Genomic DNA, 67,735 nt, shown 5'->3' with positions numbered 1-67,735 from the left:
AATTTAGATGAAAATATCACAAATGAGCAAGAAATTCACCAAAAAAAGTTAGAAGATAATGAAATGATACAATTGTAAGATAACAATGATACCATTGCAAGATAATGAAATGATACAATTGAAAAAGAGATGTTAGAAGAACTTGAATACAAAAATTTAATTAGTCAATTGGCATCTCAAAATGCAATAAAAATAATTTTTAAATGAAATATATTATAATATAAAAATATTAAATAAATATTAATTTAATTAATATATAAGTATAAAAAAAAATGCTCCATTTTTAATTCTCGTCTAAGGCCACAAAATGTCTACGACCGGTCCTACTCGGTGTATCTTGGGTATAGAATGAGAAGATTATTATTGATTCATTAAATTCAACATCTAGCCTAATGAAATGAATCTTTATCAAGAACGAGTAAAATGGAGAGTAATTCTGGAAGAAAAAAAAAAAAACCATGTGTAACTGAACTGAAACTCGAGAAGCCAAAGAAATATTAGTACATCGTCACACTCGAGAAGCCAAAGTCTCAATGAAGATATTGATATCCAAAGATCGGTTTCCTTTTGAGCCAGGCCCAGTTCCTGAGCCCTTGGGCCTGTTTCTGTTCACATTTGCTACTAGGCCTTAGTTTCTTCTTGTCCCTGTTCCTTTGCTTTTTGAGATGAAATCTAGAGACTGCTTAAGATATCCCTGTCAACGCAATCCTTGAATTGTGGTGCATGTACATACTCGTTTCACACAATGGCCCGGAATTGTAACTTATGGGCGAGAGATGATTCGTGACCCAATATCTTGACTGAACTCCAATAGAATAGACAAGTAAGAGTAAATTCAAGAGTATTTCAGAAGTCTGGTAATTCAATTGGTTATATTTTTTGGTGTTGACAATATCTAAAGGTTCAAATCTTCTGTCTCACAATTATCGAATTCAAGAGTGTGCGCTGACATCAAATATGGGTTGTCATAAAAGTTTTATTGTTAAGAGTAAATAATTATTATTAATTATTATTTGTCATGTGATTATACAATTCTTGGTCCCATATGGAACAATAGCTAGAATTGGTCTTGTCTTACTTTTCCATTTGAGTTTCCGGTTAATTAGGCGTGCTCCGTATGTGGACCAATGACTAGGATTCAGTTTACCCTGTTGAAATGAGAAAACTCTTGACCATTAAGAGTACAAATATAAAATTTTATAATTTTTTTTTAAATGATATGTCCATAATATTTTTACAATATTTTTATAATAAATTCTAAGTGACAAATTATTATTGACTATCATAATTGGGACAAAACTGTTGAAATGAGAAAACTCTTGACCGTTAAGAGTACAAATATAAAATTTTATAATTTTTTTTAAATGATATGTCCATAATATTTTTACAACATTTTTACAATAAATTCTAAGTGACAAATTGTTACTGACTATTATTATTGGGACAAAAAAGTAATCTTAGTGTTAGGTTTAAATTTGAACCAATAATAATTAACCATCAATGATTTATTGTTACAATGTTGTGAATGTAGAATTTTTTTTTTTTTTTTTTTTAGTGTAATGTAAAATTTTATAATGAATATTATGTTTGTTATTAATTTGTAGAGGTACTAGAATATTGTTAATTATAGTATTCTTTATAATGTTTTCATTATTTTCTCTTTCTCTTGGTAAAAACTCTTCTCTTCTTCTTCTTCTTTTTTCCTTCTATAATTTGATAATTGAGGAAGAGGGACTTGATCATTGTACATCTCCATTGGAAACACTAAAATGTGACATTGCAAACTATGATTTATCATATATACAACACTAAGGCTTTTGATTTTAAAATGAAGGGGGGGGGGGGGGGATTCCCTAGTCACTCCTCTATTTTAGCTAGTTTAGTTTTCAAAAACACTCTCCAATAAATCATCTTTTATTTCTTTATTTCATTTATATACTCATTTTTTGGGCGGCTTGGGGTGATTGTGACAAAGCAAAGACTAAGGATGACTCAGTTGAATATCGGGAGGAATAACCTATTTTTTCCAAATGATGATTTATGACAATATTTTTCCCCTAAATCAAATGTTTATATTTGGAGTTGACACTTGTTTTCTTAAGGAAAAAACAAGAAAACCAAAATTAATGGAATACAATTTTTTTTTCCATTGAAGTGTTTGAATTTACATAATAATAGAATATAAATTACATAATTTGCTTCTTTGTTATTAGGATCAAAGAAGGGAAAAAAAAACAATATTTTGATTTCTAGTTTTCTAAATTTTTTAAAAGAAAAAAGAAATATGAAGTTATCATTCCTAGTTACTATCTAAAAATTATGTAAAATAACATTAGAAAATGTCTAGTCTAGAACTAATAATTTAATATAGGTTTGGTTATTATGTTATGGAAATAGGAAGAGATTAGGTACCCATTCTATGAGAAATTGTACAGTTTTCTATTGGTCCATGTCACTTATCCACCATTCCACTAAAAAACTCTCACTTATTTAAAATTGTTGAGTCAGTAATTAGTTTTTGTTTTAAAAAAAAATTAACTCAACAATTTTAAACAAATGAGAGTTTTTTAGTGGAATTATGGACCACGTCACTTATCCACCATGAAGACCTTATAATTTCTCCCATTCTTCCCTACCAAAGTCAATCTTATAAGAATTAGTGGTCATCATTATTCAAGTCATGCAATGTACAAGAAATCAAACATTTCACAGCATTTCAAACCTGTCATAGATAGAAATTTTTTTTTTTTTTTTTTTTGATAGGATAGAAAATTATTCTTATGATCAAGGAAAAATCATATTAATTATACTCATGAACATGATAGGGCTCATAAATAATAATATGTTATCAATAGAAACATTGAAAGACCATATTCATCATTTTTTTTTTTTTTGTCATTATTCATGCAAATGATCTCATTATTTCATGTGCATTACTCATTCAAGTTTCAAATTCTAACTTGTGAGTATTTGATAAAGCATGTCAACATTTGAATATAAAAAATCATATTTTTATCATCCACCATTCCTGTTACCATTTAACTAAATCAGGCTTTATCATAACGTGCATCACTCCAATCAGATTTTAATATAATAAAATGAATGGTTACATTTTATAAATATTTAAAGGAGTAAAATTGAACTGAATCAAAATTATCATGTATTTTAGGGATAAAAATATAATTTACTTATATATATATATATATATATTAAGTCATGTCACGAACATGTTTTTCTTCACTTTTTTTTTTTTTTTTTTTTTGAGGAATATGTTTTTCTTCACATTTTAAGATTCAAGATGCTTATAGATGTAATAATTGGATATCCACGAAACCTAATATATTGCATATATAAGACTCAGTCAAATGGATTTTTTTTATTTTTTGCGTGGCTGCGCCATATATAGCTACTGTTCTCTCTTCATAGTCAAGATTGTCTCATCACCGATTGCTGCCAAAAGCAGCCGACATGTACAGAAATCAAGTTGGACACGTATTTTTTTCGACTTTTAATTTTTTTTATCAAAAAAATAATAAGGTTAATCATTGTGAAGGTTTGTTCCACGTTCTTTCCTTCAAGTCCTATCATTATCATGAATCATGAACCAATAAAATATCCGATTGTGGTTTTGCTTTTAGTTTGCCTCCTTTGTAATCCATGATGGAATTCGTTGCAAAAGTTGTGCATAGTAGTATGGTGCAAAGCTTTGCCTGCCTCGTAGTGTAAATGCCATGAAAAAACAATTCCGTTGAATGAGTCAAGGACCAAATTAAACCATATGTCAATCTCAATATATTGTGGAATTTTATTTTTGGATGATTATTGGAATTTGCAACATGCAGTCTTGCACAAGAAATTTAAGTCCACTTGTTGTTCCAAATGTTACCTCGTAAAATGACTGTTCTGAAATTTTCTTCTTCTAGATAATTCAATAGTAATAATGGTGTTTGATTTTTTTTTTTCATTCTTTTGATAATTCTATAGTTATAATGGAGCGGGGGTCTAAAAACTAAATGTGTTTGTCGGAAATATTAAAAAATATCAATTAATCTAGCAACAAATTATTTTATTATTATTTTTTGGTAAGTATGAGTGAGATTTTATTAACGGAGGGCTAACTGAGGCAGAGGCCTAAAGGCAACCCACCTATTAGTATCCTCAAATAGGCATGTGAGAGAGATGATCCACGGGTGTTTGATAATACCCTATTAATGTTGTTTATATTTTTTAAAAATACATATGAGTAAAAATATATATAAAAATACATGTTTAAATCAAACAGCCCCTTATTTATCCGAAACATAATATTTTGAGATGGGTTGGGTCCCAAGCCATATAAAAAGAGTTTGTATTTGTGGTTTGCTTTTGTAATCCATGATAGTGGCTATAGAAGTTGTACGGAGTACAAAGCTTTAGCTTTAGCCTGCCTCGTTGTAGCGCAATGCCATGAACAGCACTCCGGTTGAATGAGTCAAGGACCAAACTATATATATGTCAATCTCAATGATTCTTTCTTAGGAAATTTATTTTTGGATGACTGTTGGACTTTGCCACAGTCTTGCACTAGACATTTAAGTCCACTTGCTCTTCCAATTGGTAGCTCATAAAATGACTATTCTCGTTTTTGGACTTTGTTACCAAAATTTCACAAGCGTCAAAATCACTTTATACAAATACTTTTTTTTTTTTTTTTTATGCTTGCAATAAATAAGAAAAGGAAGATCTAAGTCCAAATTCTATTTCATGGAAGAATTGACCCTGCTTGATACAAATACACTTTTTTTTAATACTTGTAATAAATAAGAAAAGGATCGGAAGATCCAAATCTAAATTCTATTTCATGGAAGAATTGAGCCAGGGTCGGTAGGCAAATGAGGCGGCCGTCTAAGACCCCAAATAAAAAAAAAGCTCATAAATTTTAACCAATAGGGTTATTTATTTCATTGTATAGTATTAATTAAACCTAAATATTAGCTAATAAATAAAATAAATTTTTATCAAATGAAAAACAATTAAAAAGGAGAGAGATAAATGTTACATCCAAAACATTTTTCACAATATTTTTACGACAAATTTTAAGTGGTAAGTTCTTACTGACCATTATTAGTGGACAAAAAAGTAATTTCAATTGTAGGTTCAAATTAGAATCGTTAACAACTTAACATAGGATTTGTTATAAAAATATTGTGTGAATGTAGCACTTTTCAAAAAAGAAAGAAAAAAAAAAAGCAATACACAAAAATTTCACAACATTCTTCACAATAGTTGAGTTGAAATTTTTTTACTAATTTGTATTTAGTTCTACCATTAATATCATTTTTTTTTTTACTTACCACAATCAATCTGTCGCATCAACAAGTGTGAACAATTTTGTCAATTTTTTTGTAAATATAAACTTTCTTAAAAAATAATTATAGAGTTTAAGTAATATTTAATTTTAAAAAAATTATATTTAAATATATAAAAAATCTCAATTTAATTTTCACCTTAGTCCCCAGTTGAATCAAGCTGCCCTTGAATTGAGCAATATTATTTTGCCATAACACTTCTCGTATTAAACCAATTAACCTATGATAATAATAATAAAAAATTAAAAAAAAAAAGTTTATATTAAAGGTAATAGAAGGAGGTTTGACTTAGTTCTAACACTCTATGCGCATCGGATCCTCTAAACTAATGCAATGTTGGTGGTTACTCAAAATTAATCATATGTTCCCTATCAAAAAAAAAAATTTAATCAAATATCTGTTTCGTATCGTGTCATCCACCAAGCTTCGTTGATGGGAGAGTTGCCAACTTTTGGAGGCAAAAGTTTCGAGGTCCACGTGGGATCCACGCATTGGAAGATGGCACGTCTGTCACAAATCACAACTAACACTGTTTGGCCTGCCCGCACTTTCGTCCCTACTTTCTTGGATACTTAATGGTAATTTGCCCAGAAAAAATTGTTTGGATAGTAACTATCAAACGGGACATGTCCATTACAATACGACGTCCTTGCTTTCCCGTTCAATCACGTTCATGTTTTTCTGTTTTCACATGATGCACGCCTCGTGGTCTCACACTAGAAGATTAGGCTCCATGAATGCGACAAAAGGTCGATAAAGAAAATTGAAAAAGAAAACACATACGCAAACACATTCTTTTCACGTTAATGTTAAACTTAAAATATTAGAGTTCCAATTAATTTGTACCATTCATCCCAATCATTTTATTACTTTATTAATGCCGTGCAGTTGCGTGCTTTTAGCATAATGATATTTTATAAGTAGTTGTGAGATATGAAATGACAAAAGTTCAAGTTTTCAGAATAAAATTTTATATATATATATATATATATGTATTCTTAAATTATGATAGAGTAAAATTTTATCTTAAATTTTGAAAGTATTTGAAGTTAAAAATCTCTTTTTTTTTTCCCCCAAAAACTTGATATTTACAACAGTTTGAGGATTTATTCTTTTACATTACATGTTCATGCGTGTCTCAGATGAGAGCATGGACATCCACTCCTTGTGAGACTTTTTTTTTGAGAAGACCTTGTGAGACTTAATGTGAAAGGATAAGATGTGAAAGTTACACATAAATTACCTCTAATGGGAAAAAAGAGATTTTAACCTCTGTAAAGAGCGTAGATAAAGTCAAAAGTAAATATAAAATATTATTTTAATTTGTGCATATCTTTTCTTAAAGTCATGTTTTCACTTGTGCTCGCGTCATGAAACATTCAAAAGTATTGATGATTATGTGGTATTATCTAGGTAAATAAGGTGCATGATCTTCTCAACTTTCACATTAAACATTATGAATGGGTCATTTTGTATCAAAATTAAAAAAATTATATCAAACACATAGCATAAAATTATACAACAATTAAAAGTTAATTTAGATTCAACTTGAATTCTGATTGTATTTAATCTTTAATATAATAAATACATATATAAATATATGGTTTTTTATTGTATAAAATTTGGACAAAAAGTTTTCACTGGATGCTATAATAAATGCCAAGAGACATATTACTTTTTATGTTTTTCTACAATCACACAATTTGGCGCAACTTAATAATATGTGTGGTTAATAAATTATTTTTTCGCATAAACCTGTAATTTTTTATTTACTATTTACGGTCCCAAATATTAAGATTAAGATTGTGCCAAAAGTTGTGTGAACACAATTTCTTTCTCTATTTTTGTAGGACTGAACTGAACTTAACTTATGTTAGAAGGGTTGAACACCCCACAGTCTTTGCTGGGTGTACAACTTTTCCATGACCCTTTTCTTTCCAATGAATTTTGAAAACGATGTTTTTACTTTTTAGGTGGGAGTCATTCGTATTATAATATCCAATGAATTTTCTAATGACGAGTATCTTTAATTACCGCCTTTAAGGTGTATTTGGATTTTGGAATTAATGTCTTTTGATTCACTTTTTATTATTACTTATTTGTTTATTTTATTAAAAATGAACAAAAATATATTTATTTTTATTAAAAGTTAAGGTTTTATAAAGTTCTAAATATAAAATAAACTAAATAATCTTTAAAAAATCTAAACCGAATACATAATTGGTATTGTAATTGTGAGGACACAATTTGTAACAACCCATAATAATGTTGGGTTCGCACGTAAAAAGGCCCAAACAATATCATTTATAAAGCGTGGGTTTGAAAGGTTAGGCCTTGGTCACAAGACAGTGGTTTTTTCGTGGTGTTCATACATAATTAAATCGTGTTCCCTCTAGGAGTCCTTCTCTTGGAGGCGGGCTAGGAGGCTCTAGTTTTTTGCCATTTTTTCCCAGTCTCTGCTCTGGTTTGCTTACTTTTCTTTTTATACTAGCCTGTATCCCTCATCCAGCGTCCACATGTAGGTTCGACTTTCCAGGACTGATATTTGTCCCATCAGCCCATACCCAAAGTGGTTCGGGGTGGTTGTAAAAGCTGAAGAGCATGGTTCTGTCAGGTGTAGAGTATTGAATGGCAGTAATGGCAGCTTTCCCTTTGTCCTTGGTCGTCATACTATCCAGCGTCTCCTTCTTTATTGACATAGATATTTTAGATTTTTTTCCGAACTGTTCCTATATCTTTTTTGCCCTTCCTTCCAGGGGGACCTCGAATATGCCGAGGACAGAATCATTCTCGGCTGTGTCTCAAGACTATTTGGACTTTTATTACCTATCCTCGGCTATACTCTTCCTCAGCTCGAGCCTTGGGCCACAATGCAAAAATAGGTCAAGGCCACAAACTATTGGACCCCATAATAGCCCCTCAAAATCCTACTGTCAGACCTCTTGGTCGGAGAGGAGGGTTTTGGTGATGCCAAGCCTTTATTACGGTTCGTTCAGCTCTGTCCTTCATTAATGTTGGTGTCTCTTCATCTACTTAGGAAATGTGCTAGGCTACGAGACATTCTTTTAGATTTACACATGGTGCGCTCCCGTCGTTTCATTATCCGAAACGCGCTTTTAATGATTTCCCTTTACAAGACCATTTAAATTCGACGGTTATTGACGGCGTGGGGAAGTGGAATGGGTATATTCTCGTTTACAAATTTTCTTGGAAATTTGGATAAATTAAATGCCTCCCGTTTTGCCCTTCATATAAGAAGAAAGGCAAGAGATTACTTCTCTTTCACAGGGACCCTTTTAATCCTTCTGAAATCTAAAATCCTTAGCCTCCTCCAGAGTTTACTTTATCCGCTAGTTTACACCTTAAATTATGATACGTTCGAGATAGGAGCGGAAATTAAGGGACCATACCCTTCCCAGAAATGCCATGTTATTCTGAAACTCAAAATGGCTTGGTCAGGGCAGGGATGGCAGAGACTCAAGATACTTCTCATCCTCCTTTCAGCCAAAATCCGAAGCAGGGGCTCGTCGCGTCAAATTTTTGGTGCGATTGAGTTGGGGTCACCCATTATCAATACCAGCCGCTCTCTTATGAGCATAGCTAACATGGCACCAGTGTGTTAGGAGTCAAGACTGACGCAGAGACAAAGTATCCCTGCTTCTTCCTCTCTTCCTTCACTGGTGCCTCCTTTTGCCTCCCCTTCTTCTTCTTTCCCATCACCAGATCCATCCTGGTACTTTTCCTTCTTCCTCTTCTTCTCCTCTCCCACCAAGGAAGATCCTCCTCTCAATATGGGTGCTACTGGGGCAGAATTTGGAAAGACTTGGGAGCAGAGCTTAAAAAGATTTCTGGCTGTTTGTTTGTTTTGTTTTGTTTTTTATTGTTTTTGTAATTCGTTTTCTATATAGGCTTGTTTAAGCCCTTCATTGTACGTTGTAATACCTCTTTATATTAATAAAAATCATCATTACTTTATTTCGTATACTTTATCTCTTCTTTTTGAAATGGTTATGCCGTGAATAGACGTACTACCATGTGACTTCTTTTTTATTTTTATACTATGAACGATGCTTAGGGCCGAAATCCCAGTTAATAAAAAGACCTTGCTCTGTGCTTATTGAAACTATCCAGCATAATAATGCCGATTTGAACAAATGATACTTAGGGCAGAAATCCTTATTAAGAAGAAAAGAAAAAGATGTTATGACGAGCTTATTAGAGCTGTCTGGCAAAATAACGCCGATCTGAGAAAACAATACTTAGGGCCGAAATCCTTTACCAAGAAAAAAGATGTTATTATGAACTTATTGGAGATATTGCGTACAATAAGACCGACCTGAAAATGGGTTGTTTACCCCAAACTTGAACGAGATGATGGCTGAATGCTCGATACCGTGTAGGAAGTAATCATCCAAGGATATATAACCCAAAAACTGAACAGCCCCTGCAGGTCGCTGAGTAATAAGGCGTTTCGCCATCTTCCTAATAGCTTTCATAGCTTTAACCTTTCCTAGTATTTGGTCTGAGGACTGAGCGACTTAGAATTTTTCTTAAGTAGCTGACTTTTCTCTAGGTTTGAGTCTGAGGACCATGCAATACCTTGGTTCTGTCCAAAACTTGATTTTTTAAGTAATTGGTTTCCCCATAGGTTTGAGTCCGAGGACCATGCAATACCTTGATTCTATCCAAAACTTGATTTTTAAGTAATTGGTTTCCCCATAGGTTTGAGTCCGAGGACCATGCAATACCTTGGTTCTGTCAAAAACTTGATTTTTAAGCAGTTGGTTTCCCCATAGGTTTGAGTATGAGGACCATGCAATACCTTGGTTCTGTCCAAAACTTGATTTTTAAGTAGTTGGTTTCCTCATAGGTTTGAGTCCGAGGACCATGCAATATCTTGGTTCTCTCCAAAACTTGATTTTTTAAGTAGTTGGTTTCCCCATAGGTTTGAGTCCGAGGACCATGCAATACCTTGGTTCTGTCAAAAACTTGATTTTTAAGTAGTTGGTTTCCCCATAGGTTTGAGTCCGAGGACTATGCAATACCTTGCTTCTGTCCAAAACTTGATTTTTTAAGTAGTTGGTTTCCCCATAGGTTTGAGTCCGAGGACCATGCAATACCTTGGTTCTGTCCAAAACTTGATTTTTTAAGTAGTTGGTTTCCCCATAGGTTTGAGTTCGAGGACCATGCAATACCTTGGTTCTGTCAAAAACTTAATTTTTAAGTAGTTGGTTTCCCCATAGGTTTGAGTCCGAGAACCATGCAATACCTTGGTTCTGTCAAAAACTTGATTTTTAAGTAGTTGGTTTCCCCATAGGTTTGAGTCTGAGGACCATGCAATACCTTGGTTCTGTCCAAAACTTGATTTTTTAAGTAGTTGGGGGAATTAACCCCTCGGCTATGGCGCGGGACCTTGGTTTAGGGGGATTAGCTCCTCGGCCAAGCCCCTATAACCATCCGTGCTGCTGACGCTACGAAGCGCAGCCCCTAGTGAAGAAACGTAGCCCCTAGTGGGATTTTATGCTAAAACACTACATCCGGCTGTTGGAAATGATGTGAGTGATTGTCTCAACCCACCACCTGTGCCAAGACACAAGCCTTCCCCACAGAAGGCGCTAATTGTGAGGACACAATTTGTAACAACCCATAATAATGTTGGGTTTGCACGTAAAAAAGCCCAAACAATATCATTTATAGAGCGTGAGTTTGATAGTGGTTTTTTCGTGGTGTTCATACATAATTAAATCATGTTCGCTCTAGGAGTCCTTCTCCTGGAGGCGGGCTGGGAGGCTCTGGTTTTTGGCCATTTTTTCCCAGCTTCTGCTCTAGTTTACTTGCTTTTCTTTTTATACTAGCCTATATCCCTCATCCAGCGTCCACGTGTAGGTTCGGCTTTCCAGGACTGATATTTGTCCCATCAGCCCATACCTAAAGTGGTTGGGGGTGGTTGTAAAAACTGAAGAGCATGGTCCTGTCAAGTGCAGAGTATTGAATGGCAGTAATGGCGGCTTTCCCTTTGTCCTTGGTCGTCATACTATCTAGCGTCTCCTTTTTTATTGACATAGATATTTTAGATTTTTTCCCGAACTGTTCCTATATCTTTTTTGCCCTTCCTTCCAGGGGGACTTCGAATATGCCGAGGACAGAATCATCCTCGGCTGTGTCTCAAGACTATTTGGACTTTTATTACCTATCCTCGGCTATACTCTTCCTCGGCTCGAGCCTTGGGCCCCAATGCAAAAATGGGCCAGGGCCACAAACTATTGGACCCCACAATAACATAACACTTATAATTTGTTGTGAAAATGTTGTGAACGTAACACTTTATTATTATTATTTTATTGTGTTTATATGTTTATATATATATATATAGGTTTTTATTGTGTTTGTATATGGAATTATATATTCTACCATTCAAATAAAATATAATATTCAATAATTTTAATGGATGATTTAAATATAAAATATATTTTTAATTCAATTAAAATAATATATATAAATTAAAATAATTATGTGTAAAATAGTAAGGCCAAGCAAGCTAAAAGCAAGCAAAGGAATGTTTGTATTTTTATACGAGCATGGAAAGTGGAAATATAGATGTTAAGAGTGGATATGGTCCCAAATCCCAATAAAAAATTAGCATTTTTTCAAATTTCTACTTTTTTTTTTTTTTTTGTTCGTTTGGTGGTACGTCAAATTCAAACGACAAATTTTTCTTTAAATTCTATATATATATATATATATATATGAATTATTATAGTTAGATTTTTATTACAATCTTAAATAATAAACTAAACCATATGGAGTTTGTACTTTGCACGGACTGAGCACGCGCAATTAATAAACTGACACTAGTTTTTTTTTTTTTCCTAAATCGTGCATTCCAACTTTCTTCTATTTTTTTAACATTTAGGTTTTGTTTGGTACATTTATTTATTTTTTTTTAGAAAATTTGGTATACTTACTTAAATACACGTTTTCAATTTTTAAACAATATTATATATATTTTTATATATTTTTTCATTCACACGCATTTTCACATATATTTTCAAAAATATGTTTTCAATTTTTAAGTGTATGTACCAAACATCTTCTTACAATTCTTAAGAATCTTGGCAAAATCCATATTTTGTGTTAGTTTGGATATAAAAACGCGATTGCGTTTGTGTTGGAGGTTGCGTTTTTTGTGTGGGTCCCATGCACTGTTCACGGGACCCACAAGTATGGATTTTAGCAAATTTTTCTTTAAAATTGGGTCCCACGGTACTATTCACATATTTAGAAATTATTTTACTATAGTATATTCAGTTTTCAATAATAAACAGTATCCAAATAGACCTTTTGTTTCTTTGGATAAATCCCAATAATAAAACCCCCAAAAGTTTTCTACTTATGACAAATTAAACATTTTCTTTTTAATTTTGCTATTTAAAACCTCACATTTCATAAACCTTGGCAATCTTAACTAATATGTTCATAATCATACACGTTAAAAACTACACTATAAAATATGTTCTTCGTAGTCACTACTTCACTATTATGTTTAAAGTTTTTTTTTTTTTTTTTTGATGTTGTCCTCTCCCTTTCTTTATAATTTCTATCTAGTGTGGAGAAGAAGATAATCACTATTATGTTTTTAAATACATATTTTCAGTTTTTAAGTGTATGTACCAAACATCCCCTTACAATTCCTAAGAATCTTGACAAAATCCATATTTTGTGTTAGTTTGGATATAAAAACGCGTTTGTGTTTGTGCTGGAGGTTGCGTTTTTTGTGTGGGTCCCGTGCACTATTCACGGGTTCCGCAAGTACAGATTTCAGCAAATTTTTATTTAAAACTGGGTCTCACAGCACTATTCACACATTTAGAAATTATTTTGTTATAGTGTATTCAGCTTTCAACAATAAGCGGTATCCAAACAGACCCTGTGTTTCTTTAGATAAATCCCAATAATAAAACCCCCCAACAGTTTTCTACTTATGACAAATTAAACATTTACTTTTTAATATTGCTATTTAAAATCTCACATTTTATAAACCTTGGCAATCTTAACTAATATGTTCATAATCATACATGTTAAAAACTACACTATAAAATATGTTCTTCGAAGTCACTACTTCACTATTATGTTTAAAGTTTTTTTTTTTTTTTGGATGTTGTCCTCTCCCTTTCTTTATAATTTCTATCTAGTGTGGAGAAGAAAATAATCACTCGTAACAAAATAGTGTTGTAGGGGTATAATAGGTGTTAGTGACAATTTTTCTCTCACCAAATAGGTTATTTTGGTAATGATTTTTGGTAAATATGGATGAAGTATTTAGATTGTCATGATTGGTTTTGGCTTACTTCCAAAAAAAAAAAATTAACTGAAGGTCTCATTTTATTTTAAAAACAAAAATACTGAAAATAAGTCAAACCCATTATGATTTATATATTTTAAGATTTAATATGGTAAAAAGAACATAATTTAATTGTCACATAAAAAACTATATATATATTGTAAGGACGCGTTTCGTGGCGGACCGTAACAGTGTCGGGTTCGCACGTGAAAAGGCCCCTAACAATATCATTTGTAGAGCGTGGGTTTGGAAGGCTAGGCCTTGGTTGATAGGCGGTGGGTTTTTCAGGGGATTCCTACAAGGTTAAATGATCGTCACCTCTAGAGTACTTCTCATGGAGGTGGGCTGGGAGGCTCTCGTTTCTTGGCCATTTTTCCCAGCCTCTTTTTAGGTTACTTATTTTTCCTTTTATATTTGCCTGCGTTCATTGTCCTTCGTCCACGTATTGGATCAACCTTTCCTAGATTGATACTTGTCCCATCAGCCCATATTCAAAGTCGTTGGGGGTGGTTGTAAAAGCCAAAGAATGCGGCTTTGTCAGGTTCAGAGCATTGAATGGCAGTAAGGGCTGCTTTCCCTGGATATTTTAGATCTTTTTTCCGAGTTTCAGTTTTATACCATTTTTACCCTTCTTTACGAGGGGGAACTTTGGGTCTGCCGAGGACTGAACTACCCTCGGCGATACCCAAAGTCTATTTCGTTGAACTTGGGCCATAATCCTCCTCGGCTTGGCCCATAAATCATTTACACCCTACATTAGCCCCTCAAAACCCGGCTGTCCAACCTCTGGGCTGGACAGGGGGGTTTTGGTGACGCCAAACTTCTTCCTGTGGCCCAATCCATTCGGCCTATTAAACACGCTGGCGGTTCCTCATATGCCCAAGAGATTCACCGGTCTACGAGATAGTTTTTAATTTCGCGCTTGAGGCGTTCTTATCGCTTGGGGTATCCAAAACGAGTTTTGAATAATCACTATTTACGAGACTACTTTAATTCGACGGTTTATTCTGATGGGGTGGAGAAGTGGAACCGGCGTGTTTGGGTTTGCTGATTCCTTTGGAGATCTGAACCTATTAAATGCCTCCCGCTCCGCCCTCTGTATAAGTAGGACAGGAGGAGGTTATTGTTTTTACCAAAAATCCCTTTTCATCCCCCTGCGACTCTGGAATACTTAGCCTCCCTTAGGATTCGGTTTACTCGCTGGTTTATACGCTTAATCGTAAAATACTTTACCATAACAACAAGGGATGCAAAAGCCCCACCCCTCCCAAAAACGCCACGTTCCGATAAAGTTTATCATGGCTCGATCGGGATAAGGATGGCGAAGACTCAAAACCAACTTCATCTTTCTTTCAGTCAAAATCCGAAGCAGGGACTCGTCACGTCAAACTTTCGACGTGACGGAGTCGAGAACACCCAAGACCGTTACCACCCGGCTCCTCACGAGCGTACCTAATATGGCACCGGCGTGTTAGGAGTCAGGGCTGAGGCAGGGGCTAAGCGTTTCTGCTTCTCCCTCTTTTGCTCCTTGGTGCCCTCCCCCTCCCTCTTCTTATTGTCTTCCCAGCACCAGTTCCGCCCTGATGCTGTTTCTTTTCTATCTTTTGCTCCTCTCTTTGTCTCTTCATCCCTCTCTCTTCTTCTCCTCCTTCTTTACTCATGTCCTCCATTTTCTTTATTCATCCCCTTCGTCTTCGTCATTGATTTCTTCCTTACTATTTCCTTCTTCTTCATTCATTTTCTTTTTTAAAGTGAGTCCCTCTCTTAGTATGAGCAGCAATGAGGCAGAGATTGGAGAAACTTTGAAGACGAGTTTAAAAGACGCTTGACAGTTTACCTTTCTGTACTACAGATGTAATGGTTGCTTAGGCAGTTTACATTTTGTATAGGCTCGTTTGAGCCCCTTTTTGTATGTTGTAGCAATTTTTCATATCAATAAAGATTGTTGTCTACCTTGTTTCGCATATTATGTCTTTATGTTTTCATAAATTTGCAAGCACTGCTCGGCACAATGATATAATATCTAAATCAATGACGACTAAAACCAAAATACTCGATAATAAATAGATACCGCCATAACTTTAATAGAAATTCTTGGCCTAATAAGGCCGATCAATGAAGAGTAATACTTACCCCATGCTAGCCGAGGTGAAAAACGAAGGCTTGATGTCAGGTAAGGAATAGCCATTTGAAGATATGGCACCCACCAAATGAGCGGCCTTCTTATATGACTAAGCGCTGGGGCGTTCCACCCCTTTCCTTACACCTTTATTGGCCTTAACCCTTTATGGTGTTTAAGCCGTGGATGAAGTGACCTGGCATTTTTATCAAGTAACTCTTCTTATGAGATTCAAACCTTTTCTTATCCAAGTGTTTGGTTTTTCCATTGGCTTGGGTCCGAGGACCATACAAGGCCTTGGTTCTGTCCAAAAACTTGTAATTTTTATAATTCTTCGTGCTTGGTTTCCCCATAGGCTTGAGTCCGAGGACCATACAAGGCCTTGGTTCTGTCCAAAAACTTGTAATTTTTATAATTTTTCGTGCTTGGTTTCCCCATAGGCTTGAGTCCGAGGACCATACAAGGCCTTGGTTCTGTCCCTGGGCCCTTGTGCTAAATCGGGCCTGGGCCGTGAGTTGACTGGGCCCAAAATTAGGGGGTATTTCCGTATTCTCAGGCCACGCGATACTTTTTGGGCGTCCCAGTATTCGAGGTGCGCCTTCTCGAGACTCCTCTAACTTCAGGGTTGCAGACGACGTTGGAAATCGAGCCAGAGACATTTTGTCTGTAGCGTTCCTTGGGACGCTGCGTGAATTAAATGCTACTATTTTATCTTTTGATATAAAACAGGAGAGAAAGTTACTTTTCCTACGCACAAATCCTTCAGCTTCCTCCTTTAGGAAATCATGTTTGAGGCGAGGGTTAGGGAAAAAGAACTTTCTCCACCGCGGAGGCGCCGTGTCCTCCCAAGACTCGAAGGAGTGATGCACGGGCCAAGAAAGCATAAATTTAAAGAGAAATTTACACTTCTACGGAGGGGGGAGGGTGTCTCCCCTCCTTTCAGTCAAAATCCGAAGCAGGTTCTGGTCATGCCAGATTTTTGGTATGTCCGAAGAAGGAATTTCCACCATCAGCACTGTCTACCTTGCAACCGGCAAATTCTTGCGGGGGCTTCCCAACTTCCGGCTCCCTGCGCCTTTTCTGTAGACGGTGTTAGCCTGAGGTCAGGTTCTTTTGCTGCCTGAGTTATGGGCATGCAGAAGTGTCGAGGAATAGTTTCCTTAAACAATAACTTGGCGCAGTAGCCAACCTCTCCTCTGAGCTGTCCCCACGGCCTTATCTCCACTCGCTTGTATTTTCCTTTACTTATGTAGTCAGCTTTAATGTAAGCTTGTTTCAGCTTTTCATTGTACACTGTACTGTTCTTTTGTCTTAATAAAATATGTGTCTGTTTCTCCATACATATCTTCCTTCTCCGTAACCACTACTTTATACATGAATATTAAATGCAAGCTTGCCCTTAAGGATATTCCAGGCAGAAAAAAAAATGCTTTAACACAGGTTCCTTCTAATTTAAACTCACAAATATTATCAAGTATAACAATGACAACTTTCAATAAATTAAATTCCTGGAACTAACCGGGATGAGCGCTGAGTATTACGCGATGCATGCTAGACCGATGTTCGAGAACGATAATCTCTAAATAATTCGTCTGAAAGGGTAGCTAAGTAGCGAGGGACCTTGGTTGTGCTTTTGGGGTAATATGTTGCGCCGTATCGCATCAACCCCTTTGATACTGGGGATCCGAGGGTAGACCGAGGAATCCGCGCAATCAAGGTATTAACCCGTCTGCTAACGCGGAATTCCCTTCGGAGGGATTTCGAGGTTTACGGGCCGTAGTTTTTTTTTTTTTTTCTTTAAATGGTTGGTTCCTCATCCAAGTAGTTGGTTTCCCCATAGGCTTAAGTCCGAGGACTATGCAATGCCCTGGTTCTGTCCAAAACCTAGTTTTCATTACATCCAGGTAGTTGGTTTCCCCTGAAACTTGGGTCCGAGGACCATGCAATGCCTTGGTTCTGTCCAAAACCTAGTTTTCCACATCCAGGTAGTTGGTTTCCCCTGAGGCTTGGGTCCGAGGACCATGCAATGCCTTGGTTCTGTCCAAAACCTAGTTTTCTCCTTGTGCGGGATCTTGGCTTTAGGGGAGTTAGCTCCTCAGCCAAGCCCCTAGAGTTTATCCATACGGTTAACGTTGCAAGGTACCTAGTTTACTCTTTACAGGGGACCTTGGCTTTAAGGGAGTTGGCTCCTCAACCAAGCCCCTAATCAAGAAACGTAGTTCCTAACAGAACTTTATACTTAGAACTCTGTAACCAACGGCTAGACATATCGGAGAAACTCTATCGACCCACTTCCTATACCAACACACAAGCCATCCCCACAGACGGCGCCAATTGTAAGGACGCGTTTCGTGGCGGACCGTAACAGTGTCGGGTTCGCACGTGAAAAGGCCCCTAACAATATCATTTGTAGAGCGTGGGTTTTGGAAGGCTAGGCCTTGGTTGATAGGCGGTGGGTTTTTCAGGGGATTCCTACAAGGTTAAATGATCGTCACCTCTAGAGTACTTCTCATGGAGGTGGGCTGGGAGGCTCTCGTTTCTTGGCCATTTTTCCCAGCCTCTTTTTAGGTTACTTATTTTTCCTTTTATATTTGCCTGCGTTCATTGTCCTTCGTCCACGTATTGGATCAACCTTTCCTAGATTGATACTTGTCCCATCAGCCCATATTCAAAGTCGTTGGGGGTGGTTGTAAAAGCCAAAGAATGCGGCTTTGTCAGGTTCAGAGCATTGAATGGCAGTAAGGGCTGCTTTCCCTGGATATTTTAGATCTTTTTTCCGAGTTTCAGTTTTATACCATTTTTACCCTTCTTTACGAGGGAGAACTTTGGGTCTGCCGAGGACTGAACTACCCTCGGCGATACCCAAAGTCTATTTCGTTGAACTTGGGCCATAATCCTCCTCGGCTTGGCCCATAAATCATTTACACCCTACATATATATATATATATATATATATATTTTTTTTTTTATAGATTTCCCCTTATTTATTTTTAAGACTCAAAAGATCATAGAAGGTGATGTTTACTCAAACTTTAAGCTTGAGCATTATCACATCTTTTGTAGTAATCAATTCTACGATACTTTTATAAAAGATTTTTTTTTTTTTAGAATCAACTTTTATAAAAGATAAATAGGAGCAGATAGGGATGGAGTTTGGAAGGACTAAACTGCCATTTGATTATTTGAGATAAAAGGATACCATTAGAAAAGTATTAAATCTTTTTTTTTTTTCTCTAGAAAAGTATTAAATCTGATTCCACTCCACAAGTGAAAGCTTAGTATCATTAGCCCAATAGATTGGACCAATCATACAAAAAAAAAAAAGATTGGACCAACCATACAGCATGTGCATGATGAAAAGTAAGTCTAAACTAGGAATTTCACCCAAATAAAGGAAACCCAATAATTCATCTCATCTCATGTCACTCTCTCTCTCTCTCTGTCTTTTTTTTTTTTTTGGGCTACGTATTAATCTCATAAACCATTCAATAAGGTTGCCACTATTACGGCAAGTCGGCGACAAAATCAATTTCAAAGTTTCCAATCAAGAAAAAAGAAAGAAAAATTTATATAAGCTTTGAATTGTCAGATATCAAAGACACTTCAGTCACATTCAAAATGCTATCTACTATTCCCCAAAAAAAAAAGAAAAAGAAAAAAAAAAGCTCTCTACTCTCTATTATAATCAAACAAACAACTCACACCCACACACCAGTGACCACCTTCAATATCTGAAACCGGCATTTTTACTATTACTATTCTTCTAGCCTTAAAAGTCAACTAAAAACCCAAAACTCCATAACCCTATATAGCCATTGGTTAAACCAGAAGAGCTTAACACAGCTCAAAGTCACGTTTCATTAATTAGCTCCGGTGAGTCTGAAAGTGACACAGTTATTGAATTTGGCTGTGGCAGAGAGCCCTGGCAGCTGGGGTACCACCTTTTGCCATTAATGTCTTGTACACACTCTCTCTCCTTAACTCCAAAGCCTAATCTTTATACACGTTTTAGTCTTTAAATGTATTGCAAACTAAGATTATATAGCGAAAAGTTTTGAAAAGTTTGTAACTTTATATATAGATATTTTAGTTAAGAATTCAGTTGGGTTGTTTAGAACAACATAGAATGCAGAATCAAAGCTCGTGATTTGGAGGTTGGAATTTCGCAGAGTACATTAAATACAGGCATTATCTGGTACTATTTTTGTGTACATGTGAAGTTATTACACACCAAAACGAACCTTCATCTTCATACACCACCACCTCGATGAACATGAACTAGTTCAGTTCTTCTTCTTGTACTTTCTTCTTCTCCGCATTATCAAACTAAGCCATGGAAGAAGAATCTCAACGAGCTCTGCTTATTAAGTCAGCAATATTCACGTTCGTGTTGTTCCAATGCGTTTTAGCTCAACAACAAGAGCACCTCAACTCAAGCTTTGAACGCTCGGCTTTGCTTGCGCTTCGGTCATCTTTGGGGCTCAGAGCCAAGGACTGGCCCATCAAGCTCGACCCGTGTAGAAACTGGACCGGGGTTCGGTGCAATAACAGTCGGGTCACTGCAATCAACCTGTCCGGGTTGAGACGAAGCCGTTTTGGGATTCTAAATCAACAGTTCGCTGTGGACTCTTTGGCCAATTTGACAAGCTTGGTGTCTTTCAACGCTTCTGGGTTTTCGCTTCCGGGGCCTATTCCTGACTGGTTCGGCCAAAGACTTAAAGCACTCCAAGTGCTCGATCTAAGGTCTAGCTCAGTTACTGGGTCGATCCCTCCATCGCTCGGTGGATTGAGTACACTGAGGTATTTGTATCTGTCAGGTAATAACCTTACTGGTAGTATATCTTCTTCATTGGGAAATTTATCTGAGCTGTTAATTCTTGATCTTTCACGGAATTCACTTACTGGGTCATTGCCTTCTGGTTTTGAGTCTCTTGCTAAACTCACAAGGCTTGACCTTTCTTCAAATTACTTATCTGGGTCAATTCCAGATGGGCTTGGTAATCTTTTAAGTCTTGAATACTTGAGTCTTTCTGATAATAGTTTCACTTCGATACCGGGTGAATTGGGTAATTTGTCTAGATTAGTTGAGCTTGATCTTAGCAAGAATGCTTTGTCCGGGTCATTGCCTGTGGAGTTGAAAAGGTTGAGGAGATTGAGGAGGATGGATATTGGGGTCAATGTTTTGGAGGGTCCATTCCCGGATAGTATATTTATGAGTCTTGGTTTAAATAAAAACGCTACTTTTGCTGTGTTCAATCTCTCAAACAATCGGTTTTATGGTGCTTTGAATTTATCATATGCTGGGAAGTTTAGTTCAGTTGATTTTTCCGGTAACTATTTTCAAGGCAAGGTAGTTGATGCTGGTCAAAGCAGTGCTACTCTTGATAGAAATTGTTTACAGTTGGTGCGAAATCAGAGGAGTGCGGATGATTGTAGACAGTTCTATACCGACAGAGGCTTACTTTTTGATAATTTTGGAGACCCAGAACAGAATCAGGTAGCAGAACATAATTCAAAGACCAAGAAACGATGGATATATATAGTAGGGGGCCTAGTTGGTGGGATTGGCTTCATTGCACTTTTAGTGTTGGTCATGGTACTACTCCTTAGAATGTGTGATAAGGGCACTGCAACTCAAAGGACTGCAAATGTAGGGTCTGTTCCAGAAGGAGACAACGTTTCTCTACCCAAGGATCTTGCCAATTTGACAGGTGTTGGAGAAATATTTACCTATGAGCAGATGCTCCACTTCACTGGTGATTTTAGTGAAGCAAATCTTATCAAACATGGCCACTCTGGAGACCTTTTCCGGGGGCTTATGGAAGGTGGGATCCCTGTAGTCATCAAAAGGGTAGATTTGCGTTCCTTCAAGAAAGAATCATACATGATGGAGTTGGAGTTTTTCAGCAAGGTTTCACATACCCGGTTGGTTCCACTATTGGGGCACTGCTTGGAGCATGAGAGTGAGAAGCTTTTGGTTTACAAAAGTATGCCAAATGGAGACCTGGCTAATTCCTTACACAGCTTTATCTCTGAGGATGGCAGTTCACAGTCTCTGGACTGGATCACAAGATTGAAAATTGCGATAGGAGCTGCTGAGGGCCTATCCTACCTACATCATGAGTGCAACCCTCCCCTTGTTCACAGGTATCATTGAACTTTCTTATGGCTATCGTTGATCTCTCTTCGTTCATATAAGTGAAACCTTTCGAATTTCTTGACTTTCTTACTTTTGATATCATCCATCATATATGGTGATTTAGAAATCTCATATTATGAATCTGCCTGTTGGCAACATAGATTGCAATTATTTGTTCTGTCAAGAAAATTAGCTTGTCCCATATTAGCTTTTCTCTGATTTAATTTCTCAATTAACCTGCTTGTCTGCTAGCGAAGTAAGTGCTTAACTGGCTATTCAATCATGTCCTAGGGAAAGGCCCTTATGGGTGGTGCTTTTGGGCCATTTAGGATTGGTTGATTTACTGTGATATCATTTTCTCCAAAAAATAATAAACATTAAACCACAATTCTAGGTTGAAGTATGTACTTAGGATTCTTGACATCTGTGTACTGGTCCCAACCTTTCTGGAGCTTTTGCATTAAATTTAACTCAGTTTTAGCTGCAAATTTGAATCCAATTTATTCAAATGAAGAAAAAACCTGAGTGTGCATGCTGATAGCCAAAAACCTGACAGTGAATATCGTCTTCCTTTTTGGGGCGAATATCATATCAAATCATCATACAGAGAAAGTTTGAATCTTTTGAGCTCTTTTCTGCAAGTTTAGTAGGACATTATCATCTGAATGATGTACAAAATTTGATAATTTGTATCATAAGTTGATGTTTTCTGTTCTTTATGTAAAGCTGCTTATATAGTCACAAAGGATGGCTTCAAATTGGACCTTTAGTTCCTTTTAATGGAAAGAATTAGCAGTATACACTGGTGAAAAGAGATGTGCTCCAGTAGCATGCTAACAAGATTATATAGAAATGCTTCTTAAATGCTTTCATTTTGGTCATTTTCAATTATTATTATTATTATTTGCTCAAATCAGTCAATCTCAATTAGCAAAATTATATACTGTACTTTTCACATGTTTTCATTTGAGTCAATTCCAACCACAATTTGATTTTTAGTCAGAAATTAATTGCTTTGCAAACATTATCTCTTAGCTTTTCTAGCTTTATTTAGAACCATTGTGCCCAGTGGTGCAAATATTAAATGAAATAATATTTTTGGTGGTTGAAGAGATATTCAAGCAAGCAGTATCCTCCTTGATGATAAATTTGAAGTGCGGCTTGGAAGTTTGAGTGAAGTTCATGCTCAAGGGGATTCACACCAGAATGTGCTCACAAGGTTCTTGCGGAAGCCACAGTAAGTACTTTATCAATTATATATTTTCTTTGCATTTTCAAGTTGTGCATGCCACATGGTGCAGAACCCTCCCCCCCCCAAAAAAAGGGATTCTTCTTTTGCTTCAACATTTGCTGAGCTTAACCTAGAATAGATGGTCTGGAAGAGCATCATTAGCAGCAACAACCTGGCATGTCATAATCTTGATTGATCTCCAGAAATTATTGTCTTAAAAAACTCAAGAAGAAAATAAATCAGAATATATTAGAAATATTTATAACATATTGGGGCCATGAAATGGGTCAACTTAGCAGTTTACTACTTGTAGTACAATAGATAACTCATGAGATGTGGGACTGAATCTGTTCATCTCTCACTTTGTTGCAGGTAGTTTATTACATGCATGAATAGCAACTTTAAATGGATGTAAATCCTATACACACACACATATATGTATGGTTTTGATTATTTGCCTCCATGAAATCAATTACTTAAAAGGAATGTTTAGTCCAATATAATTATGATTTAGTTTGGACTAAAATTAAATCTGTCTTTTGTGCACATTGCCATTTTTATTACTTTAATTTGTTTCCATGGTTAGATATATTTATTGTGTTCTGTCCAAAGGTGTAACACTTTTTTCTCTGTCTCATGTGCAGAATCTCTGAACAAGGCCCTTCTGGTGTGTATATTCTCCTACATTTTTTGGATATTCTTTATTTATTTTATCTATTTGTCAACATACTAAAACATAATTTAAATACGCTTCCTCTTTGGTCGATCATCCTTTATAAACCCTACCTAGCCATTCCTCTAGGAATGAACTGTAAACTCGTGTCTATTAATTCATGGCCCAATAGTCTAGACCTCTGGGAGAATAATCTGAAGCTTAAGCAATGAGCTTGCTACTACCCTCACAGAGAATATATATTACTTCCCCTTCGTCTTAAAAGTTTAGGGTGGTTCACGCTTTACTGAAGCAAGTCTATTATTCAAAGAAAGTATTTCAGCTTAGAAGAGTGGTGAGGAGAGCGGGCCATGTAGACTTTTAATGTATCTGGCATTTCAGTGTTTCTTTCTCTTTCAACTGCATAATGATTGGAGAAGAAAACTAAACAGTTTTTTGTTTAATTTCTTTGGTGATGGACAGGCTCATCATCAGCATCCTGTGCTTATGATGCATACTGTTTTGGGAAAGTCTTGCTTGAGCTTGTAACGGGTAAGGTTGGCATCAGCAAATTTGATGATGCTACTACAAGAGAGTGGTTGGAACTGACGCTGCCCTACATCAGCATATATGACAAGGAACTGGTAACTAAAATTGTTGACCCATCTCTGATAATAGATGAAGATCTATTGGAAGAAGTATGGGCTGTAGCAATTGTGGCCAGGTCATGCCTTAACAGCAAGCCTTCCAAACGCCCTGCAATGAAACATATCCTTAAAGCATTGGAAAACCCTTTAAAAGTGGTTAGGGAGGAGAGTTCCAGTTCTGCAAGGTTGCGAACAACGTCATCTAATAGATCTTGGAGTGCTGCAATCTTTGGTAGCTGGCGGCACAGCTCATCAGAGAGTGCCACCATTCCAGGCCAGACTGGCACCGGTGGTCTAAAACAGCCAGTGAGGGAAAACTCCCATGGCAGTGGCGGGCAGGAATACTCATCTTCAAATAAAAGGTTATCCAGTGAAATTTTCCCTGAACCAATTGAAATGCAAGACTTGGAGAGGCAAGATGAGCATTAAGCCGAAAAGGTGTTTGTTGCTCTTTATTGATGATATTGCAGGCTGCCCAATTTCCTGCCTGCTCAACAGCATTCTTGGACTACAACCTTTTCCAATAGCCTTTCATCTAGGTCCAAAAGCCTTTTGGTATTTATACCTTGACCTATCTGATGAAGATTATCTGATGGGGCAAATATTGTTGAGGCCAATGAAAATGGCTAATGAAGTGTGTGCTGTATATTGAACCAGACTCTTTATCGGTTTTGAAAGCTTGTTTATTGTCTACACAAGCAGCAATTTTTTCTGTGTAATGGTGCTTTCTCATTGATGCCATACGTAGAATATTAGATTGTAATGGGTTAGAATTTCTTGCGGTATTGTTGTATTTTACATACCTAAAAGAAAATTACCTAACCGTAAAAAACGCATTGTTGTATTTCCGAGCTGCTCAGGTATCAAGAGCAATTTGATATGTACCTTTGTAACTTATGAACATTCTTCTGTTGTTAAAAATTGGAATATGGTGGCCACGACTTCCAGCATGGATAGCTATTTGAATGTTGGTACAAGTGTACAACACATTCCAGCATAAAAAAATAAGAAGATAATTTTGAGTTCAGGCGACTCTGAGCATGGCGGATTGACAATGTGTGGTGGCGTTGGTAGTCTGTGGACTGGGGCTGTAGCTCGAGAGCTTCCGGTGGAAAAGTTTAGGGATTGAAAAAGTGCTTGAATCATATGTTATTGTTTTGATCCAGATAAATTAAAATTAATATGCTATAGATAGAGATTATGAAAAAAAAAAAAAAAACTAAGTGATGAAGAAGGGACAATGCATCCTTAGAGATTTTCGTCAACCACCAAGAGTTTTGTAATTTAGTGGCATTTTATCTTTATGCTCTCATTTATAAGAAATATAGTTCAAATCCCCCATTTCCCATAATTGTAACTATAAGATTATCAAAAAAGAAATTTTCTTCAATCAAACTAGTTGAGTGAAAAATCATTGTTTAAGTTCATTAGTAATAGTATCAACAATAGAAATTAACATAAAGACCAAAAATGAAAATGCTCACTCATTAAACTTTAAAGATCAATAATCTATTTTATGTACTAGTAAAATTTAAGAAATTTTATTCTAAATTCATCCCATTTATTTAAAAAAAAAAAAAAAAAAAAAAAACCCAAACTTATACCAGATACAACCATTATCTTATTATGAATCGGATGGATCATATTGTAGTGGACCCTTTTTACAATATTGGGTTGGGCTGCCTCCTGCGGTATTGAGCTCAAGTATTTTAAGTAAAAGAGTTGAGATTGGTCCAATTGTAACTTACTTTGATCCAACTTATGCACAAACTATGCCCCTTTTGCTAGTTTTCACATACCTATGATAGGCAAAGCTATTACAGGGAGTTATAACAGGCAGGTATAATAAAGGTAACACAAGAGGAAAACTAGTCAAGATAAATAAAAAAGGGAGTGGTAGGAAGTACCCTCCATATACAAAAAAAGATAATAGAAAATACTAATAATGGGTTTCTTGGATTAAGAAAAGGGGAAAGTCAGTTTGTCACACCAAGTGACACTATGGAGCTTGAAACTGAGAAGGGAAACTACTTCTCAATGCAAATAATCTCCTCAGGAAGTGAAATTAATTGTTTTGAGGGAATGGGCCTAAATGGTTTATGTTCAATAGTGGTTCTTTTCCTTTGATAAAGAGCAGGACTTTGAAAGGAAGAGAGGGAATCAACCTATTGGTACATGCTTGCCGATCTAGCTCTCTATTTTTTCTTTCCTTCTTTTTCTAATTTTTCTTTTATCTTTCTTTTTCCTCTCTTTTCTCAATGCTTGTTTTCTATTCTGTGGTTTTCTTTTAAGTTCCTCTCCTCCCCTTCGTCCTGATCCCTGTGCACGGCTAGGGTCCCCTTTTTTATAGTGCCTGCCGTGATCGAATTTTATTATTTTAGCCCTTAACCACCTTTGTTTGGTTTGAGTGTACTTACCGACCACCACTGGTTTATCTGTGTTAGCTGTACTACTCCTACCACTAGACAAAGAAGATTATTTTGTTTGTTTGTCTGCCGTGGCACCCTTACCTATTACGGTGTGGGTGCTCTCTCTTTATCTCTCATGGCATGTACCTAGTGATTCCCACTTACCCTTACTTCTTTTGGGCGGTATGTCATCTCAGCATGACATTTCCCCCAAAAGAACCTGAGTAGGAACCTCAAAATAGGTTTTTCCCCTCTCCCCATTGCCAAACCATGCTTTCTTACTTCTGACCCATAACTTCACCATGTCTTATATTGGCTGGGTATAGGCTGGTGATGCCTGGCTCTTACATGTGCTTTACTTCTATGTTCGTTTAAAGCTTGCCTGCTGCTTACGCGCTTGCCGTGATCTGGAGACCTGTCTGCACATTCTGCCGGCCATTCTTGGCTTCTTATGGCATGGGCTGTTTGTTGATCTTATATTTTCTGCGCCCTTGCTCCCTTTGGGGCTGGGCTTTGTCAGAGTGTGGGCTTCCTTTTCTTTAACCCATCATTTTACTCTTTCCGTAGCCTTGCCATTGTTTCTTGCCATATCACTCTACTATTTTTGCTATGATGTTATTTGGTCTAAGCCCGCTGGGCTTCTTTGGGCTTGTTACTTATGACTTAGTATAGTCATTTGGGCCTTTTCGATTGTATTGCTTGTGGGCTCTTGCGTCCCATTTGTTTTCTCTTGGCATACTTGGTCCATTTGCTTTCCTTGGACTTCCTTGACTCTTTTCCTAACTCTGCATTCCCATGGGTTTTTTACTAACTTCTTTGAACTTTCTCGGCCCAATTACCTTATCCTTCATTCTTGGGGTTCATGGGTCTACCATCAACCCCTTACTTTTTTAGTTTGCATTACATTGGGCCTGCTGTGGCCCATTCTCACTTTTTCACATCATATACTGCCCATGAGTTTGTTATTTCTCTCTTTCCGAGCTTCTTTAAGCCTGTTTGCTTCCTCAAGACCCATTTGTCTATTTCATAGACATGTGATCCATTATTCCTACCGCTTGGGTTTAATGGTTTTTTCTATCCATTTACCAATTCTTTTTTGCCCGTGTTGCTGGGCTTCTTTCTATTTGGATTCCCCAAAACGATTGTCAACATATATCAAATTGAGTTAACCTAAAATCGATAATTTTGAAAATTTTTAAGCATTTTACACTAAATTTTTTATTTTTAGAATCAAATTAAATCATATTTAAAAAGAGAAAAAAAAAACTACACAATTAATTATATTATAGAAAATATATTTTTTTTATGTGTAAATAAATTAACAAAATAAAGATATTTTAGTTATTTAAATCAAAAAAGGGGGAAAAAGTAAGAGAAAAAAAAAAGAGTTTCAAACCTTTATTATATTATCTAATTTGGGTGGGCCAGAAAACTCCTGAACCCGATCCATTTCCATCGCCCTAAACGGCTTAACCTAAAACCCTTTGTCTCTCTCGTTCTCAATAGTCAATACTCTCTGTTTCCACAAAACGCAAAACCCTAAAGCAGCTCTCTCTCTTCAGGTTCGATCTCCGAGTAATTTCTATGGCCCATTCTCTTTACTCACTTTAACTATACCTGTTCCATTAAGATTGTTCTTGTTTCATTTATATATATTTTTTGTTTTCTTGCTTTAGCTCTTGTCTGCAGCTTTAGCTTGGTACTGGTTTTGTATGAAGATTGTGTGTAATATTGTCTCATTTTGTGAAACTTGGTAGTTTTTTTTTGTGTGTGTGTACTTGATGAAATTATTTTGATTATTATGGCTTGTATTTAATTTAATTTTGATATTAGTGTTTGGGTCTGTGATTATGCTGTTTTTTTTTTGGGGTTAGGTTCTCAATGTCACCTTATGTTGTTGGAAACTATTCAGGATTTGCTTAGTTCTTTGTTATTTAGTTGAATGGATGCTGCATTCTTTGTTATTTAGTTCTTTGCTTAGTTCTTTGATTAGTTGGTAAACTATTGGAACATGAAAAAAGGCGTTTATTAGAAAATGGCTTGCTGTTTTAATGGTTGAACGGATGCTGCATTCTAAACATGCACGCCTGGGATCGTTAGTAAAATTAGTTAACTATCAACTATCTGATCGGTTTATTGTTTTTTGGGTTCTGCTTGTTGGGTTGAGAGGTAAAAGTTTTGGGGTTTGTATGGTGCTGTATTGTTTTCATTCTGTTTTGTAAGGTGTGTGTAGCATGGCTGCTTGTTTTGTTTTGGTTGTGTTGTATCTACTGTGGTCTTTGTTGAATAAAATTTTCGCATTCATCCCAAAAAAAAAAAAAAAAAAAAGATTAACAAAAACAAAAACAAGAGAAAATGAAAACCCTTTGATTACTATAATTGTAGCCTCAAAATTTTTGGCTTGCCCTACAATTACTATAAAAGGGAGTACACATTTATATAAAAAAAATCAATACTATTATGAATTTATTTAGCTCATGTGATGGTTCTGATATATTCCCCCCCCCCCCCCCCAACAAAAAAAAGTAATGATGCAATGTATTTTCTCCTGCTAACAAGTATGTGCCTCTGTAATATATGTTAGGTTTATTGAATGGGGATATTCGATAAAGAACCGGTTATGTTTGAGGAGGATGGAGAGGAAGATCGTGGTGAGGAAGCATCAGAATCTGAATCAGGGTCGGAAGAAGAAGAAGATGTGAAATTGACTGAACCTTCAAAGAACTCGATATACAACAGGGATAGTCTCCTTGATAAACTTGGAGATATTAGCTGGCCTGAAAATGCTGGGTGGATACACAGGCTCTCCATCAATGTTAATCAAGAGCAAGAGGTGGATGTGAATGATGACCTGACACGAGAGGCTGCCTTCGTTATGCAAGCATTGGAGGGAACTAAGGAAGCCTTTGAGAAGCTTAAGTCAATGAAGATCAATTGTTTCAGGCCCCCTGACTATTATGCTGAAATGGTGAAGACAGATTCCCACATGGAGAAAGTGAAAGGTAAGCTTTTGTCAGAGAAGAGGAAGATTGAGGAGGCTGAGGAGAGAAGGAAGGCTAGGGAGTCCAAGAAACTATCTAAAGAGATTCAGGCCCAGAAGCAGAAAGAGAGAGCTAAGCAGAAAAAGGAAGAGATAGAGTCTGTTAAGAAGTGGAGGAAGCAGAGGCAACAGAGTGGGTTTGCTGTGGGTGAAAAAGATGCTGATATGAATTTGCCCTTTGAAGATGGGAAAACTTTTGAGAGGTCAAATAAGAAAAGACCAGGTGTTGCTCCAGGAGATCGTTCTGGAGGGAAGGCAAAACGAGGAGTTGGAAACCCAAATAAACAGAAGAAAAGGGAATTCAGAAATTCGAAGTTTGGGTCTGGTGGGAGGAAAGGTCTGAAGAAGCAGAATACAGCAGAGACCACAGATGATATAAGAAGCTTCAATGGAGGCAAGGTTACTGGAAATAAGAAAAGGAAGAGGTAATATACAACTTTGATTTTTATTGTAGGTTTGCTCTAAGATTTCAGTTTTTCCGGGAGGGGCTTGTTGTAGCCTACAGAGCTCTATTGCTGATTCTAATATATATGTAAACTTCAATTTTGGGACCCTTTGGCCTTTGTTTTAATGGTATTTCTCTTCAAGTAGCAGTTTGCTTTCTCGTGTTCAAGCTCAGTGTTAACATTGTGGGCATATGTATACCTTATTTTCGAGTCTCACACAAGCCCTGGCTAGTGATATAACACATATCTAGTTTTTTTTTTTTTTTTTTTTTTTTTTTTTTTGTGAAGCCTGATAATCTTATTATTTGTTTAGCTTTCTTTATGGACAAACCAAGATTGTGGATGCATGGCGATTGTCTTGTAGTACTATATTTAACCGTCAAAACTCGGTTGACAATTTGTCACATTTCAAGTCAATAGACCAATTAGATGCTGGCTTTGTATGCAGGAACATGGATGTTAAACTAACCTTATGAATCAGGCTTGACACCTCCTTTTTTCTTTAATCAATTATTTTCTAATTTGTTTAGCTGGATGTGCTTTTTGGCTTCATCAATTCTGTTGTATTTGAAAATACTATGCTCCATCACTTATCAACAAGAGACGTCATTTTTTTTTTTTTTTTTTTTTTTTTTGTGAATTAAGAGTCAACTTATTGGTTGGGCAATCATTGCTGAATGTGCATCAATCGTCATTTGGTTGTTGTGCAGAGCAAGGTTAAAGATATTACTCCAAGCATTGCTCGACCAGCAACTAATTTGCGTACAATTTTATGCTAAACCATTGTCAATGTCAGCATTCTTACTATGTTAATGACATTATAACATGGGGAACAAGACTTGTGTTGGTTGAGTTTTCAATAGGGTGCAGTTATATAATTTATCAGGCGAAAAAAAAAAAAATTTTCTCCATATTAGCAAGATTATCAGTACTGAAAGTCAACCAGAGTTGCGTTAGGAATATATAATCTGGCTTCAATTATCTTTGCTACTATAGTGGATGAAACCAGCCAGAATTTGAGGCATTTATTTATATATTTAAGGTGTGTTTGGATATCGTTTATTTGTTGAAAATTAAAAACTTATTGTTGAAAACACGGTAGCAAAATATTTTTTAAAAGTGTGAATAGTGGTGTGGGACCTAAATTTACATAGAAATTTGTGTTTTGCTAAGTTTGGTGGTCCGTGAACAGTACTCATGGGATCCACTAAAAAAATGCAAAACGCATTATTTACTAAAAACTGAAAATTTTTTGCTGAAAATACTGTAGTAAAATAATAGTGGTGTGGGACCCAAATTTACCTAAAAATCTACTATTTGCTGAGTTTGGTGGTCCATAAATAGTACCTAAGAGACCCACTAAAAGAACACAAAATGCACGGATTGAGCCAAACGCCCAATCCAAACTCATGCTTATTGATACAAATTGAGGCTTTTATATTATAGTAAGAAAGTCCAATACCTTATAGTTCACTGAATTTCCTACCCTATTTCTTCCAACTGCCGACCAGATTGATAAGATTTTAAAACGGAAAAACTTATTTTCCGCAGCTCTATGATTTACATGTGTTGATTGATTTCTGGAATCCAGAATTTTATATTGGTAATTACCAACGACCCTGTTTGGAATGAATGAAAAAAAAGTCTTTCTAAACTTTCTAAGTATTTTACATATTAAATGTTTGTGGGTTCCTATTTTGGTCAGTACCAAGGCTCAAGTGGTTACGAGGATCCTGAGCCTCCAAAGAGTTTTATATTTGTTGTTTGGTGGACTGAGCTTGGTTTATCGCATCTATATTGGGCTGATTACGAATCAATTTATGTGCAAAACATGGGCCCTACAACACATATACACTCATACATGCAAACATATACATATTGTAAAATAAATGGTTGAGGAACAGTAAAGAAATAAATAATAATAAAAAAGCAAGTAAGGGCGTTAGGGATTCTCAGAAAATAAAGTGATATGTCATTATATTGAGTTTTTTAGTACATTGGACTCTATTTCTCACTGGTATATGTCACGAGGTTCAAATAAGTTCAAAAGTCATAGACTTAGATAACTCTTTGTAAGCTACCAAGACTTGTGAGGTTTGAATTCCCTTGAATCCAAGTGTACCCTCAAGCACTTATCACAGGATCCCTCACAGTATCTTCCTCTTTTCTCTATTTTTCTGAGGTTTAATGACTCACTCTAATGCTCCTTTTGCTCTCATTAATTGTTGTTGAATGAATTTTGTTGATGACTTAATCTTTCTTTTATGGTAAATTCCTAGGGTTTTTGGTGTGCCATTGATTCCATCCATTTGCTGCCAAAGGTACCAGAACCAATGTTGTGTCAGCAACATTGGTGATTGGTCCTTTCTTCATTTTTTCATTATATTCTTCTTTTGAGATTTCCCTCCAAAAAGTTTCCAGCTGACCTTCCCCTTTTGGGGGATCCTGATGAGGCTGACTTTTATTTCTCTTTTCAAGGCTTCTAGAGAGACTTTTCAGAGCCCCTTTTTTGGCAGCCTCACCCTTTGTCATTTTTCTTCAAATAGGTAGATTCCTCCCTGTCAACTTGAAAAATCCCAGCCACCTTCCTTCATGGTTCACCTTTCTACTCTTCCTAAGGTACTAGACTTCCCTTCATCAGGTGCTGGTTCCTAAGTCATTATCTATTTCCAAAGCTTTTCTTCTGAGTTGTAGGCGGCTGATAGGACATGTATTTCTTCGTTCCTTGTATCCATGAGCATGCTTCCTTGAGTTATTCAACTCCCAGCTGATTCTTTCCTGCACTTCTTAAGGATCCCCTTCTTGGTTCTGGCAGCTTTAAGGTATCCCGATCCAATCTCTTTCTGGGTTCCTTGGGAGCTCTTCTCACAAAAGCTGGGCCAAGCTTCCTTTGTTTTTTCTTCCTTCCCTAAGGCCCAAGGCTTACCCATTCATGAGCTTGGGCTTTCTATTACCCATTTTAAATAGGTCTTGACTCATGGATTGGGTCTTTCTTATCTTTGGGAGCCCATTAGTTTTGGATTTCAATACTTGTAATATTTTGAACCTCAACAACATTTAATAAATCTTATTCACTTTTATGAATTCCATCCTAAACATATGTTGTTTATATTTAAAAAAAAATACTCCTATTCCCAATCCATACCATTTTATCTTATCATGACTAACATCATGATAAGATAAACATTTATAAACATTGAGTAACTTAAAACTAAACATTTATTCTATTGAACTAAATATAAACATTTGTATGCACTTCCAAATCAAATATTTTTTTTTTATGAAAAGATAGATCACTTATAAACTAAATAAAACAACATTATAGTATTATTATCTAAAGTAACTAATTGACTATAACTACTTAATTGTCATTATAATTTATACTCTCTCTGTTTCAATTTGTTTGTCCTATTTGAAAAGTCAAATTTTTTAAGGGAAATTATTTATTGTCTTGTTTGCCTTATAAAAATGTATAAGTTTACAAAACTACCCTTAAATAAATTTATTAGCTTTTTAAAAAAGAGTTATTCTTAATGAGGCAACTAAAAAGGTGCCCCAATTAAATTGATTTTTTTTAAATATTAGTTATTTTTCTTTTCAAATAGTTTTGAAAATAAAGTAGGGCTATAATAGGAACATTAGTAAACTAATAATTTTTATTTTTAGAAACATGACAATATTTTGGGACATCCCAAAATGGAATAGAAGACAAACAAACTAGGACAAAGGTAGTAATATTCAAGCTTGATTACTTATGTTGTAAACCCAAAGAACATTAGCTTTAGATTTAATGATCTAGGTCATCTTAGTTATCTTATCAAAAATTTCAATTTGGAAAGTATCTTGTTGTCGAATAAGATTTCTAGGATTCAAACCCCGTCTACACCAAAATTTAGTTGGTGTCTTGACCTGATGATAAAAAACAATCATTATGGAGCAGATGTCATAAGTTCAAATTCTATTGTATCTATCAATTTTTTTTTTTTAAGTTGTAAGTTGTACATATATTTAATTGGACTCGAACAACCACATTATTCACCCTACAATTATTGACTAAGGACTATTATTATACGATTCTCACCAAAAAAAAAAAAAAAACTATTATTATATGAGTTTTTCTATCACCATAACAAAATGTCACAAACATTTTTATAATGTCTGATTTATCAACTCATTATAAGTTAATATAAAATAAAGTAATGTTTTACCGGAACTCATTACAATTGAAAATAAAGGTATTATAAAAATGTCGACATTTTTTTATATTGCTAGACTTTCACTTATTATATGATTATTATAACAAGAATGAAAACAACTTACCAAACATAATTGAAGGAGACCTTTCTATAGGCCTATAGGGTGAAACATAAAATAATTCAGGATCTTCGTTATTGCTTTTCCTTTTCTTTTTTTAAGAAAAAAGGAAAACCAAAATATGCGATTGGGATGGTGATGTCAAACTGATTACTTAGTGGGTGTGAGTGACCAAGAAAGTCCCATGTGAGGTTCTTTGGCAGTACAATGCCTCCTAATTAGTTAATGAATAAAAGCCCCACAATACATTGGATAAGAGGGTTCCAAATACATTAATATATTATGATTAAACAGAAGCATATAATATTTCATCTCTCATTATAATATATTAGCTTTCAGACTACACCTCTCCATCTACTCAGTTTATTGATTTTTGAGTCATCTAAGTCATGTACTCAAACCTCTGATACAAAAAGCTTCTTCCCCACACTTCTTCAATAACACACTTAAAATAGGCTTTAACATCTTCCAGTCTGCTAATATTAGTGACCATCTCTCTAATCTCAATTTGTACAACCATGTTTGATTCCATGTTGGAGTTGATCACTCAGGCTGCTTCCAACTCTCTCTTCATCTTCTGTTTCTGCAATTTGATCATTGCCATTCTTCTCGTGGTCTCGAAATCCAGCTCCGAGCTTGGTCAACAAGGAGAAATTCCTCTTTCGGTGGTCATAAACACAAGCACAAATCATAAACAAGGAACGTACGGTAAGCAGGTCTTTGATGATGACAAAATGTTGACAAATGTTGATGAAGTGTCATATTTCCGTGAAGCACCTGTTGTTGACAAGGAGGAAAGTGGCAACATCCGTCATAACAAGGATGAAGAAGAGGATGATGATGATGAGCTGAGGAGAAGAGTAGAAGAATTTATAGAAAAGGTTAACAAAGAATGGAAGGCAGAATTGCTGAGGTCCTCGCGGTTAGTCTAGTGTGGCATGGGTCTGCAATGTAAATTTATATGTTAAATTGGGGAATTAAAATATGTTGTAACTCTGATGAGCCTGTACTAAGGAAATTTTGATGGTATTGATAAAAGAAATGATCATAGGATTGGTGGTCTATAGCATGAAAATTTTCTTTGGTTTTGTCTGTACTACTACTTTGTTTATACACTTGGGACGATAGGCGTGCCTTACTAACATAAAACTTTTAGGCTTCAGTTAATTCTAACAAAGTAGAAAATGTGACTAATGTCCTCCAGTTGGATGGTTATAATTTTCTGATTAGAGTTTGATTCTCCCTTGCATGGAAGAGGGGGTAAAGCTAGATAAAGGGTATAAAGAGCAAATTTGGAAGAAGCATTCATAGGGTAGGATTCTCCTTTTTACTGCTCCCACCCAGGGTGCCTCAATAGTAGGGGAGAGTGCTTGGACTAATTATAAACCCAGAAGCCAGAAGTCCCCGATTCAACTCCTAACTGAGGTATTTCGCAATTAACTCGATACCTGCTTAGTGGGAGTGTGTAGTGTAGACATCCGAGGTTTGCTGCTCAAGGGTGGTCCCATTGGCCCATATCTTGACGGGGTTCCTCGTCATAGGAAAAAAGAAAAAGAAAAAAGGATTCTCCCTTTTACTATGGGTATAATTCTTTCTTCTCTCTCGTATCTTTTTGCATTTTCTGTACCATTTTCCCACCTTTACAAGTGAGGGAGAGTGGGATGCTACTTGCTACCCAAGTTTTATGGGAAGAACAAAATAGTGCTGCTGAGTCATAAAGATTAAAGCTTTTCGCTTACCAATTTTTATTATGGTAAATGGATGATGCTAATTAACCTTGCAATTCCCATCTTTTGTTGGACCATACGCTGCTTAAGTGCAGGCAAAAATTGCACTCCTGCGTTCTCATCTTAACAGAGAGATCCCAAAAAGCATGTGCTTAAATAGCACAAAGTCTGCCTCATGTTACTCTCACAGGGACAGGCACAAGGAAAAAAAAATTTGAACCACTAAAGGTTTCTTCAAACAATATAGGGAAAGAGTAATGCAAAAATTCAGGCCTAAACCTTTCTGCAATACTTATGCGGTTAAAAATCCACAAGTACTATTATTTATAACCCTCACATTTCTCTGAATCAAAGCAGGTAGCATTCATGGATATCAGTCATTATTGGCAAACAAGAAAAACTCAGCCTAAATCATATCAGTAAAGACATAGTACCTTTATGAGGCTGCCTTCAGATCTGGGGAAGCAGTAGTTGCATAGACAGGGTGAAGAACATGTCCATCCTCTATTCCTCTGGTACAACATGCACCCACTTGCGACCGCTCAGCTTGTGTCTTTCAAACTTAACACACCCTTCTTTCAGGGCATATAGGGTATGATCCTTCTCAATTCCAACAGTCTCCAGTATGAAAACGGGTGCCTCGCTGACGAACTATAATGTTCCCAGGAATCACCCTCTGTACCAAAACATGAACAAATCACTTCATTTTCAATTGGTGATACAGATACTAGCGTTTGGTTTTCATAGTTCACAACTTTTTAAAATTTTACTTTTTCTAGAAACAATTGTACTTTTACCCAATTTATTTTTTAAGACCAATAGGTAAATGAAAATAAGCTCTCTCAATCGAGCATGTTTAAGCAATGCAAATTCAATACAATGTCAAGAACTCACCTCCCCACCAAATATCTTCAACCCAAGATTCTTTGGTTTCGAGTCTCGTCCATTCTTTGTAGACCCGGCTGTCTTTTTGGTAGCCCAACACTTAAGCATCAAACTTAGTCCTCCAGCAGATCCATCTAAACCACAATAATATAAACTCCATATAAGATTCACCTATAGCAATATCCAACTACAATAACACCAAATCACTGTTTTTGACAAGAGGGAATCACACATTACCACTGACTATGCCATACACGGGAACATTCGTAACTAGCTCCTTCACATTGATACGTTTGCAAAATGTTGTTCCAAAATTAAACATGTTCATATTCTTAGATTAAAACTAACCCGAAAAAAAAACCCATATGGGTAGATTTCAATCATGAACAAATTTTATTAAAACCCATTCCCTAGTACAAGATCTTAACATACAATATGAAAAACTCATATCATCCTAGTAAAATTTAGGTACAGATTCTTAGATGCTGTAACTTCGATTCTTCAATTGAATTTAACCACATAATTGTATTGACCAATGCAGCAAAACCAATGTTATTTTTTTCCAAGATATTTAAGTTTCAACAATATAGTTCATTACTCAATGCAATTACATTATTAAGATATAACACCAAAAGAATTGTACATAAGGTTTACCTACATAAAAATTACACATAGATACCAATGAACAATTGTTTTGAATGTGAAAGCAGCTAAAGCAAAGAGACTTCAATCAAAACATTGATGAAAAATTGGAAACCCAACTTTGAATCCAATAGTGGTGGAAATGGATATCATTGAAGAATTTATAAGGGTTTTAGGGTTTTAAAAAATCTGAATAAAGAAATATGGTAAAACGCCTACTTAGTTATGGATTTAAATTGAAATTACTTGGACCGTCCGATGGGATAAGCTAGTGGTGATTGATTGATTGATTGCGTGCTATTTCTCTTCCTCCAATTCTCACATTATTGACTTCACGCTATGATCAAATTCACTTTGGTAAGTTAAGCAACAACACATCACATCACATTCTTTATTGTGCTCAACGACTTGTCGTCTATCCAATATTTCCTTATAAAATTACTTCCCTCCACCCCCTTTTTCTTTTAGCTTCACTCTCTTTGTAATAAACTTGTAAAGGAGCTAAACCAAGTATTAAAAAGTTTAATGTTGCTACGCTCCCGTTGAGCCACATTAGCAATTATGTCATTACCCTTTTTTTTCCTAAATTTTTTCCATAATTTTAAAATACTTTTCTTTTTTATAAATTTTCCCATAATTTTAAAATACTATTAAAGAGAAATGATTTCCAACCCTATCTGTACCATAAAGTCCAATCTTATGTCAATGCTATTAATGTTGTCCATCATAAAGGCCAAACCTAAGCCAAATAGTCTTTAATGCTAACTCCTCTGTGTCTCCCCTCCTTCTCCTTTTGCTTTTCCTATCTTTCACGCTTTCAAAACTTCAGAATTTCACCTTTCTAATGCCAAACTCTCTCTCTTCCCTTCTTGGTCTCTTCCTCTCCTCATTTAATTGAGTCACTTCTTCATACCTGTTCAATTGCCACTATGATAAAAAAATCTGAATCCATACTAGGTACGCATTATCTCTTCTTTTGTAATTAACATTTTGCTATTCTTTCAACTAATTGAGCATTAATTCAGCCCTTCTTCAAATTTGTGTCTCTTGATTAGTGGTGATTCTTCCTATTCCCAATCAAGAGGTTTATCATAACGTTCCATTGTTGCCTATTGGAAATAGAACACCCATTGCTTTATTTTTTCTATATATATATATATATATATCTGCAATTTCTCTTCCTCCATAGATAAAAAGCCTATCATCCTAACCTATGCCAATGTAGAATCCAATCCTTCCCACCAAGAAGCCCCCACAAAATTATCAGATTTGAAGCCATGGATAATTGTCGTGGGGTTCTCAACAAACAAACAGACTAAAACAAAACAAAAAAAAAAAACAAAAAACAAAAAACAAAACAAAAACCAAATCAAAAACCTCCCCGGTTTGAAAACTGTGGACGGTTCTCATAGGTTCAGATCACAGATTTTTTTGGGGGTACTTGTAGCCATCGTTGAAGCTTCAACCACCATGAGATGTTGTTAAACCATGAGATTGCATTGCTATTTCTTCTTATTCTTCTTCTCTCTTGCTCTCGCTCTCGCTGCGTTTTCGCCAATTCTGCAGGTCTTCTTTGCTTGACTATCACGATGAAGGTGTACCAAATGTTTGCAAGCAATCAACCACTTATTTCTTTCTTAAATTGCCTTGGGCTTGTGTTTGTACTTAATCAATTTTTTCATGCGTGGGCAAACCAATGTCCGCCCCTCTTCTAGTTTTTGTAAATTATTATTATTATTATTATTATTATTATTATTTTTAATTTCATAAATGATAAATGGGGTTGGGCATAATAAAAAGAATATTGGGTAATCAAATAGGCTAGACATGATTTAAAAAAAAAGATAATTTAGATAAAGATTAAAGACTTGAATAAAAATAGTTGAATATTAAACTCTAACAAAAAGTGTAAGTATATTAATTTCACACACACACACACACACATATATATTCATTGTTTGAAATATAGACATTTATATTTATTTGAATTATTTTAGTCCATTTTTATATTTTTACTAATTTAATATATTTATTTATTTTTAAATTAATTATGACGCCATTATGGTTTGACTTCAATTCGACCTTGGCCCGCTCTAAAAAACCTTGAACCTCTCCTTTTTATGGTTCTTTGAATAATTCGGGTTTCAAAACCACCACTAGTATAACAAATCAAAGAGCAAATTATGGAGAGAGATCACAACTTTTCTTTTCTTTGTTTCTCATGAAAAATGTATATGGGAAAATGGTTTTTTTTTTCCCCAAATTTGGTACGCTGTGATTGGTCACGATTATTGAGAGTTGGAGTTGTTTGGTTGTTGACGATAAACATGTCATGAATGTTTATAGGGTTTGAGAAGATAGTTGTAGTTGGAGCTTGTGTGTGTGTGTGTGTGTGTTTTTTTTAAATTATTTCACTCTTTGGTATTGGAATAGTTGTTACATTGTAGCTATTGCATATATTCACCAATTGTGAGATATAAGGTCCCAAATTTTGCAGATTTAATTTTTAACTTGTGCCAAAGAAAAATTATGTATTTCTTATAATAATTAAAGTATCATACAAAGAACAAACGGAGGGCTTATGATATTGTATGTATTTAAATTATAGGTGGACAATTTTATACAAACAAAAAAACATGTCTCATTTATAGCTTTGTGCACAAACAGTGTAATGTATTCAAAAAGTGTAGCAAATATGCTCTTGCAATCCTACTTTGTTTATTTTATTTTGGCCATACAAGGAATGCACATTGCATTGAAGTGTGCATTGCCATTTGTTGTTGGACTAATACATTTTTCGTATATGGTTTTGCAGTTCTATTTTAAAGATCAATGAGCACTAGCCTTTTTAGATATTGAATATAGACTTCCAAAGAAATTCTTGCTATTTTTATACTTGAAATTTCCAATGTTCTATGAAATTGGTACTTCACTTTAAGGAGGTGAATGAACAGCTAGCCAAGGAAAGACAAAATGTGGCCTTGAGCAAGAGAAGATTGTTGAACCATTCAAAAGGAATTGATAAGGATAAATATTTAATACTCACAAATAAGGATAAATACAATACTAATAAATGTATTTACTTCATTCCATATATGAGCTCCTTAACATTTGGCACATACATTGTAATTAATAGCAGAAAAATTAAAAGTTTAATATCATTTATTTTAAAAAGATTATCTTTAAATTTAAGTTTTAATATTATAGGTATTACATTTATATTCGTAAAGAAAACAAGAATCTATTACAATTCTAAACTTATCTATAAATACTATATAACCGAAGCCGTAGACTTTATGTTGACTTCATGAGATCTTGCCAAATTAGTTTTGCAAGCCTCACAAATATATACCTCAGTTATTTATTTATTTATTATTTTTAATGTTTATTTTTAGCTCTCGGTTGCCCCAAATTTTCTTTTCCATTCTTTCTCTCTATTTCCAACTTACAAAGTCGATCACTTCCCCTCCCTCAACTAAGTCAAAACCCCACTGGTTTCATCATTCTCTCAAGCCCCAACCAAAAGATGCAAAGAAAGATATGGAAAAATTCAATATGGGTCTAACTCCTTTGTTGAAAATGCACTCTATACTTCCTCTTTTGCTTCTTCTAAATCTCAGAGACTCTTCTTCTTCTTCTTCTTCAAAAACAAAATTAGTGTTTTTTTTTTTTTTTTAAATTTTTTTTTTTTAAGGCTGAGATCAATTAGTTGTTGAGTCTGATCATCTTTCTTTGTGAGCTTATCAGCAATGCCTCTGATATTGATCATTGACATAGATCTGCTATGTTGCTCAAACCTTCGTTTAGCTTTATGCCCAAAACTATTTGGAAAATTAGAAGAAGAAATTTTGTTTTGTTTTGTTTTTTTTTTTTTGCGCTTATAATGTTTGATATGTTAGTAATTGTGGCCATTCCAACCTATTTTGGTGAATTTTGGCCGAAATTAAATGAAGCCATCTTTTTAGAAAGAAAAAAAGAGTTGAAGAAATTTGTAGATATGGACTATGGTCAATGAAGCTCCAGTTTGCAAACCTTTTCACAAGATTATATATGAACCACACAAAAAGTTATATTAATTGAACGCTCAAAAATCTAGGATGAATACATAGTTAAAAAAATAAAAAGAAAAAAGAAAAAAAGAGGATGAATACAAAGTTATTTGAACAACCACCTAAAAAACTATTTTAGTTTTGTCTCTTCCTCATTAAAAAAATAAAAAATAAAAAAAAACTTAACTTTGGAGGCTTGGAGTTGATCTTGGAAGGATACTCATTTTTTTACTCTCTCTCTCTCTCTCTCTCTCATTTGTTAATATTCGGCATCTAGACTCCCTATTTAGTTTGGTCTCCTTTCCTTCTTTTTTCTCTTCTTCTTTACATCTCTGTCTCCTTCATTTCTGAATCTCTAAGATCAAGATAATGCTTCCTTTAGAAGTTATAGTTTATTATTCTGCTTCAAGTCCTGTCCTATTGCGTGTATGTTCACAATTCAAGTGTCCAAAAGTGAAAAAAAAGTTTAACTCAGCTATGACTTTTCTTCTTCTCTTAACAAATTACATTTTTTTTTAAAAGATTAGTTTCAAATATTGACCTCATTTTTTCCGTTGGTTTAATAGCCATCAGCCCATCACTCACTGCTTTTTTTTATTAAAAAAAAAAAAAAATTTCCCATTGGCTTATGTCACTACTAGGCTACTCCTTCCCACAAATCAATAGCCCATTAAAATACATTTAGTATTTTATATGTTCATTTAAGCGTTTCATTAGTTCTGGTGGACAATGCCATTTTACTTGATGTGGTTCAGATTCGTTTGCTTACAAAACACTCTTTTTTTTTTTTTTTTTTAGAAGTGCTATGTTCATAATATTTTTACAACAAATCACATGTGGTAAGTTATTATCAGTTCAAATTGAATTCACATCTTAAATTACGTATGTGCCCAGTCATAACAACCTACCACTTAAGATTTATTGAAAAAGTGTTGTGAAAATATTGTGAACATAACATTTCTCTCTTCTTTTTTTTTCCTCTCGGTAACAACTTATTCTTACCCTACTTATTACCAAAATAACTTTAATTGTTTACCAGCCTAAAATATCTTTAAACTTTATCATGCTAAAAAACATAAGCTTAAATATTAAGTGAGTCCAACAACTGTAGCTCCTGTTTCTCCTCATCTCAAAACTGGACATGGCACTGGCCTTTTTTCAAAGCCACCTATTATGCAGGTTTAGGCATTATTTTTAGCAATAGTCACAGTTCTCCTATTATAGTCCATATATACTATATTAATTCCTTGCTAGGACAGCTCATTATGGATGGCTGCCATGCTCTATTAATTGTTACACTCTTGTCATGAACCGTGGATCAATGATTTGATTGTGGAGTTTGCCAACTCATAGTTGCTGGCATCAATTGGGTTGCAGGAACCATTCTTGAAGGAGATTTTGAATGTATTAGAACAAATTCATGCTTTTTGTGAAATAGGTAGGACATATATCCTATAGGAAAGTTTCTAGACTATGTAATAAGTAAGCATCGGAGTTCTATCACTTTTGAATTTTTTTTTATTAAAAAAAACTATTTAGGATGTTTCATAAATATTTCATTTTTGGAATTTTCCCGTGTATCCCACAGATCAACGACTAGTATATATAAAAGATGAAGCGTAATATTTATTGTTGTTACACTCCTATTAAGCTACATCAGCGGCCACATCATCCACCCATTTTTAACATTCTCTCTTATTTTTAATTCTTTTATTTATTTATTAATTTTTCAACTTATTATTGTAATATTTCTAAATTTTTTCATTTCCTTTTACCTTTTCATCTACCCACTACTATCTACCTTAATATCACTTTTCCTCCATTCCTTTATCTTCTTTTATTTTTTGCTTTTCTTATTCCCCTTCTCTTACTATGAAATTACAATTCTCTTTTTCATTCTATTCATAGATTTTTCACGCACAAAATGTTATTTCTCTCTCTTTCTCTCTCTCATTTTCCAAACACAAAAGCTTGTTTCTCTCTCTTTCTCTCTTTCATTTTTTTTTTTCATTTTGGTGGATTTTTTTAAAATATTTTTCTTGCATCTCTACTTTAGGTTGATGAATTTTTGTATTATTTGGAACTCTACTTTGGGTTGATGTGATTAAATTTTATATTTTTAAGTTGTTATTTTTTTTATTCTCTTTGATTTAATAGATGTTATCATATTGCATTATGAAGATAGTATATAAGAATATAATGTTATTTTATTACATAACATGACCTGGATAATTTGCTATTTATTACTATATTTTTATTTTTACTTTTTTTTTCTCATATTATTTTTCTATAAATTTCTTATTATTCTCTCTTGAAAAAGTGGTTATTCTCTCTCTCTCTCTCTCTCTCTCTTTTAAATTTTTTTTTCTTGTTGTTAGGACATATGTGATTCACTTGTTAGAAACATATGTCACTATTTTATGTAATTGGCTAATCCTTTGACAAAATGCATTTTACTTGTATTTGGGTAGATCTAGAATGTGTTTAATACTTTAAGAAACTGTGTTTCAAGATCAAGTGTTGAAAACATATGAGTCTGTCTAAGAAACAAGTTGAAGAAGTGCCTGTCATTAAAGCTCGACAGCTAGCTATCCATTGAGCTTAAGAAGCTGTTCCAGCCTCGTGGCTCGACAGCTGCTCGACAGAAAGGTATCTGTCGAGCTTTATGAAAAACAGAATTCCCAATTTTGTTTTGACTCTAATCCGGTTTTATGTGTTTGGGCCTTCTTTTCTCACAACTCTAGACATATAAAAGAATTATTTTAAGGGCCGTCAAAGTATTCACAAGTTGCACAAGTGTTGAGCAAAGTTTATTCAAGCAAATTGTGATCGTAGACAGTTTTGCCCTAGTTCATCGTTCTTGAAGAAGTTGCTATGTTTGTATCCCGTAGGGTTTTGTGACCAAGCATCTTATTGATCTTCATCGTTGGGATGAACTGAAGAACTTTGTAGCCAACAACCTTCTCTAGTTGGTGATTGAAGTCACGTACTGGGATTTGCACAATTGGTTAGTCACGTACTTGGGAGCCGTGTATCGAAAGGAGAAATTGTCACTACAGAACAAGTCCAATTAGGTATTGGGATAAGGGTTCAATTGTAGGTTGGTATAAGGTACTAGGATTCCTTTACTTATAACCGATTGTTGTGATAATAGTGGAATATCGGAAGTGGTGACCTGAAAATCACCCGGTGGGGTTTTTGCCCTGTAGGTTTTCCCCATTTGTCTTTCTAAAAAAAAAAAAAAAAAAAAAAAGGTTTTCCCCATTTGTAAACAAATCACCATGCAAATTTATTTTCCACTACATACGTAGATTAATTGGTGATTTGTTTGTACTACCATGCGTTTGCATGTTAATTAACTTAATTAATTCACTTGACTAAATTAATTGGTTAATTTATCACAAGGGGTCAATTCGTTTTTTGGCCTATCACTTGTAACTCTACTTTATAGATCGAAATGGACTAAAATGAATTGAAGTGATCTAAATTGACCAAATTGGATCAAATAGAACAAAGTGGACCAAATGGACAGAATAGGACCGAATAGGAACAAGGTGGATTGAAAAGGACTGAATGGACCGAATAAGAAAAAATGGACTGAATAGGACTAAAGTAGGCAGGATGGACCGAACAGGACCAAATTGGTCCAAAGTGACAAATGGACCGAATAGGACCAAAGTAGACTGAATAGGGCTAGTGCGGATTGAATGGAACGAAGTGGATTGAATAAGACCGAATGGGCAATTGAACTTTAATGTATAGAATGGACTAAATAGGACCAAATTGGACAGAAGAAGACAAAATGGACCGAATCGAACCAATGTGGACCGAATAAGACTTTTGAATATTTATCATTGTAATTGCATTTTTAGGGCTCATATTTCTATTTTCTAATGTCTATTTTAGTATTTTCTTTGTATTTTTAAATCAAGACTAAATATTTTAGCCCAAATATAATAACATTTTATACTTTTCAACCCAAAAATTAAGGGGAAAAAAAGAATTTTTGAGCTAAACTTGAAAAGAAAACCTACAAAAAAGAAGGACAAAGTTTAGTTACAAAATTGATTATAGTCTAAGGCTAAAACTTTACTCAATAAAATAAATATTAGTATTACTACATATTTTGAAAATTTAGCCATTGAATTGTAAGTTTTTTACGCTTTTAATACACGTTAAATTTTGTATCAATCAGATATTATTTACTATATGATACATATGCTTATATTTAATGCATAATTTTAATTTACAAAAACTAACAATTTAAATAATTTATTGATGACATAGTTATTAATCTTCAATTTTCTATAAATTTTGCAAGCATGGAAGATATAAGAAGAAGATGTAATCCAATGGTGGATTTGTCAAAATTTACCTCCAATAAAAAGATATTGAGTAAGATTGTATCTTAAAGCTACAACCAATTTTGTAGCTAAATTTCGAACTTTGTCCCCAAAAAAATCAATTTAAGGCCCAATTAGTTTAAAATAAACCAAAGGGGGACTGAAATTGACCGAGGGGAACAAATTGGATTGAAATAGACCTAATTGGACCGAATTGAATAGAATGGGGTAGACTACTTGAATAGTTGAATGTGCTAGCAAAATAGTATTGTTTGGTTGGATAACGATTAACGACATCAAAGCAAGGGAGTCAATTTCGTACCGGAGGCTGTACCGGTTTGGCCAGCGGAACAATATATTTCGGTACCGGTTAATACTGGTGTACCGTTTCGGATTTACTGCTATTTTATATATTTAATATATATGTAAGGACGCGATTCGCGGCGGACCGTAACAGTGTCGGGTTCGCACGTAAAAAGACCCCTAACAATATCATTTGTAGAGCGTGGATTTGGAAGGCTAGGCCCAGGCTGACAGGCGGTGGGTTTTTCGCGGTGTTCGTACAAGTTTAAGTTTTCCTTCACCCCTGGAGTCTTTCTCCTGGAGGTGGGCTGGGAGGCTCTGGTTTTTGGCCATTTTTCCCAACCCCACCGTGGGGCACCTTCCTTTTTATTATATAGTCCGTCTTGGTTGATCCTGACCCTCCACTTATAGGTCAGGCAGGAGCTTATTTCTGTATCCATCCCATCAACCGTCCTTTCTCACTTTCTATTAGTTGCATGGATCGAAGTTTACACCGTCCAAACGTCTTTTCTCATTAATCAGCTCTGGGTATTGGCAGGTGCATTTACTGAAGAGGAGACGCATTTTCCTTGGTCCAATTTCACACCTTGCTTCCCTATGGGCCCCATTCCGTTCACATCCCCTAAAGGGGGCTGTTTGGGGATTGCCTACACCATGGTGTTGGTCTTCCCATTGAAGCTCTGTAATGCCGAGGACAGGGTAAGTGCTCAGCTGTTCCCCTTGCTACCTCGGCCACTGATCATTCGTCTTTGGCAAGATGCCTCCTCGGCACGGGCCCTGGGCCCAGATAGAGTTTGGGCCGAATTGCAGACCTCTCAGTCCCACAATAGCCCCTCAAAATCCTGCTATCCGTCCCCTCGGACAGATAGGAGGGTTTTGATGACATCAGGGATCTGTCAATGCCTATCAATCCTTGTCATCTATCGATTCCCGAGATTTTTCACCTGCCCAAGGCACGTTCCTAGAGCCGTTGGAAGGCGAAACGTGGCCTCATTAAATACGGGCGGCTTGGTGTTTCCCACGTTCAATGGTGTGATGGAAATCGAATAGTGGTGATCTCCTGGCCTCTTTGGGCGGGAAAAAGGGCGTGCAGTTTACCCTAAAAAGTATAAAAGATTTTTTTTTGGAGATGGATCCGTCTCCCCAGTTCTGTACTTAAGAGTTTTAGTGCGTGTATCCAGGGTTCATCCGAACTTCCGCCCAAATTCAAGTCTATCTCAAGCACATATAGCCCATCCGAAGCGTAACTCTCCTTTTATGTAAGTTTCCTATCTCCATTACCTCGCGTTTTTTCTTTTCTGAGTTTATTTCTCTTTGGCTCCCTTTCTTTTTCGTCGCGGGTTAGGTTGGTTTTAGTAAATGACAAAGGCGACTAAATTGAGATTGAGGAAGTTGGTCGATACTGAAGAGGCGATGAATAAGTTCATCGTTGATTATAGGATTCCCCCAACGTAAGTTTGGAGCACTGTAAGATGGGGGAATGACACATTAAGAGGGGAACGGGCGCGGTTGTAATTCCCGTCCTCGCCTTTGTAGAGGGAGGTATGAGAATCCCTATGGGACCAGTGACGAGGGGTTACCTCAGGCACTTCCGCTTAGCCCCTACCCAGTGCGCCGGCAACGTTCTTAGGATTTTGGGTTGCGTGGACGCTTTAAATGAGAAGATGGGTTTAAGACTGACCCACCATGATGTAAATTGGTGCTATAACCTCCAGAAATTGAAAGGAAAAACCCACTATATGAGGTCGAGGGATGATAGGGTTCGGTTGATCCAGTGCCTCCCTGATTCCAACAAGGGACTGAACAAGGATTTCCTTATCGTATCTGGGGAATGGCATGATGGCGATCCGTGCCCCGTAGTAGAAGGAGAACCAGGTGGGGTATTAAGAATGGAAGAGGGATAACCCTTTAAACCATTCTAACCTAACGCCCTCCGATAACTAACCATGCATATATGTTTGTTGTTTTTTGTAGATGAATGCGCCTATACACGGCATTTTCATTTAGTCAATCGGGCGGACTTGGAGACCGTTTTACAAGCGGCGGTTTTTGTGAATGACAGTGATGGCCAAGTCCATGCAGCTCACAAAATACTAGGGTACCCGCCGGTTCAGAAATCATTCGGGGACGCGAAGCACGTGATCAGTGCCCGCCGTCCTTGGCTTCCAAAAATTACCGTGGTAGAGAAGGGATTTTTAATCTCGCAGGAGCCAACTGTCCCCAAGAACCTCCCCCTGGTGGGCCCCTCTTCATCTCATCAAGCAGCAGAGGACAAAGGTGAGCCAGATCAGCCGGAGGAAGGGTTCGGGGTATTTGACTTAGTCTACCAATCCGAGGATCCTCCTGGTGACCTAGGTGACCCAGCCTTGTCCGAGGCGGAATTGTCATTAATAGGCACCTCTTCTCAAGCCGAGATGGGAGTCAAGAGAATACCTTTAACCCCCCTTCTTCAACTCCTCGAGGACCAACCAGGGAAGGATACCCAGGCGGCAGCACAACCCACTGCCCCTCCTCCACCACCTCGGCCCCTTACAATCCAAACCAGGTCATCCTCCACCAAGTCTCAGCCATAATCCACCCGCCCCGAACCTCCCGCCTCCTCCCAATCAGCTTGGTCTCCTCGACCTGAAGGTGCTGATTCCAAGAGAAAGAGGAGCCCTAAGGGTAAGGACATCGTGGACGAGGGAAAATCCCAACCTCCTAAGGAGAAGGATGAGACTCCACGCTCAAAACAACTAAAGATCGGACCCCAAGGCAAAGGCAAAGGACCCGCAGTTCAAACCTCTCAAGGCAAGGGAAAAGGAATTGATTCCCAATCCCTACCGAGCGCCTGGCTTCCTGCCCCAATGCTTCACGGGGGTCCATTACTGGAAACTGCCTCTCTGAGGGACCTTGGAGACGGCGAGGGTGGATACGTGGCGGATGCATTAGGGAGAACCATGTTACTCCCTAATGACATGGATGAGCTGAAGAGAATGAGGATGCAGGAGGTTTTTCTCAGTACTAAAAGATACTTGGGCATGGTAAGATTTCTTGAAATCTTACACTTTATTAACTCTTGTCACCGGTTTGTCACTCACTACACGTTCATCTTTCTTGACAGGCTCTCCAGGCAACCTATAGGATGGAGGAAGAAATGCACGACAGGAGTAAGGCGGCCGAGAACGAACGCAAGAAGCGCATAACGGCCTCAAAGACTCTCGAAGCTTCTGAAAACGAACTTGCCAAAGTCAAGGATGACTTAACAATGACTACCCGCGAGAGGGATAACGTCTCGGCGGGCCTTGCTAGTGCCCAAAAACAGGCCAATGACCAAACCAAGCGCGCAATTGAAGCCGAGGACCAGCTGCGAACAGCCAGAGATCTGATCGAGGATTTAAATAAGCAGCTGGTCGCGGCTCTGCATGAGAAAGGAGTGGCAGAATATGCCCGTGATGAAGCCGTAAGGGCAAAGCAGGAGGCCGAGTTTGCCAGGAATGAGGCAGAGGCCTCCAAGAATGCGGCCGAGGACGATGGTTATAACATGGGAGTAGCCGAAACCCAAGCCACCCTTAAGGCGCAGATTCCTGGAGTGTGCAGGTTTTATTGCTCCCAGGTCTGGGAAGAAGCATTGAAGCGAGCTGGGGTGGACGCTTCATCAGATTTGTGGAAGGCAGAGAGCGTATTCTATCCGGCGGCCATCCGCGAGACCACTTCCACCAGCTCTGCGACCACGGATGATCAACTCGAGGAAGGGGTCACCCCGTCGGAAAAACTACAAGCCAGTGGTTCCTCTAGCAAAGCGCCCAAAGATGGAAAACTTCAGGATGTGATAGTGATACCGCAGCATGCAGATCCTGGGGCACCTACAGAGGTTACTGAGCCCGAGGTTGGCATTCAGGTGCCCAGTACAGAAGAACCAGCCACACTTGCACAGCCGCCACAGGCTATTCCCCTTACTGTGGTCCCTCAGAGTACCAGTGCTGACCCTGTTCAGCCTTCCCTAGAAGGAACCGTCATTCCGGGCATCGAAGCTGATCTTGCTCCCATCTCCCAAGCTGTCACCGACAAAAAAGCAGAAAAGTAGAAACCTTCGTTGGGCTTTTGTATTCGTTTCTATTTGAACGATTAATTTGTTTCTTTTCCTTTCACAAACTTCCTAATTTACTGATGGTTTACAAGCATTTGAACATGTATATATGAAATCTTGTTTTTCCTTTTTCCTTCTGATTACATCGTTAACCGCCCTCGTTGATGCGCGCTATTTGCTTATGAACTCTGTGCTGATTTATTTTAACATGTACAAATAGCTATGCATGCAATACATTTGTCATCATGTTCCCCGAACCCTAATTTACCTGCACCCACAGAGGCCTTAGATTCATTCCTAATCTTCGTCTTACGAAGATATAAGCACCATTTTCGACGTCACGCATAATAGCTAAATCTTGCTTAGTGCCTGGTTTTCCTCATCCAAGTAGTTGGTTTCCCCATAGGCTTGAGTCCGAGGACTATGCAATGCCTTGGTTCTGTCCAAAACCTAGTTTTCCTCATCCAAGTAGTTGGTTTCCCCATAGGCTTGAGTCCGAGGGCTACGCAATGCCTTGGTTCTATCCAAAACCTAGTTTTCCTCATCCAAGTAGTTGGTTTCCCCATAGGCTTGAGTCCGAGGACTATGCAATGCCCTGGTTCTGTCCAAAACCTAGTTTTCCTCATCCAAATAGTTGGTTTCCCATAGGCTTGAGTCCGAGGGCCTCTGTCCAAAACCTAGTTTCCTCTTGGAAACATAGTTCTGGCCCCATAAGTCCGTGGACCATGCAAGTTCTGTAGTTTTCCTCATCCAAGTAGTTGGTTTCCCATAGGCTTGAGTCCGAGGAATGCAATGCCCTGTTCTGTCTGTTTTCCTCATCCAGTAGTTGGTTTCCCCATAGCTTGAGTCCGTGGACCATGCAATGCCTGGTTCTGTCCAAAACCTAGTTTTCCTCATCCAAGTAGTTGGTTTCCCCATAGGCTTGAGTCCGAGGACTATGCAATGCCCTGGTTCTGTCCAAAACCTAGTTTTCCTCATCCAAGTAGTTGGTTTCCCCATAGGCTTGAGTCCGAGGACTATGCAATGCCCTGGATTCTGTCCAAAACCTATTTTTCCTCATCCAAGTAGTTGGTTTCCCCATAGGCTTGAGTCCGTGGACCATGCAATGCCCTGGTTCTGTCCAAAACCTAGTTTTCTCTTTGTGTGGGATCTTGGCTTTATGGGAGTTAGCTCCTCAACCAAGCCCCTAAAGTTTATCCATACGATTAACGCTATCAAGTACCTAGTTTGCTCTTTACGGGGGACCTTGGCTTTAAGGGTGTTAGTTCCTCAGCCAAGCCCTTAGTCAAGAAACGTAGCCCCTAGCAGAACTTTGTACTAGAACTCTATAACCAACGGTTAGAAATAACGAAGAAACTCTATCGACCCACATCCTATACCTGCACATAAGCCTTCCCCACAGACGGCGCCAATTGTAAGGACGCGATTCGCGGCGGACCGTAACAGTGTCGGGTTCGCACGTAAAAAGGCCCCTAACAATATCATTTGTAGAGCGTGGGTTTGGAAGGCTAGGCCCAGGCTGACAGGCGGTGGGTTTTTCGCGGTGTTCGTACAAGTTTAAGTTTTCCTTCACCCCTGGAGTCTTTCTCCTGGAGGTGGGCTGGGAGGCTCTGGTTTTTGGCCATTTTTCCCAACCCCACCGTGGGGCACCTTCCTTTTTATTATATAGTCCGTCTTGGTTGATCCTGACCCTCCACTTGTAGGTCAAGCAGGAGCTTATTTCTGTATCCATCCCACCAACCATCCTTTCTCACTTTCTATTAGTTGCATGGATCGAAGTTTACACCGTCCAAACGTCTTTTCTCATTAATCAGCTCTGGGTATTGGCAGGTGCATTTACTGAAGAGGGGACGCATTTTCCTTGGTCCAATTTCACACCCTGCTTCCCTATGGGCCCCATTCCGTTCACATCCCCTAAAGGGGGCTGTTTGGGGATTGCCTACACCATGGTGTTGGTCTTCCCATTGAAGCTCTGTAATGCCGAGGACAGGGTAAGTGCTCAGCTGTTCCCCTTGCTACCTCGGCCACTGATCATTCGTCTTCGGCAAGATGCCTCCTCGGCACGGGCCCTGGGCCCAGATAGAGTTTGGGCCGAATTGCAGACCTCTCAGTCCCACAATATATATACTAAATATTTAAAAAATAATAATAACAACATAAAACTTAAAATCTGTTGTTAAAATATTGTAAATATAATATTTTTACTTTTGTTTTGCTGTTACACGTATCTCAATTTTCAAGTACCATATGCCAACAAATAGTTAATAACTCAACTTTTTTTTTCACCTCCACTCATCCTCTTTTACTTTTACAATTCATCTTTCTTTATTTTTTATCTTGATATCTCCTCCACATGTTTACATTCACTGAGTCTTATCTCATTTCAAATTTCAAAAAGCAAGTCATCTCCGTACCTTTGGTCAGAGACGACAGTCATCACATGGGCTCCCAAAGAAAAACTCAAAATCTTTGAGAAGCAGTAAAGACATAAAAAAATGAAGAAGAAGAAGAAGATCAGAGAAACACAGACATTGCAGAGACCACGAAGAAAAATGGAAAGCTAAGTAGAAAAGAGACCGAGATATGAGAAAGATGCATCAGATCATGAAATTTGTTGAGAAATTATCTTAGGTGAGTGAAAAATTACAAAGAAATTTGTGTTTCTATTTCGAGCCGGTATCCATTTTCATGCCGAAATCTGGTATTTCGGCCGGTACAGCCGGAACGCTTCCGGTATTGCCGGTATTCAAAGCGGTACGAAATGAGGACGTTTTTGTATCGTTCCAGGCACCTGTACGGAAAATATTGGCCGTACCGGCCGGTACGATATGAAACTGACTACATTGCATCAAAGTTGATGAATTCCAAGGCTTTGGAGATGTTCATAGAAACTACTGTTGATTGAATTGGTCCTTTCCTTCAAATTTGGTAAATTATTCTTATATATATATTTGAGATCTTCTAAATTATTATTACATGAGAAGGTTGCAAAAAAGAGTTGTCAATAGATCAAACTATTTATGAACAACTTGGGCTTAACTTGCAAAAACACTTGTTTATTTAGCAAATGAGTCAATCTCAAGTCTAAATTTAAGCTCAAACCCATATACATATACACACACAAACTAAGTATAACTTGAACCCATATATAGACATACACTAGTTGGTAACTTGTATAATGCACTTAAAGTTTTATATAATATGATCTTTTCTCTCTTTTATTTTTTGTCAAATTATTCAATTTGATAATTATGGTAGTTATTAATAGGAATTGATTATAATTGTGTTTGTACGTGGAATTATATATTTTAGTTTCTAATTGTGTTTGTATATGAAACTATATATTTTATCATTTAAAGAAAATATGATGTATCAAGATTCTAAAGGTGGGTTTGAACATAGAATAGAATTTTAATTCATTTAAAAATAATAATAATGACATGTAAAATTGTTAGGTTCCAAAAACTTATATAGCACATGTACGGCACCAAGGTACCTAGATCCATTTGGGCCTTGAGTTCTGGCCCAGCAACGTGGCCCATAGCCATAATCTCTTTCTACCCAAAACCCCAGCCTGAACTCACACAAACTGCAGGCCCAAATTTTGCCACCTGACCCTTGCTTGGCAAATTATTCCCGAACACTAGAGAAAGAATAATGTCCAAACCCACCATCCATAACATGCCCGGCAGTGCCTAGGAAATGCTGTTGCCGAGCATGCCTGCTAGAGTTGGAACCAAGTTCCAAGGCCACTTTCATCACATTCCACTCCCACTTAACCATCCCCTTACAACTGATGATATTGGACCTACAATTGCACTAACTATGGCAGTAATCATGATCTCCCCACTAATCCAGAGCTATAAATATAAGAAGTTGGGGAAAGGAAAAGGTTGTTGAAAGGTTCCCAAGAAAATAGAGAATAGAGAAAAAGAGTGATTCAGGAGGAGAGAGAGATAGGAGCAGCTTCGTTGAGTCTCTATGCTAAGAACAACCTGAAGTAGGAAATCCTAAACCCATATTACAAATAAGTTGTGAGCTCAAGTGAGGTTAGGCCTAACAGTCTCACTTCCGACACGCACAGCACAATATCATAAGGTCAACCAACAATCATATAGACGGTTGCTTGTGCAATGCATGAGAAAGTTTAACAAAAGATGATTTTTTCTATCTTTTATATTTTTTGTGTAAAAATAAAATTTGATAATTATAGTAATTATTAATGAACTTTTATTACGATTGAGACAGTATGTGGAACAATCTATTCTACAATTTAATCAAACTATAATTTGACAAGATTCTAATGAAGAGTTTTAAAATTTAAATTCATATACATCTCTAAGCATAAGAATTGCATAATCAACTCCACACAAAAATATCTTAGTTGGATAATAAAGAGCTATCATGAGCGGACGCTATAGGTTGAAACTATCTCAAAAAAAAAAAAAAAAAAAAACTCCACACAAAAATATTAATTGTAAACTCCTTTAATATTATGCAATTATTATCTCTCAGAATAATAATTGCATAATCAACTCTACACAAAAATATTAATTGCAAACTCCTGTAATATAAAGAAAATTTATTATCATCATTTAATGAAGAGAGGGTCAATCATTATTTAAAAGGTCACAAAGAGAGTCTCAAAATTAGATAGAAAAGTGAGCATTGAACAAGATGGTGCTAACAACTCAAAAATTGTTATGGCTGACCTTTGTGATTATCCTCGCTTTCCCTATTGAGGCTAGAAGGCTTTCAACATATGGAGAAAAGATTTCTTCCAACTTAGTGCAAGTTGAAAATGGAAAAAGGGCTCTTTTTGAGAGGGATGGATTTGGAATGTTGGCAAAAGGTCCTGTCCCTTCGTCTCCACCTAATAAGGCCCTTTATGTATTTGTTCCATCAAAGTTTGGGGATATAGATTTTGAGAAGCCTATAGATCCAGTGATGCCACCCCAAAATTTGCCTGTTCTACCATCTGGGCTTAGCCCTGGAATGTCTGACCCTCCTTTTGATCTTATTCCCATTAGGGATTAAGAATGTTGGATCTCTGAGAACTAAGCCTTTTATCAGCCCACACCATAACTATGACCTAAATGTCACCTCTTGCTTCAACTCTGCAATGCCCAGCATCTACTACTATTTTTATTTCGTAATAAAATATAAACCTTCTTATTCTCTCTCTCTCTCTCTCTCAATATTTGCATCAAAGTAGTCAATACAATACTGAAGATGATGATAGTTAAAGAAATGAAATATTTTGATACTGATTAATATTGGTGTATCATTTTGGGGTTACCATTAGTTGTGTGTGTATTTGACTTAAACCCCATATATTGATTCATCTTAATTAATGATTTATTAATATCTTAGTGAGATTTATGTGTTTTTAGATCACCAAAGCTCTTGGGAGTGTGATGAAATGTGTTGGTGCAAACACAATAATAATGGAAATAATACAAAGAGAAACTGGACAATACTTCTGAATATTATTAATTTGAGATTAGAAAATACACAACACTATTTGGACAGAAATGCGACACTTGCTCCCTATATAAGGAGATTCAAGCTCTTGGTTGCCTAAGCTTTGTAACTCCCACATCTTTACATTTAAGTTGAATATAATTCAACTTTAATTATATAATATTAAAATGCTCCAACAAAACGTACCCAAAAAAAAAAAAAAAAAATCAACCCATCCACAAACTACTTATCATCACACTCCTAGGAATTTTGGCTATTGAAAAACCCATAAATTTCATCAAAAAATGTATAAACCCTAAATTAAGATAAATCAAAAGAAATCGTTTAAAAAATAATAATAGAAAAGCCCTACAGCAAGCATGTAATGCGTGCAAAGAGGCTAGTATCACTTATGACCTATCTAAAGATTTGAAGCTAAGCATGCGTAGTGATCCTTTAAATTTGGTGAACAATTCACATGTTAGTGATCCTTTCAATTTGGTGCAGTGTTTTTGTCATTATTTTCCAACCTTGTTTACGTTGATGCATATCATGCATTGAGAGGATATGGAAGTTAGTTATCGCTTTTATGTAGTTTCAAAATTAAATGCGTTAAAATATATATTTCACACTAATCTTAAAGATAATTAAGGGCATATAGGGAATTTCATAAATTATTTATATACTTTCTGATAAATAAAATCAATAAAAAAAATTCAAATTCCACATTTAATCATGCACACAAAAATTCTTGATTAACTTCCTCTCCCATCAAGATTCGGTTACATGCTCTGTTTTATTTTCTCTTATCATTTGTACTTCACCATTTTCTTTCCATCAGAAAATTGCATCTCCACTCCACTCCCAAGGGTAAACATAAAAAAAAATTCAATCTACATCTATAATTCTTGGTGTCTTTTAGATTTTATAATAATTCTTTCCCTTAATTTCTGACTATGAAAGTGTAACAATACTTATTTTTAGCTGTTGTGTTTAAAGCAAATATCAGAAGATAATTCATCTCATCCACCCAAGCCTTATATATTGACCCAGTATGCTCAATCTGTATGTTTTATAATTTTATTGAATTGGAATATCATGGTTAAATTGATTACCATAGACTAAGTTTGGCTACAAACTTGATTATAGTTTTAATTAGGCTACAAACTTGATTATATCTTTAGGCTACAATTTCACTAAAAAATATTAACATGACTACATATTTTGAAATTATAATTGTTGGATTACATGCCTGTAAGGATGCAATTTGGGTTGGAGAACTGGGCTTTAATGAGTTGGATGACAAGTAAAATGAATTCAGATGACAAGAAAAAGAAAATAGATTGATCTAAACTAAAGAAAATCGTCATCGGCAAAGTTTGAGGATATCAGTTCTTATATATTTTCTCTCAAGTTGGATTACAGATTCAGTTCTTGACTGCTACAGTGTTTTTCTCTTAATTTCTCAATCTCCCTCTCTTATTGCCTCTTCCTTTTTTTATACTCTCTTCCCCTTTCATCTTTACCCTCCATGTGCAGGCCAGATGGTTGGTGTTGATACTTGTCCTATTAGAACATTCTTGAAGTTTTTATGTAGTAGCTGTAAGGCTGAAAATTACTGTTTAGGTATCACCTCCACATTAATGCGACCAGAGAGTTAGCTGCAGAGCATTTAACGCGGTAGTAGCAGCTTTCTCCTCAGATATTTTAGGATTCCCCCTTGTCCTATGTTCCTGTAATGCTTATCCGTACCAACAGAATTTCCTGGAACGTTCCCCTGGACGGCAGACCATCTCTTTGGACCTCAGCTTTGGTTAGCTGAGGAGGCATTCATCCTTGGCCCACCCTCCTGGTCCCTTATGACCAAAACTAACTTTCTCATTTACTAACACGAACTCCCTTGATAGTGTTTACTCCTCCTCGGATGACCTTTCATCCTTGGATTGGGCCCCAAGCCCAATATATACATAGATAATGAACTCCTAGGCCCAATACCCCTACAATGCCCTTTATGTTTTAAACACACAAGTCAAATTTTGTTTTAATTGGATGTTATTTACTATTTATTCCATAAACTTATGTTTTATGCATAATTTTAGATTACAAAAACTTGAAATCTCAAAATTTGATTAACGACATAGCTATTGATATATGATCTTCTAAAAAAATTTCAAAGATGGAGGATAAAAGAAGAAAATTTAATCCAATAATTAATTCATAAAAACTCATATCTAATAAAAAAAATATTGAGTAGAGTTATAATTTTAGGATACAACCAAGTTTGTTGCTAAACTTTATTTGCCGTAATATTTGAGTTTTTTCTTGCCTATTCATTCGGTACTTGGGCTATGATGGGTTTGACTTTTTTTTTTTTTTTGGATAGGAAACTTGTAACTTTATTGCGACGAAGATAAATTCAGTACATCATAAGTAATAGCTGACTCAATCAGCGATGGATTTTCTTTTATCCAGGTTACAAAAATATCATCATTGACTATATCTTTGGCATGTTTAGCCAAAATATGTGCTGGCTTATTACCTTGACGCCTCACATGGGATACTTGAGCTACTCTAAAATCCTAGAGCTAATGATATACCCCAGTTAAGATATTTGAGATAATCATAGGTGATGTGCATAAACCTAAGAGAGCATTAGACACGATCTTGGAGTCACATTCAAGGATCACTTCCCCTATACCAACATCCCAAGCAAATGAAACCCCAACCTCCATAGCTTTGGCCTCAATTTCCAAAGGTCTAAAGGCTATTGAACTTGTTTGCTTAAAGCTGCTATCACCCTACCTTCATGGTCTCGAATTACCACACGTGATGGGTTTGACTTAATTGAACTATTTTGTCATGGTTAACAGAAAATGTGATAAAATTTCCCAAAATAATCATAATTGTGAATTTGTCCTGTCTGTTAATGTAATTAGATTTCTATTTCATTGTTTTTTCTTAAAATGTGATATAATTTCCCAAAAGAATCATAATTGTGAATTTGTCATGTATGTTGATGTATTTAGATTTCTTTTTCAGTGTTTTTTCTTTAAAAAATAATTTCTAGTGTATATGTGTGTAAAATTCTCTCCTGGAGACTTGAACCTCAGCCTTTGCCCCTCAAATCCCACAAGCGCTTATACTTGTTGAGTTACTATCGCACAATGGTGCATAGTGGTGTATATTTTTAAATTCAAGCTAAAAGAGCTAAACTAAGATGCCTTATCATGTTTTTAAATATTAAAAAAAAAATCTAATTGCAGAATAATGCTAAATACAATTTAATATCTTAACGTCTCAGTTGAATTAGGGTTTGTTTATGATTTTCATTTAAGTTTGACGATTCTAATTCATTTTTGTATTATTTTGATTGTTTATTCGTGTCCCCTTTTTTTTTTTTTTTAAAAGTTTAATTGTGCTATTCAAATTTGAATTGATCAAGTCCTTCTACGATTTTTTTCTAGCAAACCATAAACTTATTCGGCTACAAACAACGCAAAAAGGTTGGATTCATTGCAAGGAAGAAGTTGATGTACGTACACGGCTGAAGAGTTTGTGATGTTGAGTCCGTGTGTATTGATGGTATATAGAAGATTGATATCTGAATTTTTTTTTTTTTTTTTTTTTTGTGGGTAAATTATAAAGTTGGTTCTTATCCTTTACACCATTTCATAATTCAGTTCCTAAACTTTTAATTATGTCAATTTGGTTCTTAACTTTTTTAGTGTTGTGTCAATTTGGTTTTTGCTGTTATCTTATGGGTGGAAAATTCTGACTTGTCAAATGGAATAATAATACCCTTTTGTGTATTTAAAGCACTATTAATTGTGTGAACTTTATCAAGTTTTAATAAATTACAACTTATTTATGCCTCTAGAAGCCATTTATATCTTTTTTATTGGATAAAATTTGACTACAAACTTGGTTATTATCAATTAGGAACCTTTATTATTGCACACGTTTAAAGGAATTGGATGATGCATATTTTTGGGTTTTGGATCAATAAGAGCCAATCCCAAATTTTGGAACTAACACTCTATTGTCAAAAGTACCCCTGATATAAAAACACTACATAATATTTAAAACTACTCCTAAAAGAAATTTTAGTACATATAAGAAAATTTCATTTAGGTATTCTTTTAAAAAAAATTGATGAAATCATATACTATATAATAGAAGTTGGGCTTAAAAGCCGTGATTGTACCAAGTGGCTTCTCCAAAATATAGAATTTTTTATTTATTTATAGATTTTTAAGAAAATAGATATAATTTTTTTTGTTCTTATCTTCTTCTCCTATAATTTATAAGTTGATAAAAATCTTAATTTGATTACAATCCTAATTTTTCATCTTATCCTTTTATTATTAATTTATTTTTTACTTAAATTATATTACTACACGGTCAAGAATAACAACAACGTTATTTCACTTATTTTTACATATTTTTTAGAATAAAACATAGATATAATAGTTTTTTTTTTCTATCTTCTTCTCCTATAATTTATTAAGTTTAACATATTATTTTTTTCCCTAGGTTCTTATCTTCAGTAATCAATTTCACATTTTTTTTTTGTGTGTATAAATTATCAACAATTTTTTTATTTTCATATTTATCTTCAAGTATATCTACAACTTGAGATTAGATCATAGGGAATAAAATCAATCGGAAAAAAAAAATAATTATAAATATTTTTGCTTCACCTCCCTCAAACTCCTCATTCGGACTATGCTCTCTTCATCATAGCTTATATTTTTTGTATTCTTAGTTTTTTGTGTAAATGTTAAGTTGGATGGTTTTGTTCTATAATGGGTTTTATTGATGGAAAATTATTAGGTACTCCCAGAATACTATAAATGCGTACTTTCTCATCTCACATGAATAGTGGGTCCCACCATGAATTTAATTAGTGGGACCCACCATTCATGTGAAAGGAGGGAGTACGCATTTATGGTACTCCAGGAGTACACAATCCTAGAAAGAAAATTATTAGATACTTCTGGAATACCATAAATGTGTACTCCCTCCTCTCACATGAATGGTGGGTCCCACCATGAATTTAATTAATGGGACCCACCATTCATGTGAGAGGAGGGAGTACGCATTTATGGTACTCCGGGAGTACACAATAATTTCCCAGAAAAATGAGAGGTTTTTTGTTTAATTTTAGGATAGTTTTCAGAAAATTTTGGTGGTGGAAGATTTATCGGCTAATCTTGTGGGTAAAGAGAACGTGAGAGATTCTTCTTTTTTTGCCTTTTTTGATTTAAAAAAAAAAAAAACTAGTATTATGCCCATGCCATGTACGGCTTAATTAAAAAGATATATGTAAAAAATTGAAACTATATTAATAATTAGCAAGCCACATGATAAAACCCATTAATATTATGACATATAATACATATAAACATATATTAAGTCACTTTGTATAAACATGGACTATAATATATAAATTCTACATATTAAAACATAAAATAATGATATATAATCAAAATAAATATTATTTGAAACTCTTGCTAATCTAATTTTAAGTGAAGTAAAATTTTAAATTTTTTATAATTTAGGAAATATATATTTATTTATAGTAAATTCTTGGTAAAAAAAAGTTTGATTTATGATAATTATTTTACTAAGTAATGAGAGTGTAAACTATTTTTATGCATATAGTAGTATGACGAAGTATTATAATTGTATGTCAAGAGTATTGAATAATGAGTAATGTTACAGCCACAAACTATTTTACAACATTTTTACAAACTATTAATATGAAAAATTCTTGTTAGTTCTAATATGGGGCTACCACTAACATCACATTTATGTTTATCAATGATTATTTGAAAATTACTAAAGCCACATCAACAGTTTGTAAAAATGTTGTAAAATAGTTTGTGTCTATAGCATTACTTTTGAATAATTACTTAAAATGAACTATATCAATGACACCTACAACCAAAATACTTTATTTTGAAGTGAAAAAATTGAAAAAAAGGTATTTCGAGGAGATAGAATACATCATTAGAGGCTTATGAGCACTATTTTCTTGACCCATCATGTAAGTAAAGAAGGAATAAGCGATAACCTTATGTGTGAAGTGAAGTTCCTTGAGATGACTAGATATGAGATCTTCACATGCTTTAGTGAAAAAAAAACAATCATCTGCATTCCACAACAATTACTATAAAATATCAAACATTATTAATACCAATATATCATTTAGATTCCTAATAATTAAAGTTTATTTTTTTTGCCAATTTAGCAAAATTTTAATGTTCATATAGAAGTTATCTACATAAATTATAATGTTCATATAGAAGTTTTTTTAACCTTAAATTCTATCTTCCATTCTCTACAATCCTACTAACATATATAATTCTAAGAAATCATTGCCATGCTGAATGGGTGTCGCCGTATTGGTAACATTTTTGACTCCATAAAAATGGGGAAAAGCCTTTATGCATGTTTAGTTTCATATAATCCCTTTATAAATAATTTACAAAATTAAATATTTACGAATATCAATAAAACAAATGATCAACTAAATAAATGAAAAAAAAAGAATAATAAAAATTTTTGGCATAAATATGAGATTCACATATATAATAATAATAATAATAATAATAATAATAATAATAATAATAATAATAATAATAATAATAATAATAAAGTAGCATCCAAACCTAGAGTCACTTGAAGTTTCAATAGAATAGATATAGTCTTCAATGAAATAGATATAATCATATAATAGGATTTGTGTGGCCTTTGCACTTAGGATAACATGTTGAAGGGTAAAGCTTTAAGATCTTGAAATTTCATAACGTGGGCTTCAAAGCTTTAGAATAATCTGTAACATAAAAATAATTTTAATTAAAATGAATATCATAACATGATTAAAGGTAGAACATATAATTTGTTTATCAAAAGAAGAGGTAGAACATATAACCGATAGAAATTTAATCTGATAAATATTCTCAATAAAAAAATTAAAAAAAAAAAAAGAGTGAAAGAAGCCACTGGTCCCACAGCTTCCACTATAGCTTCCATCGGATTAGGATGCTCATGTTGCAAATACACCTTGAAACTTACAAATCAATAAAGAGAAATTATTGTGTACTCCCAGAGTATCATAAATGCGTACTCCCTCCTTTCACATGAATGGTGGGTCTCATTAATTAAATTCATGATAGGACCCACCATTTATGTGAGAGGAGGGAGTACACATTTATGATATTTCGGAAGTACCTAATAATTTTCCTACGATAGTTAGCATCATATGAAATGTTATTTATACTTAATACAAGTATTTAAGGAATTAAAACGAAAAAGGAAATGAATTATGATGACCTTTTATATCAAATTAAAAATTATATATATTATTTAATAATTATGACAGTTATTAATAGGAATTTATTATAATTTTATTTGAACGTGGAATTATATAATCTAGATTATAACTGTGTTTGTATATGAAACTATATATTCTATAACTTAAATTTAAAAAAATATCATGTTTCACTAAAGGAGGGTTTAAATATATAATAAAAGTTAAATTTATCTAAAAAAAAAAGGGTAAATTGCAAATTACACCCCTGAAATTTAGGGTTGACTGGATTTTACACCCTAAAGTTTCAAATACTTGGTTTTACACCCTGAAGTTTGGTTCCATTAGCAATTCACCCCTACAGTTAATTTTTTCTGTTAAGTGACATATCATAATGCTAATGTGTTCTATTTTTGCCAAATAAGCATCAAAACTACGTCGTTTCAGCCTAAAGTTAAAATACAAACATCTAGCTTAAACGACACCGTGAAGACCAAACTCTAAAATCCAAAACACAACCCACAGATCTAGTTCTTAAACTCGGTGAACCCCACAAACCCAGCTCCTCTGCTCTGCAACTTCTATCGTGAGTCAGTCCATCGAAGGCTTCAATAATTATCATTATCAAGGCTTGTCTGCTCTGCAACTCCTCTGTGATGCATCATTATCAAAGCTTGATCAAGGCAAGTCAAAACCCTTTTAAGTACCCAATATTGCTCCACATCGTCTCTCATGACCAAAATTATCTTGAGCACTGAAGCTTGGATCCAAAGGTCTTCGTAGGATCACGTGCATTTGGAGGACTTGTTGCAGATATACCAAGAAAAAAAAAAAAAAAAGATAATGTTATCTCCTTGGTGTAAAATTTATAGGTTTTTTTTTTTTTTCCTCTTTAATGAGTTAAAAAATTTATGGGGAATTCTCTTCTATCAATCGACTGGATGACCAATCACTTAACTTAGTTTAATTTGCATGGTGAAAAAAGAGTGGGATATTTTTCAGTGATTAGAATTTATTTTTTACTTTTTTTGTGAGCAAGAGATTAATGATTGACACCCATATTCACTTTTTTTGATAGGGGCAAACTGACTCATGGTAGAAGATGCAGAGCAGAGGAGCTGGGTTCGTGGGGTTAAGTTGAAGAACAGGATTCGTAGATTGTGTTTTGGATTATAGAGTTACGTCTTCACTGTGTCGTTTAAGCTAGATGTTAGTATTTTTTTTTTTTTGGAGGAATAGATGTTAGTATTTTAACTTTAGGCTGAAACGTAGTTTTGATGCTTATTTGGCAAAAATAGAACATATCAGCATGATGATGTGTTACTTAACAGAAAAAATTAACTGTGGAGGGTGAATTGTTAACGGAACCAAACTTCAGGGTGTAAAACCAAGTATTAGAAACTTTGGGGTGTAAAATCCAGTTAACCCTAAACTTCAGGGGTGTAATTTGCAATTTATCAAAAAAAAAAATACTAATATGTAAAATTGTAAGGTTTCAAAAACTTATATAGCACAATATTACGAGGTCAACAAAAAAATCATCTAACTAAAGGTAGCTTGTGCAATGTATGAGAAACTTTACAAAAGATTATTTGTTCGATCTTTTTTTTTTTTTTTTTTTTTTTTTTTTTTTTAAGATTGCTTAATCACACGATATATAGAATTTTCCTTTAAAAAAAAAAGGAATATAAAGAAAATTTAATATCATGATTGAATAATTATTGTGTTTGTACATGAAAATTTATTATCACTATTGCTGTATTGCATAATTTATTATCACATTTGCATAATTATTCATCTTTATAATAATTGCGTAATCAACACCAAACAAAAATTTATTGCAAACTCATTTAATATAAAGAAAATTTATTTACATTTTCTCAAAAAAAAAAAAAATTATTATCATCCCTTAATGGAGAGAGAGTCAATCATTATTTAAAAGGTCGGAGAGAGAGAGAGTCTCAAAATCATATAGAAAAGTGAGCATTGAATAAGATGGTGGTAACCACTCAAAAATTGTTATGGCTGACCTTATTGATTGTCCTTGCTTTTCCCACCGAATGTAGAAGGCTTCCAACATATGGAGAAAAGGTTTCTTCCAACTTGGTGCATGTTGAAATTGGAAAAAAAAAAATCTCTTTTTGAGAGAGTGAGATTAGAAATGTTGGCAAAAGGTCATGTTCCTCCGTCTACGCCTAACAAGCCTCCTTCTATATTTGTTCCATCAAAGTTTGAGAATATAGATTTTGGGAGGATCAATTTTGAGATTTCGCCTAAAAATGGTCATGTTCCTCCATTTGGGCCTAGCAAGGGAATGTATGAATCTCCTCCACCTCCTCAGGGTTTGCCCAAAAAGGCCATTATCCTCCATCTAAGCCTAGCAAGGGAACGTTTGACCCTCCTCCTCCTCCTCCTCCTCATGGTTTGCCCAATAATGACCATTATCCTCCATCTGGGCCTAGCAAGGGAACATCCGAACCTTCTTCCCCTCCTCATGGTTTACCTAATAATGGCCACTATCCTCCATTTAGGCCTAGCAAGGGAACGTCAAACCCTCCTTCCCCTCCTCATGGTTTGCCCAATAATGGCCATTATCCTCCATTTGGGCCTAGGAAGGGAATGTCCGACCCTCCTTCCCTTCCTCATGGTTTGCTCAATAATGGCCATTATCTTCCATCCAAACCTAGCAAGGGAACATCTGACCCTCCTCCCCTTCCTCATGTTTTGCCAAATAATGGCCACTATATTCCATCTGGGCCTAGCAAGGGAACGTCCGACTCTCCTTGCCCTCCTCATGATTTAATGCTTATTTACATGCTTCAGAGAAAAAAAGTGTTAGGTAGCCACAGTTTTCTCAGATTGAGGCATTTAGGGAGGCTTTAAATTTTTGTCATCTTCATGATCTAGGATACAAGGGGTATCCATACACTTGGAGCAATAAGAGACCCGGGGAAGCTAATACCAAGATTCGGCTTGATAGAGTTGTTGCAAACAAGGAATGGACAGATAGATTTCAATTGAGTAAAATTGTGCATTTGTCAACTCATGCTTCGGATCATTTGCCAATTTTACTAGATGTTCAATCCTTTTCACAGATGAGGCAGCAACGTGGTAGATGCTTCAAGTTTGAGGAAGCTTGGTTACTCCGGTCGGATTGTGAAGAAGTTATTCAGGAGGCTTGGGGGAAGGCAGGGGAGGAAAGGGTTGGTTTGGCAGCAATACAGGAAAAAATAAAGGTTTGTGGAGCGGAGCTTATGTCTTGGGGCTCTCCCATAACTGATCCAGATACCATAGCCATCAAAGAAGTTCAAAAACAGTTAGACAGATTGAATGAGGCCGAATTGACTGAAGATGCAAAAGCAGAATTTTTGGGCTTGAGCAAAAGAATGGATGAACTTTTACAGAAGCAGGAAATTTATTGGGCCCAACGGTCTAGAATAAATTGGCTAAAACATGGAGATAAGAACACTAAATTTTTCCATGCCAAAGCAACACAAAGAAGAAGGAAAAATTATATCAAGGGTATTCAGAATGATCATGGGCAGTGGGTGGAAGAGTTGGAGGAGGTGGTTGGGGTAGCTTCAGCCTACTTTGACAACCTATTTCATGCAGGAGTGGGGGATCAGATGGAGGAGTGCCTGAATGCAGTGGAGAGTATGGTGACTGATGACATGCGGGAATTTCTCTCTACTGAGTTTACTGCTGAAGAAGTTAAAGTGGCTCTGTTTCAAATGGGACCAACAAAATCTCCAGGACCTGATGGTATGAATGCCCTTTTTTATCAAAAATTCTGGCATGTTATGGGTGACTCTGTTGTTCTTGCTGTTCTGGATTTTTTAAATAATGGTAATATGCTTCCTGATATTAATCATACAAATATTGTGCTTATCCCTAAAATCAAAAATCCAGAGAGAATGTATGAGTTTAGACCAATAAGCCTTTGTAATGTTATTTACAAAATTATTTTCAAGGTGTTGGCAAACAGGTTGAAACAGGTTCTGCCTCAGATCATCTCACACACTCAGAGTGCCTTTGTACCGGGGAGGTTGATTACTGATAATGTGTTGGTGGCATACGAGACTCTCCATACCATGCATTCCAGGAAAAAAGGAAAGAAGGGTTCCATGGCATTGAAGCTGGATATCAGTAAAGCCAACGACCGTGTGGAGTGGCACTTTCTTCAACGGATTATGGAGAAGCTGGGATTTCCGGTTGTTTGGATAGAAAGGGTGATGAGTTGTGTGACAACACCAT

The 67,735-nt window shown here is 35.7% G+C and overlaps 4 protein-coding genes and 1 pseudogene across 5 annotated transcripts; 4 read left to right on the top strand and 1 right to left on the bottom strand.

Moving 5' to 3' along the window:
* The first annotated feature begins 19,479 nt into the window (after nt 1-19,479).
* LOC115974343 (probable LRR receptor-like serine/threonine-protein kinase At2g16250) lies at nt 19,480-25,427 on the top strand. The gene is made up of 4 exons (XM_031094658.1): nt 19,480-21,955; nt 23,059-23,184; nt 23,823-23,845; nt 24,314-25,427. Exons 1-4 carry the CDS (start codon nt 20,142-20,144, stop codon nt 24,904-24,906), a joined length of 2,556 nt encoding a protein of 851 aa, XP_030950518.1. The 5' UTR covers nt 19,480-20,141; the 3' UTR covers nt 24,907-25,427.
* Nucleotides 25,428-28,334: 2,907 nt separating this feature from the next.
* Nucleotides 28,335-30,633, top strand: LOC115974344 (probable rRNA-processing protein EBP2 homolog). Of its 2 annotated transcripts, none has more exons than XM_031094661.1 (2): nt 28,335-28,460; nt 29,470-30,538. In XM_031094661.1, exon 2 carries the CDS (start codon nt 29,479-29,481, stop codon nt 30,352-30,354), a length of 876 nt encoding a protein of 291 aa, XP_030950521.1. In that variant the 5' UTR covers nt 28,335-28,460; nt 29,470-29,478; the 3' UTR covers nt 30,355-30,538. The 2 variants fall into 2 exon arrangements, with proteins under 2 accessions (XP_030950521.1, XP_030950519.1); XM_031094659.1 differs by having other exon boundaries at nt 28,336-28,447; nt 29,470-30,633.
* A 4,410-nt stretch (nt 30,634-35,043) lies between these two features.
* Nucleotides 35,044-35,722, top strand: LOC115974139. The gene has a single exon (XM_031094353.1). It carries the CDS (start codon nt 35,204-35,206, stop codon nt 35,615-35,617), a length of 414 nt encoding a protein of 137 aa, XP_030950213.1. The 5' UTR covers nt 35,044-35,203; the 3' UTR covers nt 35,618-35,722.
* LOC115974140 lies at nt 35,390-37,619 on the bottom strand (annotated as a pseudogene).
* Nucleotides 37,620-55,360: 17,741 nt separating this feature from the next.
* Nucleotides 55,361-55,843, top strand: LOC115977711. Its single transcript, XM_031099735.1, has one exon. The coding sequence runs from the start codon at nt 55,381-55,383 to the stop codon at nt 55,738-55,740; it is 360 nt and encodes a 119-aa protein (XP_030955595.1). The 5' UTR covers nt 55,361-55,380; the 3' UTR covers nt 55,741-55,843.
* The last annotated feature ends 11,892 nt before the right edge of the window (nt 55,844-67,735 follow it).

This window comes from Quercus lobata, chromosome 2 (assembly GCF_001633185.2).
Source record: "Quercus lobata isolate SW786 chromosome 2, ValleyOak3.0 Primary Assembly, whole genome shotgun sequence".
In the NCBI taxonomy this organism is placed as follows: domain Eukaryota; kingdom Viridiplantae; phylum Streptophyta; class Magnoliopsida; order Fagales; family Fagaceae; genus Quercus; species Quercus lobata.
Note: the sequence above shows the minus strand (reverse complement) of the source record. Positions and strands in the feature narration are given on the sequence as shown.

Coding starts and splice junctions, on each gene's coding strand:
- LOC115974344 (XM_031094659.1), top strand. CDS start 29,479: ATGGGGATATTCGATAAAGAACCGGTTATGTTTGAGGAGGATGGAGAG.
- LOC115974343 (XM_031094658.1), top strand. CDS start 20,142: ATGGAAGAAGAATCTCAACGAGCTCTGCTTATTAAGTCAGCAATATTC. Junction 21,956..23,058: donor AACCCTCCCCTTGTTCACAG/GTATCATTGAAC, acceptor TGGTGGTTGAAG/AGATATTCAAGCAAGCAGTA. Junction 23,185..23,822: donor AGGTTCTTGCGGAAGCCACA/GTAAGTACTTTA, acceptor TCTCATGTGCAG/AATCTCTGAACAAGGCCCTT.
- LOC115977711 (XM_031099735.1), top strand. CDS start 55,381: ATGGTGCTAACAACTCAAAAATTGTTATGGCTGACCTTTGTGATTATC.
- LOC115974139 (XM_031094353.1), top strand. CDS start 35,204: ATGTTTGATTCCATGTTGGAGTTGATCACTCAGGCTGCTTCCAACTCT.